The sequence below is a fragment of the Primulina tabacum genome, chromosome 9 (genome assembly GCF_025594145.1).
Source record: "Primulina tabacum isolate GXHZ01 chromosome 9, ASM2559414v2, whole genome shotgun sequence".
NCBI lineage: Eukaryota > Viridiplantae > Streptophyta > Magnoliopsida > Lamiales > Gesneriaceae > Primulina > Primulina tabacum.
Genome location: NC_134558.1, coordinates 7,141,001 through 7,213,089, shown reverse-complemented (window position 1 = coordinate 7,213,089; position 72,089 = coordinate 7,141,001). Strand labels below are relative to the sequence as shown.

Sequence of the window (72,089 nt, the reverse complement as noted above, 5' to 3'; positions counted from 1 at the left end):
TGAGGGAATATTGGAATGAAGGAATATGATTTAGATTCTGGAAAAGCTAAACTGTTGAAAAAAAAGATTTTCAGCACTGAGGAATTCTACCATCCCCATGTAACAGTCCATGGAATTTAAAGCAACACTATCAGGGAAGTGTTCTCTTGCTATTCTGCACCCAACTTTTATATTCTTTTTGAATGGCATGACACTGAGGGCAGTGTAAATCTAAAGTGTGGGGCGGAGATTTGATTTGTGTTTGTTTCACGTCACCACACTTAGCATGTGCTTCAATGTTTAATCCTCGAGCATGAAAATTTTTTTTGGTTATTCTTTGAGAAACTGCACTTGTGATTACATGACACACTAATTGACTTTCTAGATTTTTGAACACTCAAGAAATTACATCACACCTAGAATTGATTGAGATGAGCTGTAGTTGTAGCCGAAGGATTTGAGCACAAACTAGTTTTGTATCATATTTTGAGACATAATCTATGCACTTTAGGTCATACTTATATGAATTAATCGTGAATTAGTAAAAGGTGAGCTCATAAAAAAATTGAAAAAAAAGAGAGAAAAATAAGAAATAATCTAGAACTTGTCTGATTATCTTTCGAGGCGAAAATACGGAGGAGAATGACTTAGGGATGATTTAGGCGATCTTTGGACCGTTTGAGCCTTTCGAGCCTACCAAATGCATCATTTATATCCCTAGTATCCTCTTTTGAGCCTATAAAAAATCGAATGGAGTGTGTCAAAGACATACAATTAGCCTCCATTCGTATTCTTTCAAAATCCCATATCAACTACCCAATTTTAGCTCATACACTATTCCTCTACCTTAATTTTGAGAGAAATAAACTTTTTAGCACTTTAAAATTTTCAATAACTCTTGTCTGCTGATTGATAAGAAAAATTGGAGGAGTTTGAAAAAAAAAATCATGAAGAATGAGAAAGGAGTTGATGAAAAGATATATATAATTATAAAAGAAAAGGAGGAGGAATGAATGTTGTATGATGTGGTTATGAAAAAAAAAACTAAAAGGGAATTTTGTTGAAGATGAAAAAGTTAGCTGGAGGAATGATGAAATTCAATGAGGAGGAAGATAAGAGAGGAAGGAATGCGTTGAAGGAATAATTGTTTATTTTCTCTCATTTTGAATATCCCTACCTTTATTGTTAGCCGTGAGCCGTGGCCTTACATTATAAGCTTAAAAGACCTATTGACCGGGTCATATTCCTCCAACATTTAGTGGAGAAAGATATGAAAGATAAGCTTATGGAGAGTTTCTTTATTTAAAAAAAAATCCAGAAAATATGAGCAATCCTTGAACTAAAACACCTTTGAGGAATATGAGTTTTGACTTCCACACTACACACGTCTCATTATCTTGATTTTTTCTAGTGAATGCTTGAGTTTTAAAGTTGCAACGAAAGTGAATTTTACGATTTTCGAAGTGTGATCTTTTGATTGAGTTTGACGGAATTTGGTAGGTTGAAAAGTGTTGATTGTGTCATTTGTTGTGGTGAATCATTGAATATTCCTCGGTTATATTTTTATTCTCTGATTTGCTCGAGGACGAACAAAGGCTTAAGTGTGGGGGGATTGATAAGGCCAAATCTTACAAAGATTTTAGGGATTTGATTTGATAATATTTGTGCTTATCTAGACTTTTTATCTCTAATTATGTGCTTAATTGAATCAATTATTGTAGATTTAAATAAAAGATGAAAAATGATTAAATTTGGAAATAAAATAAATTTACAAGACTTCAAAAGAAAAAATATTAAAAGAAAGGAAATAAAATATTTTTATTTTATTATCTTGATATTATTGAAGTTATTGATAAAGATGGAGTCTAATATTTGAAAGTAAAATATACAATTTTATTATCTACAAGGTTTAATTGGAGATGGGCTTAAAAAGAATACAGAGAGAAGGCCCATTAAAAAGAATAAAAGGGGGCAGAAGCATTACAGAAAAAAAGTGTCAAAACAGTGCCATAACAGAAGCACAGAAGGAGACGAAATAGCATAACAGCGCGGAAGAAAGAAAAGAAGGGAGGAAGAAGGAAGGCAAACCCAGCGAGGAATTCCTCACACACGCTACAAATCACATAGAATCTCTTTCCATTCCTTCTTAATCATGTTTTCTCCATTGACTTTAAACAGAGACTTACACTTTTATTTTAAGTTTATGGAGTAGATTTTTATAGACTAAGGCCATGATAGGGCCGAGACATATTATTTTTGATGTTTTGAGTTTAATTCAATTAGATTATTTATTTTATTCATTGATTGATGTCGTTTATCACATGTTCTTTTAATCTGGCCAATTAAATAGAATATTTGTTGGTTAATCTAAAACCGGAAGGCGATAGATTAATATTTGCTTCACACATCAATCAACACATGGTTAAATTGACTACAAATAGTATTTGATTTCAGTGTGCGACTTTAGGTTGAAAAACTGAAATTTCACAGCGATCTAATGCGGTTAAATCTAATTAAATTCAGTTAGGAATAATTGGACTGTTAGATTTAATTAAGTTTATTAATTCGAGGAATCGTTTAATAAATAATTTTAGGAATTCCGTCGTGAATTAAATAATTAATTTATTGAATATGAATTTGACACGTAGATTATAAATTGTCTCGGTACCGTTGTGCGCCTTAGTCTTTTTTAAATAATTTGAATTTTTCGTCTAAATTAATAGTTTGGATTATTTTTGCTTTAGTTAATTTATCTAAATCGTGTTATTTAGTTTTAATTAATTTATCTCCCATCATTTGAATTTTATTAGCCTGAATTAGGAAAAATAATTCATATTCTAGTAATTAAACATCGATCTCTGTGGGTACGATACCTGGACTCATCTTCAAATACTATTACTTGACCTAGTCCGCTTGCTAGATTTATTCCCAACCGAAATCGTCGGTCAATTACTTTAGAACATTTTTGTTCCTAATTCTCATCGTAAAAATTTATTTTTCAGAACCCAAATCCTGTCATTGCAAACTCTTAAGATAATTTTTTTTTCAACTTGTAAAATTCAAGTAGACTAACTCCAACAATCAACATGTCATCAACATAGAGTATTAAAATGATATAAGAGTGTAAGGATCGGTTAAAGGTGGATAAACTGATAAGTCAGTTTAGTGATAAACTGATACTCGAGAATCTTGTAAGACAATATCAATCAGTTAACAAATAAGTGCGGAAACAAACTGACTGATAGATAGAATATAAATAGAAATACGAAGACATAAGATTTTATGGATGTTCAGAGATTTAAATAATCCTATGTCACCTCTTCTATCTCAAGGATAGGATATACATTAAAAGACTTTGATCAATACAATCAGTTGTACAGATCCACTTAAGTTTTGGACTTAACAATGCCAAACTGAAACTCTTAGTAACAAACTTGCTTACAGTACACAAAAGAACTGAAATAATCTAAGACAACTTATCTCTTCAAGATCGAGTAATACAACTTGTGTTTGAAAGCTCTAGGTATAGCCTGAAAGCTATGAATGTATGCAGTAAGCGTGAGCTTTGGTGTCTGTAAGGATTTTAGCAGAGTAACTGACTTGTAAATGGATAGTTGTTCAAGGATTCAAAAGTTCAAGAGTTTCAAGTGCTTCTTTAGTTGTTCTTCTCTGCTATTTATAGGCTTCCATCCAACGGTAATACTAAATACAATTTGAACATTTCTATCAGTTGCTTGCCACGTCAACATTCTTCTGATAGTCATACATTGTAGCTTTTCTGAGATTCTGCGATCCCACTAGCTGTTGCAGTCAGTTTTTGTCGGTTGAATGTCTTAACTGATGACGTGTACAGGTGAGGGATCAGCTGATTGATTGTAGACAATAAACTCACAACTATTTGTAGTACCTGATCAGTCAATTTCTTGCGTAGTTTAGTTCAGTTGCTGGTTCAGTTGCCTTCCAATAGTTGTACATATAAGATTAGTTTCTATCATTCTTTTCAAATAAGTTATATGCTCAGTTTGTAAAACATCCAAAATTCAGTTTCCAACAATTTCCTCCTTTTAGGTGTTTGACAAAACTTAGAGAGTAAGAACTGAAACTGATCAACTGAACTTATTGTAGATAAAATAACTCTTTCAATGTACATATTCGTACAAATAATAAAAGAATAAAGAATCTTCTAAAATAATCTTCAACAAAATCTGCCAAAAAATAGTCTTCTATTTCTTTTTGATCAACTTTGAAGATTTCTCTGGCTGATCTTTTCTTTCTTCTTGTTCTTCCCCCTTTTTGTCAAACTCATCAACCTTTTTGGATAACATCCGCACATCTGAGGAGATGTTAGAAACTGCATTCATCAGGATATCTTGCAGTAAATCCATTCTCTTCAAGACAGTACTTTCCAGAAAATCAAGACGTCTTGTAACCAAGGCTTGACTTTGGAAATGAGCTTCAGCTGACATTCTGTCTTTTCGAAGTTCTTCCATTTGGAAAAATAATGAAGTTACGTCCTTTTGGATTTACTACAGTCTTCCCATGGTATTTTCCTTTATAGAATCGAACCTCATAGTGTGCGAAAATTGAGTTGACTTGATATCAGAAATGGAAGTCATTACTCGGACGAGGTTGGTATTGTTAGAGTAGATGTCCTGCAAGCCAACGGTTGGCTAGGGAATTTATTGACTCAAGTGTAATAAAAAATCTTTATTTTAATATAATTTAACTTTTCATGGTCTTGTTTTACTTTATCTGTATACCCATGCAATCAGCATAGATAAAGTCCTTGATTATACTTTAATACAAATGAATCGTAATTCGATGTTGAAACTCATTTGTAAACACTTTATGATCTAAATTCGTTTCTAGTCGATTCAACCGCCTAAAACATGGATAAAGGTCGCTTGAGCTCGAGACTAACATATGTGATGTTGTGTACTGCGTTTCTTGGTAAGGGCATAGAGATGTCCAAACATGCAGATGGGTAGTCATATGATGATTATACCAAACAACCCTCCCTCGGACTTTCCAAGTGATTATCATTCATCGAGAGAATAAGTCTGTGGTTATGATTGTACACCATTAGTCCTTACGACCCGGGATAACACTGAGGCTCTATATTCTAGGGCTGTTTTTTAACTCGTTTACCGGCTCCAGGAGAGTCATCAGGTGGCGAGGTTGGGTACAGTTGCGACACATATAGGAGCCAGTGCATTGTAGTCGGGGATTCACCGCTCACCTACGGGTGTGGATATCCTATGTGATATGATGAAATAATAGTGCGTGGAATATCTGGCCAGAGTATGAGAAGTACATTGGAGAAGGAGTTCTCCAATAATAAATGCGATGCCACTATTTACATGTATCACATAGTTATCGAATTATTATGCAACCCTCGATGAGCCAATGGTTGCAAATTCGATCGTGATATATGAGATGAGGGATCGTACTGTACGTTAATCATAATCGACAGGTTCTTGCAGGCACTATCAGTGATACCTAGGGGATCATGGGACGATGCTACTAGACACTCTTACCATGATCCGATGGGCGCAATCAGAAATGAGTTCTGACATTCTTGATCAAGGTGTTGATGAAAAGAATGGGGCTAACTAGGGTAAGCCCGAATAAGAATAAATGTTATTCTGAATCACAAAGAGTTGTGAACCCACTACTAGCTGTATCCCTAAACCATTGAGGGTCACACAAGCAATGGATCGTTTGTTCCCGTTGAGAGAATAAATTCAAGAAGTTGAATTTATATTTATGATATAGTAAATTCAAGGAGTTGAATTTATGATAATTAAGTCTTGAGAGAAATAAATTCAAGGAGTTGAATTTATGAGATAGTAAATTCAAGAACATGAATTTATGAATTTATAAAATTTGAAGATAATAAATTCAAGGAGTTGAATTTATAAAATCTGAGAATTTAATTTATTAAACTCAAAAGTTGAGTTTATTAAATATTAAATATTGGAGGTGATAAATTCAAGGAGTTGAATTCATAATTAAAATATTAAATTCAAATGTTGAATTTATAATTGTTTTAATTACTCAAAAGTTGAGTTTATTAAATATTGAATTAAATATAGTGGGAAGTGTATTTAATGGGCTTGTAGGAGTACAAGTCCAACATACTAAATAATTAAAGTTCTTAATGGACTTTGATTAATTAATTAAACTAGTTGGACTAGCCCAATTAATTAATCAAGCCCATTAATGTGAATTATGTTAACTAGGTCATGGCTAATTATAAAAGAGAGTTTAGAGGCCAAAACCCCAGCCACCACCTTCACAAATTTCGAAAAAAACCACTCTCCCGAAGCTTGAAAATTCGGCCACTTCTTTTTGAAGGATTAGTTTGAGCCGTCTCTCGTTTTCAATCTCCAACGTAAAAACTTCTTCCAAATTTTCTAGTGCAATTTGGAAGAGGAACAAATCATCTGGTCGTGGACCTGATTAGAAGAATACATAAAAGAGATCTGAAGAAAGTTCGTAGTGAATTCATCAAGAGCTATCTCCGCTAACCCCGGAATAATTGGAGCCTAGTGATCTATTCACCAAAGGAATAATGATTTACTTCCTATAAATGTTTAATTATAAAACCATATGAGTGTCCAAAAGGATCTTGAAAGTCAAGATCTAAAAATTTTTAAAACTTTCGCTGCGTTTGGGCACATAAAAAACCGAGATCCAACAGTGGTATCAGAGTCAGGCTTTCTAAATTGTATGGTTTTAAATCATATTGATAATTAATTTCTAACCACACAAGAAAATTTTTCAGAAAATTGATGCACCTTTAAAAAGTTTACTTTTACAGAAAAAAATATATGGGGCTGTTCCGGGCAGTGCACAGTGTGCGCATGTGCGCACATTGCCGCGCGCATAGCGGGGGAGCGTGCCGAGTGCCTGTGCGCGCCCTGCACGCACAGGGCCCTTGCGGTTGCCCAAAATGTTTGGGCAGCAGGCGGACATCACTGACGGCTGCCCGAGAGTGTATCGGGAACCGTGTTGGATGATGGGCTTGAATTGTTTGGGCCTAGAGTGCAATTTTCTGATATTTTAAATTTTTGTGTAAAATTGATATTTTTCCAAAATTGGTTCAATTTTTATTTTGGAAATTATTTTTTGAAAAATTAAAAATTTTCTTGTAAAATAAATAATTAGAATATGATTTTAGTTATTTATAGTAAAAATGAGTTTTACAAGAAATAAATTATTATTGATTTAATTGGAAATTAAATAAAGGTGTTTATTTAATTTATTAAATTCTTTAATAATTGTGGTGGTTAGCAATAAAATTATTAGATATTTGATTTATCAGTTAATTAAATTTGTTTAATTAATTGATGTTAATATTTAATATTAAATTCATGAAGGATGATCGAGAGCCTTTACCAATGTGTTAGGTGTATGTTAGGATATTTTATTGTTTTATTCATTTTGTTAATATTTGATATTATTAAAGTGGGCCTGGTTTATGGTCCGTTCCCACCCCCATGAGATGTATCCTTTATGTGTCATGGCTATTTAAATGTAATCATTAGAAATAGTGGGATATCAAGACTGGAAGATAGTGGGCCCGATGAACGAGATGAAAACATGTAAAATATTGGAAGCTTTTGTAATAGTTGCATTTGCATTCCTGCATTCACCTAGGTTTTGGACCTGGATCCATGTATGGCTCATATGGATCTAATAGTGTTGGCGATCGATCATCCTTATTTATTGTTGAATGTCATATTATGATATATGCGATATATAGTAGTATGTATGTATGTATATTATTAAATAATATAGTTGCATGAATCCGGCAAACATACAAACATGGCACGCGATTTTAAATTAAAATGATGAGACAATTTTAAAATTAAAATCCCTCATTTTGAATATGATTCAAAATTTATATCAAACCGAAAAAGTAAAAATTAAAAGAGTTTAATTTTTCCTTGCCTTCCATCAACTGTGGTTGCATGTTGATCTCTACTCGCGGACAGTGTCTGGCTCATATTATTGGAGAGGCCTGGACGCCGGAAAGCTGTGACTTCCACCGGACATATGATGTGAATTGAGTGGAACTCCCATGACTTCGGCTCATATTATTGGGGGAACTCATGGCGATCGTCTACTACAATTCAATATTGATGGTTCGGTTTGACACGCAAAAATAAATGGCGTCCTATTATTGGGTCCTTATTAAACGTGTGGAAAAACACGCGGAGATTGCATAGGGATGCGATTGGATTCTACCTTTTAGAAATTATAATTGGCTGATATTATTCGGGATTATAATTTACTAATTGAACTCTACGTGCCCACTAAGGAAATACAATTTCCCTTTTTCATCAGAGGGTGGTGGAAACGTCAAAATAGTGGGAGGGAAATTTATAAAATAAAAATCTATATTTTATATCTTAAATTATTTTAAAATAATCAGCAACCATTATTCTGTTTCCGTATCAATATATTTTCGATTTCGTCACGTAATCCATTTTTGTTATTAACAATCTAACCGAATCTAATTTTCAAGACTGGTTGGGAAAATTTTTTTGAATTCGGAGAAAGTGGCATACATACTAATGTCAGTCCTGCTGAACTGACAAAGCATGCAAGATGGTAGGACCATAGTATGCAAGCTAAAGTGTAACATGCTCGCTTCTATGTCAAATGAACAGTAGGGACAGTTTGAGGGAATGTTCAATGCTGCTGACATTCGAATGCACGTGAAAGAGTTGCATGGTGCATGAAGCTCATAAAATGATGCACACCATTTTTAAGGAGCTCATGACTACACGCATGCAAGATGGGGTTTTTGGACCATGACGTGGTGTACATATGACTGGGCTTATTAAGAATGTGGTGGGCCTGGAATATGTGATTCCTAACAAGTTACTAGATAATATCAATTTGTTGTTTTTATCTTTCTCATTTGAGGAGATTATGGTGAACTTCAATTTTAATATGATATATGATAGCCTTGAAAAGCTAGTCAATACGTTTATGACTTATGAGGTCACCATAAAAGAGAAAAATGTTGTTTTTCTAATGGACCTCTCGTCAGAGGAAAAATGGCCCACATAGTAAGGGAAAGAAATATTCTGCCCCTCACAAGAAAAACTAACCCAATAAGAGGCAAACTTCTGAAGGACACTTAAAAGGCCTACAAAGCCCAATAAGTCTGAACATATTTATTTTACTGCAAGAAGTTCGGACATAAGAAATTATATGCGCCAGAAATGTTCTGGAAATGATAAGTGAATGTCCAAGTTAACATGATTTCAACAACAAACAAAAGAAATTTAGATGATCCAAATCTCACACAAATATGGCACGCTAGACTATGTCACATTTCCCAAAGAAGGATGCACAAACTAGTGGGAGAAGGCATGTTTGACTTGTCAGACGTAAATTCTCTACCTGCTAGTAAATCCTGTCTAAAAGAAAAAATTACAAAGACTCCATTCAATGGAAACGTGGAACGTACGCATGGTTTACTGGATATGATCCACACAGACGTTTGTGACCCGCTAAGTGTTAGCACAAAATATGGGCAATCCTACTTCAGTACCTTTACTGATGACCATTCGAGGTATGGGTATGTTTACTTGATAAAACACAAATCTGAAGCATTTGACTAAAAGAGAAAAATCAACTAGAAAGAAGTATTGAGGCACTTCGATATGATCGATGTGGAGAATACTTGAGTGCTGAATTTTTGGGTTATCTAAAAGAGAATGAGATTCTCTCACAATGGACTCCACCAGCAACACCACAATTGAATGGTGTTTCTGAACATCGTAATCGAACCTTGATGGACATGGTTCGATCTATGATGGGATCCACTGAATTGCCTACAAAGTTTTGGGGCTTTGCGCTTGAAACTGCGGTAATATTGTTAAATAATGTCCATACTAAAGTAATGGATAAAACACCATATGAGATATGTATGGGAAAAACTCCTAAATATTCTTACATGAGAATATGGGGATGTCCTGCTTATGTGAAGTAGACAGTGGGAGACAAATTTAATAGTAGATCCACTTTGTGCTACTTTGTAGGATATCCAAAGAATTCTTTTGGATATTATTTCTATCATCCCAATGAAGTAAAAGTGTTTGTTTCAAGAAATGCCACCTTTTTGGAAAAGGAATTTATATTAGATAGAAAAGGCAAGATGATAGAACTTGAAGAAATTCAAAATAATCTGTGAGGCCCGGGACCGAAGAGGGCGGGGGGTGATCGCCGGTGCCATGAGGTGGCACGGACAATGAGCGGCTCCTGGCAGGCTTCTAGGTGGAGGGAGCATGAATGAACCGATCCCACACCGGAATGAGAGGGATTCCGAGACTGTTCAATGTAATGGACTGTACAGTTGAAGAGGGCTTAAAAGATTAGATTGGTACTACTCATATCACGAAAGTGCATCTTCTTTTCGGTAGCTCATCACATAAGAACTCCAAAGTTAAGCGTGCTTGACTTGGAGAAAGTTTGGGATGGGTGACCTCCTGGGAAGTTTCCTAGGGTGCGTGTGAGTGAGGACATAAGCACACTGGAAAGACTCGTCTTGATACAGTGAGAGCAGTCGTCGAATCTGGGGCGTTACAGTTGGCATCAGAGCCGACCTCTCTTAGTACAGTGTGGTTCGGGGACAAACCAAGCGGAAGCTGGTGGGCATGTGAGGCCCGGGGCCGAAGAGGGCAGGGGGGTGATCGCCGGTGCCATGAGGTGGCACGGACAATGAGCGGCTCCTGACAGGCTTCTAGGTGGAGGGAACATGAATGAACCGATCCCACACCGAAATGAGAGGGATTCCGAGACTGTTCAATTGTAATGGACTGTACAACTGAAGATGGCTTAAAAGATTAGATTGGTACTACTCATATCACGAAGGTGCATCTTCTTTTCGGTAGCTCATCACATAAGAACTCCAAAGTTAAGCGTGCTTGACTTGGGGAAATTTTGGGATGGGTGACCTACCTCCTGGGAAGTTTCTCAGGATGCGTGTGAGTGAGGACATAAGCACGCTGGAAAGACTCGTCTTGATACAGTGAGGACAGTCATCGAATCTGGGGCGTTACATAATCCCTCAACTACAGTAGTTGAACCTAATCCCCAACAACCAGTAGTTGAAGTACAAGGTCCTAGGAGGTTTGATAGGGTTATTAGACCGCATGCTAGGTATACGCTTCTTCGTGAACAATACCATGATGAGTCTTGTGTTGGATGTGATCCAATGAACTTTAAGGAAGCAATATCTGATACTGATTCAACCAAATGGCTTGAAGTCATGCCGTCAAAGATGGACTCTATGTATTCAAATCAAGTCTGGACATTAGTAGATCCACCTGAGGCAATCGTTCCTATAGAGTGAAAATGGATCTAAAAAGAAAGCTTGGGGCGAATGAGAAGGTAGTGACCTTCAAAGCAAGGCTGGTTGCAAAAGGTTATACTCAAAGGCAAGGAGTTGACTATGAGGAAAATTTTTCATCAGTTGCTATGTTTAAGTCCATTAGAATACTATTAGCCATAGCAGCATTGTATGACTATGGGATATGGCAAATGGATGTAAACACTGCATTCCTCAATGGAGACATCAAAGAAGGTCTTGGGTTCTAATCCTGAGAAGGTAAAAGCTCTAGTGCCTGGGCTGGAGAAGTCCTATGAGTAATGATCGCGGGTGAGTGGTGTCGGGTCGTTACAATTAAAGGCGCCTTTTATTGTAATGACCCGACACCACTCACCCGCGATCATTACTCATAGGACTTCTCCAGCCCAGGCACTTGAGCTTTTACCTTCCCAGGATTAGAACCCAAGACCACCTGGACATATAGGTCTTGGCAGCAATCCTGGTACCAGATGAGCTAGTATTTATATGTCTCAACCTGAGGGATACACATCAGTGGGAAGTGAGCATAAGGTATGCAAACTTCAGAGATCAATATATGGTCTCAAGCAGACGTCAAGGAGTTGGAATCTAATATTTGATAGCAATATCAAAGAGTTTGGTTTTGCTAAGAATCCTGAGGAACCATGTGTGTACAAGAAAGTTAGTGGGAGTACAGTGACATTCCTTATACTTTATGTTGATGACATCCTACTCATTGGGAATGATGTAGGATTACTGCAATCGACTAAAGTATGGTTAGCAAGTAAATTCTCAATGAAAGACATGGGTGAAGCATCCTATATATTGGGAATACAAATCTATAGAGATAGATCAAAAGGATGATAGGACTCACCCAAGCCACTTATATCGATACCATTCTGAAGCGATTCTCTATGGAAGAGTCCAAGAGAGGATACTTACCAATGTGTCATGGTATTACTCAATCTAAAGCTATGTGTCCCAAAATTGATGAAGAGATAGAGATGATGACACGTATTCCATATACGTCAGCCATTGATAGTATCATGTATGGTATGATATAGAAAACGTCCTGATGTTGCTTACGCTCTGAATGTTACAAGCAGATATCGAACGAACCCTGGTCCAATGGATTGGAAGGCCGTGAAAGATATTCTTTTGTACTTGAGAAGGACTAAAACTTGTTAATGGTCTATGGGGGTGGAGAATTGAAATTGGAATGCTACACTGATTCTAGCTTCCAATGTGACGTAGATGATTTGAAATCGACCTCTGGATTTGTATTCATGCTTAATGGTGCGGCTGTCTCTTGGAAAAGTTCCAAGCAAGACACCGTTTCCACCACTGAAGTTGAATACATTGTTGCATCTGCTGCAGCAAAAGAGGTAGTTTGGATGAGGAATTTTGTCCAAGAGTTGGGCGTTATTCCTAATGGAGTTGATCCAGTCCCGTTGTACTGGGACAACACTGGTGCTATTGCACAAGCAAAGGAACCAAGGTGTTATCAGCGATCCAAACATGTACTGAGGAAGTTCCACATCATACGGGAGATTGTGGGAAGATGAGACATATCAGTCGAAAGAATCCCCTCTCCAGATAATGTTGCTGATCCACTTACAAAGCCCTTGCCAGGACCATTGTTTGAGAAGCATCGCGAAGCAATGGGATTAAAGTTATAGGTAGTTGGCTCTAGGGCAAGTGGGAGATTCTTAGAGTAGATGCCCTGCAAGCCAACGGTTGGATAGGAAATTTATTGACTCAAGTGTAATAAACAATCTTTATTTTAATATAATTTAACTTTTCATGGCCTTGTTTTACTTTATCTGTATACCCATGCAATCAGCAAAGATAAAGTCCTTGATTATACTTTAATACAAATGAATCGTAATTCGATGTTGAAACTCATTTGTAAACACTTTATGATCTAAATTCGTTCCTAGTCGATTCAGCCGCCTAAAACATGGATAAAGGTCGCTTGAGCTCGAGATTAACATATGTGATGTTGTGTACTGAATTTCTTGGTAAGGGCATAGAGATGTCCAAACATGCAGATGGGTAGTCATATGATGATTATACCAAACAACCCTCCCTCGGACTTTCCAAGTGATTATCATTCATCGAGAGAATAAGTCTGTGGTTATGATTGTACACCATTAGTCCTTACGACCCGGGATAACAGTGAGGCTCTATATGCTAGGGCTGTTTTTTAACTCGTTTACCGGCTCCAGGAGAGTCATCAGGTGGCGAGGTTGGGTACAGTTGCGACACATATAGGAGCCAGTGCATTGTAGTCGGGGATTCACCGCTCACCTACGGGTGTGGATATCCTATGTGATATGATGAAATAATAGTGCGTGGAATATCTGGCCAGAGTATGAGAAGTACATTGGAGAAGGAGTTCTCCAATGATAAATGCGATGCCATTATTTACATGTATCACATAGTTATCGAATTATTATGCAACCCTCGATGAACCAATGGTTGAAAATTCGATCGTGATATATGAGATGAAGAGATCGATATGTACGTTAATCATAATCGACAGGTTCTTGCAGGCACTATCAGTGATATCTAGGGGATCATGGGACGATGCTACTAAACACTCTTACCATGATCCGATGGGTGCAATCAGAAATGAGTTCTGACATTCTTGGTCAAGGTGTTGATGAAAAGAATGGGGCTAACTAGGGTAAGCCCGAATATGAATAAATGTTATTCTGAATCACAAAGAGTTGTGAACTCATGGCTAGCTGTATCCCTAAACCATTGAGGGTCACACAAGCACTGGATCGTTTGTTCCCGTTGAGAGAATAAATTCAAGAAGTTGAATTTATATTTATGATATAGTAAATTCAAGGAGTTAATTTATGATAATTAAATTTTGAGAAAAATAAATTCAAGGAGTTGAATTTATGAGATAGTAAATTCAAGAAGTTGAATTTATGAATTTATAAAATTTGGAGAGAATAAATTCAAGGAGTTGAATTTATAAAATCTGAGAATTTAATTTATTAAACTCAAAAGTTGAGTTTATTAAATATTAAATATTGGAGGTGATAAATTCAATGAGTTGAATTCATAATTAAAATATTAAATTCAAATATTGAATTAAATATAGTGGAAAGTTTGTTTAATGGGCTTGTAGGAGTACAAGTCCAACATACTAAATAATTAAAGTTCTAAATGGACGTTGATTAATTAATTAAACTAGTTGGAGTAGCCCAATTAATTAATCAAGCCCATTAATGTGAATTATGTTAACTAGGTCATGGCTAATTATAAATGAGAGTTTAGAGGCCAAAACCCTAGCCACCACCTTCACAAATTTCGAAAAAAACCTCTATCCCGAAGCTTGAAAATTCGGCCACTTCTTTTTGAAGGATTAGTTTGAGCCGTCTCTCGTTTTCAATCTCCAACGTAAAAACTTCTTCCAAATTTTCTAGTGCAATTTGGAAGAGGAACAAATCATCTGGTCGTGGACCTGATTAGAAGAATACATAAAAGAGATCTGAAGAAAGTTCGTGGGGAATTCATCAAGAGCTATCTCCCCTAACCCCGGAATAGTTGGAGCCTAGTGATCTATTCACCAAAGGTATAATGATTTACTTCCTATGAATGTTTAATTGTAAAACCATATGAGTGTCCAAAAGGATCTTGAAAGTCAAGATCTAAAAAGTTTTAAAACTTCCGTTGTGTTTGGGCACATAGAAAACCGAGATCCAACAGGTCTGAATAGCCTAAATTTCTTCAAACAAAGTTTCAGTTTCTATTGAGATGCCAGGAGACATGGCTCCAGAAGTTTCTGGTTCCTGCTCCCTGTTTTCTTGATTGAAGATCACCAGGGCCCCGTCAGTTGTTTCAGTTATAGGATTGACCATTTCTGAGTTATCCTCTGGTGTAGCTTCTTGTTGAGGCTGTGGAGAAGAATTCGGAATAGCAGTAGAGTCTGAAGGTTCTTCAGGTGGTTGATCAAGTGAAATAATAGCTATTTCTTGAGCTGGTTGCTCAGTTGTTTGAACAACTGAAATTAAAGTAGGCTGTTCATCTGGCACCTCTTCAGATAATGTTTGTTCAGTCAAGGCGGATGACTAAATTGCTTCTTCAGTTCTTGTAAAAACTGTCTGTTCAGTTGTGGCAGTCAACTGAACTGGCTCTTCAGTTGTTTGAAAATCAGCTTGTGAAGCTGGCTCTTCAGTTGCGAAAAATTCTTCAACTGCTTCTGTAGTAGCCTGTTGAATATCAGAGGCTACTAATTTAATGACTTCATCAATGTTTGCCAATGACAATTCAGCATCAGTGTAGAGTTCAGATCCTGCAGTTGAGGAATGAGGAGCAACAGTTGACGGTTGCGCATCCTGTGAAGAAGGAGCAGTTACTTGCTCAGCAGATTCAGCAACTGGTTCCTGATATGGCTTTTCTGGTTGAACTGATTGTTCAGCTTGCTCATCTGATGACAGACCTTGGGAATCTTCTGGAATGATTAGTTCTTGATCTAGTTCCCAATTCTTAACCGACATTTGCAGAGATAAAATATCCATGTCCAGCTGGTCATGAACTGCTTTGTCATTAAAGGCAGTTGGGCTGGTTGGGTCATAGTTTTGGCGCAACTGAACAACCATCTGTTTTAGCCTCTTCGTTCGTACTTGATCGAAGAACTATTTCTTCCTCTGCAACGCCTGAGCCACTAAAGCTGCTTTGACCAATCTTAGAACAATGGTTTCCAAGGCAATAAACTTTTTCAAAACTGATTTCTTTTGCAGTTTCCTGGCAAACACGACAGTTCTAAACTTTACCCATTCATCAAAAGTTTCTAGCTTAGCCTCAGAAAATTCATTGACCTCTTTCCAGATGAGGTCAATATGGGTTTGAATGGTGTTTGTTGGTCTGGGCTCTTCTATCATCTTTTCTTTGCCCTTTGAGTCAGTTAGGACATTAAGAATGCTCAGTCCTGACCTATTTGCATCAACTTGTTCTCTGATCACTATCCCTTTAAGTCTTGCAGATTGCAAAGAAATTGGGCCAGAGATAGTGATGAGTGGAGCTTTAACTCCAACAGATTTCTTCTTGTCACCAGATTCGGTGATAGGCTTTTTGAGCAGAGCAGCAGAAAGAGGTAACTGATCATCAGTTGAAGATCCAACTGGTATTGCTCTCAGTGGAGTAACCTTGATCGGCTGTTCAGCTCCATATTGTATTAACCTCTCAGTCATGATGGTGCTCACAGTTACCGCTGGTTTTGTCTTCTGAGTTCTGGGCTTCTTAGAGATCTTGGGAGACAGGGTCCTTTCAGAGTCAGTTTCACTGACAATAAGTTTACGATTGATTGTCTTTTTATGAATTTCCATTTTGGCTTTCTTAACTGATTTAGGAGCCCATTGTATCTCAATCTCCTTTTTCACTTTGACAAATTTATCAGGAGAGATGTCCAGCTTGATCTTCGGCAGCTGAACACTCTTGACAGTTGAAGATCTTGAATTCGGATGATCTCTCAGATGAGTCACCCACTAAGCCCTTGCTTTTCAGCAGATAGGTGAGCTGCGCCGCAAATCCCTTTGACTGTTTTGAAGACTGAAACATATTCTTCAGGAGGTTGAATATGATCCCTTTCCAGTTCAGTTTTTTGCCAGTCATGATAGCAGTCATGACTTGAAACTTTTCCAACGTAAGAGCAGAAAAAGATCCGGCTTTGGCTAGAAGCCCTTCGGCCACAATATCAGCCAGCAGTTGGATTTTCGGCTTCAGTTCATTCTTTGGATCGAAAACTTTGATTTTCCGACCATCAGCAGACAGGAGAGTTTGCATCTCCTCAACGTCAGAAGATTTGACATCGGAGATATTTTCTAGCCCATCAGTTGGCAGCTGAAAGAGGTTGCTGAAATAGTCTTCATCGATCATTAGCAACTGGTTGTTGACGGTGGAAGTGATATTGCCGTCAGCAGAGATAAAACCGTTAGCGTAGAGATCTTGAATCTCTTCAGGATAGATTTTTGGGAATAAAGTCACAGAAATGTCTTCAATCCAGCAGCTTCTATTTTGATAAACACATTCTTAATAGCTTTGTCCTGAACAGTCAGGATTGAATCAAAATTAATAGCCATAGCGTTCAAAAAGTGTGCTGGAACTTGGTTTGCCATTTCTGAAAGATTGATTATCTGCGATAGAGAAAGCTCAGTGTTTGATTTTCTCTGTAGATTGAAATTTGCGTAAAGGAAGAAAAACTAAAATGAGGTGGGGATAAGTACATTTGTATGTGACTGTTCAAATCTTTGGACACGTGTCAGTCCAAGATAAATTGAATAAAATCGTGTGTTCGTGTGATAAAAGCGTGTGTAGAATTTAAATGGACTACGTGAGGCCACGTTTTAAAACACTATTCATTGAAAGACGTGCATTAAATGCTAATTATCAGTCACATCACTTATTATGGAATATTTATCGATTTATCAGTTAAATTATTGGAAAAGATCAGTTAGGTCGGCAACTGAGTGATCAGTTATAAGCTGAATCATTTTAGTTAAAGACCAACTGACTATAGTCTTCTCAATTAACTGTTTATCTTCGATATTCCCCCTCAATAAATGCATATAAATAAAATAGAGAGTAGAGAAAGCTTAGTCTGGATCAGTTAAGTCCATTCTGGTAACTGATGTCTCTTCGTCTTCTTCTGTTTCTTTAAGAATTATCTATAAATAAGACCACTGTCATTTAATAATAACAATTATGCATTGATGGATAGTTCAAGTAGTTCCAACATCCCTCATCCTACATTGACACCTCGCCGTTTGGATAAACTAAAGAAAGCTCTTGAAAAATTCGTCTTTTCTAAGGTGCTGTCCACTTTGACCAAGGTACACGAGCTCCAAACGATTCAACGTGATGGATTAATTGCTACTGGCAAGCAGAGAGCAACTGCAAGAAAGTATAATAGGCATGCTGAAGTCAACCATACTTCAGAGCTTGTCACTGATGATGTTCGTATTCATCTTATGCTTATGAAGGAGTGGAATGTGTTGGAGAGTATTTCTTCTTCAGAAGGCTTTAGGAGAATTAACAGTCATGATTTGACTAATTGGTTGTCCCTTTGGCAAGATGCCACTGAACATGAGATGAATCGTGTAACCTGGTTTAGATTTTATCAATAAACTTATTGTTTTGAGTCAATGTTCTTTCTTTATCTTCAGATGAACTGATATCAGTTGACAAATAATTAACTAACTGATACTGACTAACTGAACAGTTATTAACTTATATTTGACTAACTGAATAAGAATAACAACCATCATATCATTATCAAAAATTAAGATAAATCAATTTTGACTTAACTGAACAAGAATTAATAACAGTTGACAATCATCATATAAATAAGTCAGATCAATTAAACTAAGAATATTGAGAAATGAGAAAACTTAGTCTCTGGTAATGGTTGGGTGAACATGTCAGCCTGCTTGTTGTTCCGTTGATATATATTCCAGCCTTATTGCTTTCTTCATAGCATGATCTCTGATGAAGTGATGTCTGACATCAATATGCTTGGTCCTAGAGTGAAGAACTGGGTTGTATGTGATTGCAATCGTGCTTGTATTATAACAAATATTGGTGATTCTTGTGCAAATGATTCCATAGTCCTTCAGTTGTTGCTGAATCCAGATCAGTTGTGCACATCCAGCTTCCAGCAGCAAGATATTCTGCTTCAGTTGTGGAAGTTGCTATGGATGTTTGCTTCTTGCTGAACCATGAGATCAGCCTGTCTTCTAGAATCTGACATGATCCACTGGTGCTTTTTCGATCTAGCTTACATCCTGCATAATCTGCATCAGAATATCCAACTAAATTGAAATAAGAATCCTTAGCATACCATAAGCCCATATTTTGTGTGCTTTTAAGATATTTTAAAATACGTTTGGCAGCAGAAAAGTTCGATTGCTTAAGATCTGCCTGAAATCTAGCGCACATGCAAACAGCAAATACAATATCAGGACGAATAGTTAGGTCTAATAATAAACCTATTAAACCTCTCTAAAATGTCGTCTCAACTGATACTCCCCTTTGATCATTGTCTAGTTTGATTGATGAGCTCATGGGAGTACTTGCAGCTGAGCATGTCTCCATGCCAGATTTTTAAGAAATTCCTTTGTATATTTGGTATGCCTGATAAAAATACCAGTATCCAGTTGCTTCACTTGCAGACCGAGGAAAAATGTTAGTTCACCCATCATTCTCATCTCGAATTTTTCCTGCATTAGCTTGGCAAATTTCTCACATAATTTGGGGTTAGTTGACCCAAAAATAATATCATCAACATATATTTGCACAAGTGAAATATGACCATTCTTCGAGAATTTGAATAGAGTCTTATCAACTGATCCAACAGTAAAATCATGATCAGTTAGAAATTTTGAAAGAGTTTCATACCAAGCTCTTGGAGCTTGTTTCAGACCATATAAGGCTTTGTTCAAATGATAGACATGATCAGGAGGAGAGTTATTGACAAAACCAGGTGGTTGTTCAACATATACTTCTTCCTGCAACTGACCATTCAGAAATGTACTCTTCACGTCCATCTGGTAGACATTAAAGTTTTTGAAAGATGCATAGGCAAGAAACATTCCCATTGCTTCCAGTCTTGCAACTGGTGCATAAGTTTCATCGTAATCTATTCCTTCTTCTTGCATATATCCTTGTGCGATAAGTCTCGCTTTTTTGCGCACAATTGAACCATCTTCGTTCAGTTTGTTTCTGTATACCCACTTTGTAACTATAATAGTTTTAGAAACTGGTCTTGGAATTAAGTTCCAGACATTTTTATGGGTAAACTGATTTAGCTCTTCTTGCATTGCATTTATCAAGTTAGGAACATCAAGAGCTTCATCAGTTTTCTTATGTTCCAATTGGGAAACAAAAGCAGAATGGACAAATAAATTAAACATTTGATTCCGAGTTCTTACTGGATCAGATTGATTAACTATCACCAATTCTGGTGAATGTGATTTCTTCCATCTGTATTCAGTATTTGTCGCATCCAGCTCAGCAACTGCTTCAATTGGCAACTGAATATTTTCTTCAGTTTCAGTTGCTGATGTATCAGTTGGTAACTGATTGTTATCATTTTGCTCCACCAACTGATTATCAGTAACAATTTCTTGTTCAACTGATTGATCCAGCACTTCTGGTTCTGGTGTTTGAAAGATATTTCGATTAATATGATTCTATTTCTAATCATCATCCTTCAAACTGATATCTATAAAGCGATCAACTAGCTCAACCAGATCAGTTGGCTTATTAGCACATATTCATAAAAAACAATATGAATAGATTCTTCTATATTCAAAGTGTTTTTGTTAAGAACTCTGTAAGATATTTCGATTAATATGATTCTATTTCTAATCATCATCCTTCAAACTGATATCTGTAAAGCGATCAACTAGCTCAACCGGATCAGTTGGCTTATTAGCACATATTCATAAAAAACAATATGAATAGATTCTTCTATATTCAAGGTGTTTATGTTAAGAACTCTGTAAGCTTTACTAACTGAAGAATATCCCAGAAATATTCCCTCGGTAGATTTAGCATCGAAAACTTTTAAGTGATTTTTCTCATTATCAAAACTAAAACATCTGCAGCCGAATATTTTGAAATAAGAAACCACACTTTTGCATCCATTCCAAATCTCATATGGTGTTTTCACATGATTCTTGTTAATCACTGATATGTTTTGAGTGTAACATGCAGTGTTTACTGCTTCTGCCCAAAACCTTTGAGAAATAGCGGAATCAGCAAGCATTGTTCTAGCAGCTTCTTTAAGGGTTCGATTTCTTCTCTCAGCTACACCATTTTGCTGAGGAGTTATTGCTGCTGAGAGCTCATGCTTGATTCCAGTATTTTCTAAAAATAGTGAAAGATTTTGATTGATGAATTCAGTCCCTCAATCAGACCTTATTCGATCAATCCCAACTGATTTTTCATTTAATAGTCTTTTGAAAAGCTTAATCAGTTGTGTAGCAGTTTGATCTTTGGATTTGAGAAAAATAACTCAAGTAAATCTTGAAAATCATCCACGACTACTAGAGTGTATTTCATTCCCCCTAAGCTCATGACTGTTATAGGACCAAAAAGATCCATATGTAGTAATTCTAAGCATCGGGAAGATGATTTACAACTCTTGTTTTTAAATGAAGATCTTACTTGCTTACCAAACTGACATGCTGGACAAATTTTATCTTTTGAAAAATCTATTTTGGGCAAACCAGTTACAAGATCATGGTTACTCAGATAGGCAATATATTTGAATTTTAGATGGTTCATCTCTTATGCCACAACCAATTTTTAGAAGATTTGGAAGCTTTAAGACAAACTGGTATATGAGATTGTTCAATCCAACTGACTTTATAGGTATTCCCACGACGATTTCCAGTTAGGATGACCTCATCAATTGAGTCTCTAACTGAACAAGTGTGTCTATCAAACTGAACTGAGAATTTATTTTCGCATAACTAACTGATGCTAATCAAGTTATACTTCAAATTTTCAACTAGTAAAACATCTTTAATAGTAAAGTTACTATGGATACCCTTACCCACAGTTTTACCTTTGAAGTTGTCTCCAAAACTGATGTTTGGACCAATGTATTTGATCAGTTGGGATAGCAAACTTGCATCCCTTGTCATATGACGCGAGCATCCACTGTCCAGATGCCAGGTTGATTCTTTGTTTGCACATGTCACCTGCAATCACACACAATATATAATCTTGGTACCCACAATTATTTGGGTCCTAAACTTATTAGTCCTTTAGGAACCCAGACTTGGATTATTCTAACTGACTTTCCAATTGTTGTGTTCCAGATAGTTTTTCTCGGCTTGTGTGTGCTTGATGTGTAGTGTGATGATGAAGCAATATGATTTTTAGCCTTCTTCAACTGGTTATTCAGCCGATATATTTTCTGAACTGGCTTGTTGTTATAGTAATTAGAGTACCCATTTGAATAGTTCAAGTATTTATTACTGAACCTTTTTGATGACTGACTTTGTGGGTCAGTTGAAATTTTTGGACTATAACCAATACCATATCTTCTAGCCTTGTCCTTATTTTCAATAGGCTGTATAAATGGTTTACTTGGCTCTGGTTGTTCTTGTACCATAACTGATTTTACAAAGTGAATGTATTTCTCTTTGTTCATGTTCAGTTTTGGCTGAATGTCACTGGTGGAAGTTTCATCTTGGTTGCTGAACTTGTAACGTACCGTACTTTTAAACTATTTTAAAATTTGCAAAAAAATAAAAATTTTCATAAACAAGTAGTAATCATTCAAATTGCAATAAAAATCATCTCTTCGTCTAAAATATTTTCAATAAATCAACCACAACCAAAGTTTGCAAAAAGCACTTGTTTAAACATCGTAAATAATATCATGAAATCTGAGTATTTGAAACAAGCATCAAGTTCTTAAAAACATAGTCGGTCCTCGGGTTTAGCCTCATGCGCAGATCGAGCCAGCTCATTGGTCCCCACCCCTCGTCTCTTCATACTCGTCCTCACCTGCACCGATCAAATCTAGTGAGTCTAAAGACTCAACATGAATAAACTGAAGATAACAAGTAATACGTAATAAAACCACATGCAACTTAAAAGACGAACTTACATACATAAACTTGAACGTAATAACATAAACATAGACGTGCCATCATCATAAAACTTTTCATAAACATATTTGCATCATGCATTCTTGAACATGCATAACTTCATCATTTTGTGTAGAGATGTGTTTCAAAGCAAGTGACCGATACATAAATGCGCCTGATCAGACTAAACCACAGTACTGGGCTGGCAGGAAAAATCCACTACCACATACATGAGATCCCCGGTCATGCTTTACCGGGTGGATTGGTCTCTGGTCATGCTTTACCGCTTTCCAATCCTGATCTAAACCCGGTCATGCATTACCGAGGTGGAGAGGTCCTCGGCCACGTTCACCGACTTCCCAAACCATTCATAATTGGTCACAAGACATTTAGCATACCTCAAAAATAAAATATTTTCTCATTTTGCACGTCGAACATACTTACATGGCGTTGAGGGACTCATTGGATCTCGCTTGAGGCCACAACTACACATACTAATATGAGTTCAAGCACTTATCTTTCATAACTTAGACGTATTAATCATGCTCACACCCAAGAATGACACTTTCTTATGACGTTCTAAATCTCTCGGGACTGGATCTCGTTTAATCATCTTACTAAACCATGACATCGAACCCCAAAACAATCCCTATATTTTCCCAAACATGGAAGACTCGGACCCCGTGTACACATCCGGGTCTGGGTCCGTGTAGCCTCGGCAAACTTAATCTACGGAATTAACAAAGGCACGGACCCCGTGTCAGGTCCGGCTCCGGGTCTATGTAGACACAAGGAATTTCACACTCCGGAAGAAACAAGGGAACGGACCCCGTGTCAGGGTCCGGCTCCGGGTCCGTGTAGACTCTGAAAATGGTAACCAACAAAAATCACTACACTTGTGGCTTAGTCCTCCTAACTCGATCGTGCGGACCGTGAACCAACACCTCGAGACCCATCCTAGTATGCTATGACAATGATTCAAACTCCTAGGACGCCTCAAACAACGATACAAATCATACAACGCAACTCAAACCGTGAACACGCTATTTTGACACCAAAATGCTTCCTACGACTTCTAGTGCAACCAAGTGCCTATCGACACGAAACAAAGTACCAAAAATCATCCCAACATCATACTCACAATACTTAAACTCAGCAGCGATCATCCAACAGTTTCCAATGAAGCTTGCAACAAATAAGTTTCAAGAACACGTCAAAAACACATTTTCAGAAAATTACAGTTTCAGCAGTCCCACAAAAACGATCATAACTCACTCGTTTCTTGTTCAAAAATTACGAATTTACTGTCAAATCAAAGATATCAAAAAGTACTACGATTTATATGTTGAAAGTATTTCCAAAAAATTGAACCGAATTTACACAGGAATCAAAATGAGAGCAAACACGTTTTTAGATCTAAAATTTTCGATCCAAAATTTAACCCAAATGTTTTTGCTCAAACTTTTCACAACATACATGAATTTTTACACATAATAAACATAAGAACATGTAATATAACGAGATCGATGCATAAACGAAAGAATATACATGCCTTTGATATTTAAAGTTACCGAAACAACGACATCGAAGCGGGAAGGATGCGAGGGTTGATCTGGGACGAACATGGCACGATTTTCTTGAAGAAAAGTGACGAAAACTTGCTGGAAAATTACAGAGAATGGGGGTGGATGCTCTTGGTTCTGAGAACTCTAAGTTTTTCTTAATAAAAATGGAATGAAATGTGTATGTGTGTGTTGTGTGTGATGGACGTGTGTGTGTGTGTATTAGATAGTGGGGAGGGGGGATTAGGGAGTTTAATTAGGGAAAATAAATTGCTTAATTAATAATTAACATGCTAATAAAATATAATTCCCACACTAATTTTACAAAAACTCCCCTAATTAAAATAAATGCACAAGTGACAAATCTTTAAAAGTTTAAAGTCATAAAATCATCAAATAATTAAATTAGGCTTTTGAAATACTAAAAACTTAATAAATCATTTAAAATGCCCAAATCCTAACTTAAAACAAAATACCACATTTAAAATCGCCAAAAAATCGTCGTCGGTCTCTTTTCCTCGATCCCGCATCGAATAATCGCCTGAAACATGAAACTCAAGAAAACACTTTAACGTGCATCACATAAACATAAATAATTTAAAATAATGCAAACAAACAAATCATGCATCGCTAAAAATCGTTTCAAAATTAATTAAATAATTTAACAAATAAATAGATGCATGTATTTTACATGTACTAATTTTTGGGCTCTACAATTCCTCCCCAATTTAAATAAATTTCGTCCTCGAAATTAAGTCTTACCAAACAACTCCGGGTAGCGATTCCTCATATCTATCTCGGTCTCCCAAGTGGCCTCCTCCACTGATTGATTTAGCCACCGGACTTTGACCAGCTTGGTTACTTTATTCCATAGTCTTCGTTCCTGTCTATCTAGGATTTGGACAGGTCTTTCCTCATACGACAGATCTGGAGCAAGCTGTAATGTCTCATAGCTCAAAACATGCGAAGGATTGGCTAGGTACTTCCTCAGCATTGAAACGTGGAACACATTGTGTACACCAGCTAGATTCGACGGTAAAGCTACAAGATATGCGAGTGTCCCAACTCTGTCAAGAATTTCGAACGGCCCAATAAATCTCGGACTGAGCTTGCGCCTCTTACCAAATCTCACAACACCCTTCATGGGTGCTATCTTCACGAAAACGTGATCACCTACGGCAAACTCAAGATCTCTCCTTCTCTTGTCAGCATAGCTCTTCTAGCGACTCTGGACGGTCTTCATCCTGCCTCGGATCTTGACCACCACATCTGCAGTCTGCTGAACAATCTCTATACCAAGTTCTGATCTCTCACCGACTCCCTCCCAATGAATCGGCGATCTGCACTTCCTACCATACAGTGCCTCGTAGGGAGCCGTACCTATAGACGATTGGAAGCTGCTGTTGTAGGTAAATTCCACTAGAGGTAACTTTGATTTCCAATTCCCATGGAAATCGATCACGCAAGCTCTCAACAAATCCTCCAAAATCTAAATCACTCGCTCAGACTGACCATCTGTCTGAGGGTGAAATGTTGTACTGAATAGCAAGTTCGTCCCCATGGCTGCATTTACGCTCTTCCAGAAGGACGATGTGAATCTCAGGGTCCCTGTCGGACACAATGGAAATCGGAATCCCGTGCAACCGAACTATCTCCCTGATATAGAGCTCTGCATACTGAGTCATGGAGAAAGTCGTCTTCACTGGCAAGAAGTGTGCTGACTTAGTAAGTCGATCCACTATGACCCAAATGGCATTGGATCCCCTGAGTGACCTCGGCAACCCAACAACGAAGTCCATGGTGATATTCTCCCATCTCCACTCGGAAATAGGGAGCTGCTTAAGCATTCTTGCTGGCCTCTTATGCTCTGTTATCACTTGCTGACAAGTGAGGCATTTAGACACAAATCGGCGGATGTCCCGCTTCATACCTAGCCACCAATACAAAATCTGTAAATCCTTGTACAGCTTAGTACCTCCTGGATGGATAGAGTACGGATATGTATGTGCCTATGAAAAAATATCCTCTCTGATCGAAATCAACACTAGGCATCCCACATTCTTCCTCTGTATCTCACAATACCATCAGACACGGTGTATAGTACACTTCCCTTGGCTTCATCCTTCAGTCTCCACTTCTGTAACTGCTCATCTGAAGGCTGACCTCTGCGGATTCGGTCAACCAAAGAAGACTGGACTGTCAGATTAGATAGCTTAGGAGCCCTGCCCTTGGGATAAACCTCTAAACCAAAAGCTCTGAATCTCTGACTGAAGAGATTTCTGCACTGACAGTTGTGCTACGACTGCTACTTTCCTGCTCAAGGAATCTGCCATCAAATTAGCTTTCCTCGGATGGTAGCTAATTTCGCAATCGTAGTCTTTCACTAATTCCAACCATCGTCTTTGTCTCATATTTAACTCTTTCTCCGTGAAGAAATACTTGAAACTCTTGTGATCAGTAAATATCTGGCATTTCTCACCGTACAAATAATGTCTCCATATCTTCAACGCAAAGACAACGGTAGCTAACTCAAGATCATGAGTTGGGTAGTTCTTCTCATGCACCTTCAACTGTCTGGATGCATAAGCTATAACCCGACCATGCTCCATCAGAACTACGTCCAAACCGAGCTTAGAAGCATCGGTGTATAGCACAAAATTGCCTTGCCCTGCTGGCATGGCTAACACTGGCGATGTGATAAGAGCTAGTTTCAAAGTATCAAAGCTCTTCTGACATTCATCACTCCATACAAATTTAGCATTTTTTTCGTCTATGAGGTGAGTTACACTGCTATCGAAGAAAATCCCTAAATGAATTTCCTGTAGTAGCCTGCGAAGCCTAGAAAACTGCGGATCTCTGACGCATTCTTCGGCTCAACCCATTCCTTAACTGCTGCCACCTTAGCTGGATCCAGCTCGACACCACTGCTAGATATTATATGACCCAAAAATGCTACCTTTTCCAACCAGAATTCACACTTACTGAATTTTGCAAACAACTTGCGACTCTGCAAGTCCTGCAAAACTGTACCCAAGTGTTTATTGTGCTCCTCATGGCTCTTCGAGTAGATGAGAATGTCGTCAATGAACACTATGACAAACTGATCTAGGTAGGGACTCAAATACTCGATTCATGAGGTCCAAAAATCTCTCTGGAGCATTTGTTAGTCCAAACGGCATTACTAAGAACTCGTAGTGCCCTTACCTGGTTCTGAAGGATGTCTTATAAACATCTGCATCCTTTACCTTCAGCTGATGATACCCTGCTCGTAGATCTATCTTTGAGAACACTGTAGCTCCCTGCAACTGATCGAACAAGTCCTCGATCCTTGGAAGTGGGTATTTATTCTTGATCATTACCTTGTTTAGTTCTCGGTAATCGATACACAACCTCATGCTCCCATCCTTCTACTTTACGAAGAGTACTGGTGTACCCCATGGTGAAAAACTAGGGCGGATGAATTCTTTATCTAGAAGCTCCTGAATCTGCTGTTTGAGTTCTAACATCTCAGATGGAGCTAACGGGTACAGTGCCTGGCATTAGATCAATAGCAAACTCCACCTCTCTCTCTGGTTGAAGGCCTGTGACGTCATTCTGAAAAACATCAAGAAAAATCTCTTACCATTGGTACATCCGCTATAGATGGAGTGGGCACCTCAGGTGCGGAAATAATGCTAGCCAAGAAAGCCTGACATCCCTTATGAATAAGTCTTCGTGCCAGCATACAAGAGATCAGGCGAGGGAAACTTCTCCATCTATCTGACTCGAAGAGAAACTGCTTGATGCCCAAAGGTCTTACCAACACTGACCTTTTTCTGAAAATCAATAAGAACTCTGTTCTTCGTCAACCAGTCCATTCCCAAGATGATATCAAATTCTGGCATCGACAACACGATCAGATCTGCATACACTAAGTGGCCTTGCAGTTCGAGATCGATGTCTCAGACCATGGTAGTAGCTGATAACTCTTCCCCTGATGGGACTAACACTGAATAGTTAATGTTGAGTCCAATAGACTTGACGTCTAAATGATTAGCGAACGTCTCCGAAATGAAAGAGTGAGTGGCCCCTGAATCTATCAAGGCCTTCGTGGCTACTCTCTTTATTAAAATATTTCCAGTCAACAGGGTCGTGTCTGGGTTTGCCTCCAATGCCTGCATGGCGAACACTCTACCCTGGGTCGACTGCCTCCACTGTGGGCACTCTCTCAGCATATGATCACTGGCTCCTCATTTGAAGCACTTGCCCAATCCCCATAAACATTGTCCCGGATGTTGGGGGTTGCACTTCGGGCACACCGGGTGCTCTCCCGGCCACTGAGAAACCTTCTGCTGAGGAATAGGATCCTTGCCTTTCGGCGATCCCTGGAACGGCCTCTTCCCTTGCTGTCCTTGGAAAATCCTCTTAAACTGAGGTCGATGCTGATGCTGCTGCTGGGGTGCCTGATAGTGCCTCTTGCTCTGCCTATCACTCTTGATGTCCCTTTGGTCCTGTTTTGCCACCAAAGCTCTAGATACAGCAACAAAATAGGTAGTAGGACCAGCAACCCTGACATCACGGCGCAATATCGACCGTAACTCATCCATAAAATGCCTCAGCTTCTCCCGGGCATCATTTGCAATTAGGGGCACAAAGTAACACCCCCTCTCGAACTTCCTGACAAACTCTGCCACTCTGCTGTCTCCCTGCCGCAGCATCATGAACTCCTTGGTCAGGCAGGAGCGTACATACTCAGTGAAGTACTTGGAGTAGAAGACCTCCTTAAAACCATCCCATGACAGAGTCTCCAGATTCACAGACACATACGCGCTCTCCCACCACAGCCTGGCATCCCCTGTCAGAATGAATGCGGCACACCTGACCCTGTCTGCATCCTGCAGCTCCATAAAAGCAAAGATTACCTCGATGGACTTAATCCATTCTTCTGCTATCATTGGGTCAGTAGTCCCCGAGAACTCCTTCGGATCCATCCTTCTAAACCTCTTGTAAACTGCCTCCGGTCTGGGCCTCACCCATGTATCCACAGTAGCTTGGTTCCCCGCAAACTGTGAGAAGAACTGAGTCAACTCTGCAAGCGTCTGAGCCTGCATATCTGGGGGTGGACGAGGAGAAGTGACCCTCTCCCCATCCTGAGCTTCTCTGTCCTCCTCCCTTGCTCCACAGGCAACCATACGTCTAGGAGGCATACTGTTCCGACAATTACCCAACACGTAAACTTAATATCATCACAACTAATAAAGAAACTTTTAGTAGAGTTTACATCGAGCTTAATTCTAGTAGGAATATCAACACGAACATAAGAGAGACAACTAAAACTTACTGATTTTTTTTACCTATTTGTCGCTCCAAACCTCTTTTGGTATGTTGTAATTTAAAGACACTGATGGACCCCAATTAATCAAACAAGTTTTTGTGTTAATTGCATTAGCCCAAAATGTCTTAGGCAATCCTGCATGAGCATGCTCATTCACGGTCAAATTCATCCTTTCAGTCACATAGTTTTGTTGAGAATTTACATGAACAATTTTCATCATCTCGATCCATTCTAAGCACAATACTATTTGAATTCATATTCTATGTATTTACCTACATATCAGATTTCAAACATCTCATTTTTAAATTCGTCTCATTTTCTACCATGACTTTTCATTTTTTAAAAGTATCACACATCAGATTTATATTCAAAAAATAAATCAATACGTTTCTAGTATAATTATCAATGAATGTCACATATAAGTTAGAACCTCCAAGAGAACTCACAGATGAAAGTCTCCAAACATTAGTATGCATCAACTTCAATTTTTTTGATTTAGAAAAACTGACTTTATCTGCTTTCCAATTACACAACTTTCACATAAATGAAGATAAACAGATTTCAGTTCTGGTATTTTCTCATTCAACACAAGAATCGTCATTCCCTTTTCCTCCGTATGGCCTACAATGCCACAAATCTGAATTGGCTCAACTCTCAGCAACAACAATCATATCTCTGTAATTGGATGTCATATAAAAATTTCCAGTTTTATTTTCACGTGCAAAAACCATAGAACATTTTTTAAGCTTCTAAGCACCACCACAAAAAGTGTTATTATGCCCTTCATCATCAATTTGTCCCACCAAAATTAAATTTCGCATCATCATCAGTACATGTCTCACTTTTGGTGTTTTTTCACACAACCTTTTTTAAATCTTCCAACAAATATTTTCGAAACCCACAATCTCCAAAGGATCTCCATCATCCAGGTATACTCTCACATTTTTTCAGAAATATAATTTTCCATGATTTCATGATGAGGAATAGTGTGAAAAGAGGCACATGAATATGAAATCCATGAATCAACAGGAATGTCAAAAGACAAAAGTAGTGCATCTTGAAGCTCACCAATTGCCACATTTATAGTGTCGCCCTTACCTTTGTCCTTATTCGGTGCCGTACAATTATTTTTCATATGGCCTTGTCCTCCACAGTTCCAACACTCCAGATTTCTGTTTGGAATTACTTCTACCATCTCTTGATTGTGATTTGTCTTTGTTTCTATTAGAATTTCTATTATTCCATATGCCTTCAGTAGTTAAGGTAGCACTTGATATCTCAGTTTCACCTGAATCAATCATGCAAACCTCTTCTACAAGAGTTCTATCTCTGACATCATTAAATTTTAGTCTTTCACTTCCAAAAAAATTACTAAATGCAGACAGGGTTTGTTCCCAACTGTTTGGTAGAGACACCAAAATTATTAAGGCACGTGCCTCATCATTAAAATTAATTTGAATGGAAGATAGTTGATTGACAATCGTTTTGAACTAGTTCATATGTGCTATCGTAGAAGCCCCTTCAGTCATCTTCAAATTCAAAATATTTTTCATGAGAAATATCTTATTATTAGCAGAAGGATTCTCGTACATATCTGATAGAACCTTCATCAGACCCGAAGTAGATTTATCCTTTGCAACCTTATGAGTCATGTTCTTCGACAACATAAATCGAATAAAACCCAAAACCTACCTATCGTGGATATTTCATTTCTCATCTGACAACTTTTCTGGTTTTTTCTCTGCAAGCAGTTGATGCAGTTTTTTACCATATATATAGTACTTCGTTTTCATATTCCAAAAGGCAAAATCATTTCAATCAAATTTTCCAATCTCATATATCAAACTTTCTTTGCGAGTCTCTTTCAAATTCAACCTTATGCGCTCAAATACGAGTTGTTAGGATTTATGGTTCCAGTGTTGATTACCAAAAGCAATAAAAGATTACAAAATATATACACAATAACACACAAGATTTATAGTGATTCACTCTCGATGTGAGAGCTACATCCAATTGTCGCTGCTGAAAATTTCAACTACAATGAAACCAAAAAAACAAATAGAATTGTTTTACAAAAACATATCCCCTCTCAGAACTATTTTCTTGTCACTCTATGTGTAACGTACCGTACTTTTAATCTACTTAAAATTTGCGAAAAAATAAAATTTTCTTAAATAAATAATAGTCCTTCAAATTGCGATAAAGATAAACTGATCGTCCAAAATATTTACAATAAGAAAAATTACAAATATAGTTTGCAAAATAACTAGTTTAAACAACGTAAAGCAATCTCGTGAAAATCAGAGTATTTGAATCATCATGAATAAATTTCTCAAAAACATAGGCGGTCCTCGTGTTTAGCCTCCACGCAGTCCAAGCCGGCTCATTAGTCCTCACCCCTCGTCTCCTCATACTCATCCTCACCTGCATCGATAAAGTCTAGTGAGTCTATAGACTCAACAGGTATAAACTGCAAATAACTAGTAATACATAATAAAACCACATGCATTTTAAAGTAGAGCGTACATACTTAAACTTAAACGTACTTACATAAACATAGACGTGACATCATATCGTAAAACTTTTCATCAACATAATTGCATCATACATACAATCTCTAAAGGATCTCCATCAGCCAGGTATACTCTCACATTTTTTTCCGCAATATAATTTTCCATGATTTTATGATGAGGAATAGTGTGAAAAGAGGCACATGAATATGAAATCCATGAATCAACAGGAATGTCAAAAGACAAAAGTAGTGCATCTTGAAGCTCACCAATTGCCACATTTATAGTGTCGCCCTTACCTTTGTCCAGAAAGGGGATCGATTAAGGTGCATGCTTGCGCAACGGAAGTTTCAAAATTATTTTTTAGAAAGAAAATCGAGCATCCTAAACTATAGTGTGTAGCAAATACAATAAAAAACAAAATGACATTCATAGAGTGTTTTAGAAATTACCTATCAATCTCAAAGATTGATTATTGGCTCCAACCAAGTTGTAAACAACTTGGCTCTTAAATGGTTGACCCTCTACAAGCTTTACTTGCTCTTGGACTCCTTCCTTCAAATTAGGTCCACCACCAACAAGCTAAATCCACCTTAGACTTGCACTAGAAAATGTAAGGCATTTTTTTTGAAAAAAGAATGTTTTTCTTCAACAATTGAAGAACAAAATTAAGGAGAATTTTTGGGAGAATATTTCGGCCCTTAGGTGGTGTTGGAGAGAAGGTTGAGTTGTCTTGATTGTGGAAAATGTTGAAGCAAAAAGTTGCATGTGCATGTCATGCCATTAACTCAAAAGTTGTCTTCAACCCTTCACCTTTCAAGCATGCAATTTATTTGGGCTTGTAACAATTACAAGGCCCGTGGACTTTAATTTAAATATCTCAAACATATTTGAGACCATTTAAACCTTACTTGATTTTACTCAAGCCCACTAGTTTAATAATTATTTTTAATTGGGTTCTATGATAAAGATAAAAAATTGTATATTAATTAAATGTTTTATAATATAAATTTATAGTTTTTGTTTTATTAAATGTTTAAATATTATATGTTTTATAATAAATTGTATAAAATATAAGTTGTTACGAAATTATAAGTTTTTATTATTTTTACAGGTTCGATAAAACAAGAATAACATTGACGTTGCAAATGAAATTAAGATGATTCTTGGACCTGTAGAAAGTTGATGTTAATATCTACAATATTGGTGGCAAGCATGAGATAAAAATCTTCTCACAAGTGGGATCAAATTAAGCAACAAATAAAGTTACCAAAAAAATGGCAGTTTTACCATGCTCTAGCATTTTGACCATATCTCTCAAATTACTTGGTCAAATGGTTAAAAAAAAAAATACCACAATTCAAACAACTCAATTATCTACATGTTTTGTTTTATGTGGAGAAGAAAATTCGGATGAGAAGATTTTCAAAAGTGATGTGTATTAAAATATAATTTCTTGGAACACCAATGAAGACTTATATTTAAAAAAATAATATTTTATTTGTGGTTGTCTCCCCAAATTTGGCTATAAATAGGGGTGAATTGTAATGAATTGAGATATCCCTCATTTTATTAACAAACTTTTGAATTCATAATATTTCTCTCTTTGTTTTTCTTTTATTTCTTCATTTAAATATAATTAGCATGTTAATTTCATATTCAAAGTTTTACACTTTGAATAATGAGTAGCTAAATTCCCAAAATTGAGATGAAAAGGTGAAACTCTTGGCATGATAATAAGGTTATTAAAAGGTAAGAATCTATATTTTATATTATTTAATCATTATTTATTATTTATGTTATATTTATTTCTTTAAGCATTATTATACCCTACTTATAAGAGGGAGTTCTGATTTATTGTTGCTATATGTTACACCAAATTCTTGGAACCATTTAAATGTTAGTTTGGTATTATCAACCATTTAAAGTGGACTTGATTTATTATATATGAATATATCATAATATTAATTTCTTGGTACCATTTAAATGTTTGTTTGATTTTACAAACCATTTAAAGTGGATGCCTTGATTTATTATATATGAATATATCATAAAATTAATTCTTTGGTACCATTTAAATGTTAGTTTGGTTTTACCAACCATTTAAAATGGGAACCTTGATTTAGTGTTTACATATATGTATATACATATATATATATATTTATAGCACAATAAATACTTGACAACATTTATAAGTTTTGGTATATATACTTATAAGAATATAATATATAACATAATATAAATATGATTATTTAATATATATTGGAACCATTTTATTAAGTGGATTTTCAATAATGTTCATTAATGTTAACTTTATTAAATTACCAAGAGTGGATCCTTTAATCTCAACTACTTAAATTAAAATTTGAACAATTAAAAATTATCAATTAAAAATTCAAACAATTAAAAGGGAAAAAAAAACAAAAACAAAAACAAAAACAAAAAAAACATTGTAGTGGACTTGTAATTACCTTAGCTTCCCTGTGGATACGATATCGGACTCACCGAATTATATTACTTGTGTACAACCTGCTCTTGAGAGTGCAACAATCAAAGTCGCATCAATTTTTGGAGCCAGTTGTCAAGGAAGTATAATTTAATTTCAAGTCTATTTTATTTTGTTTATAGTTTGTTTTTCTTTCTTTAAATTTTTATTGCTTTTGTGTGTTTTTCTTTTGGATTTGCATGAGCATTTGGTCACGTACACTTAGTGGTCGACTCATTCGAAATAACCCTTTATTTTTACAAAACATGGCGGAAGAACCCATCCAAGAAAATGAAGATGAAATTTAATCTCAACATAATCATGATAGACGAAGAACACTTAGAGATCACATGAATCTACACGTGCGAGTGCACCTTCATGTCTAGTAATCCATACATGCATATACGAGAGTTTGAAGAAGTGTGCAACACATATAATGATCTAAATTGTAGCATGAACACCATTCGACTTAAGCTTTTTCCTTTTTCTTTAAAAGATAAAGCTAAAACTTGGCTACAAAATCTTAGATCGGGATCCATTCGAACTTGGGATGAATTGCAACAACAATTTTTGAAAAAGTTTTTTCCATCTCAGAGAAAAAATTCTTTCAAAAGGCAAATCATCACTTTCACTCAAAAACAAGGAGAAACTTTTTATCAGTGTTGGGATAGATACAAAGAATTATTTAATCTTTGTCCACATCACGGTTTTCAAATTTGGAGAGTTGTTTCTCAATTTTATGAAGGCTTAACATCTAAAGATAGGCAAATTGTTGAATTTATGTGTAATGGAACATTTGAAGATAAAGATCCAAACGAGGCAATTGAGTATCTCGATTTATTAGCTGAAAATGCTCAAAATTGGGACACTATAGGTACAATCGAACCATCAAACAAGATTCAATCTCCCACATCTGGTGGAGGTATAGTACACCCTCAAAGATGAACATGATCTCCAAGCTAGATTTACATCTTTGGCAAGAAAAGTTGAGGCACTTGAATTGAAAAAGAATGGTCAATTAAAATCTGTTCAAGAAATTGCGTATCACATCTGTGATACCAGTGATCATTCAACAAAAGATTGTCCCACTTTTCCCTCTTTTAAAGAATGTCTCCATGAACAAGTCAATGTTTTGAACAATTTCAAAAGGCCAAATTTTGAACCATTTTCTCAAAATTACAATCCAGGTTGGCGAAATCATTCAAATTTTAGTTGGAGGAATGATAATGCTGAACAATTTTCCAAAATCAACAAAATTTTCAAAATTATGCACATTATGTTCCTCCACTTAAAAGGAACTTGGAAGATATATTGAATTCTTTCATTCCAAACCAAGAGTCTATCAATACTCAAACTGCTCAAATCATGACAGATTTGAAAGATACTCTTGCTAAATTTGCATCTGCACTTAATGTTCATGAAAAAGGTAAATTTTCTTCACAACCACAGCCTAATCCCAAGGATCATCATTGACAAACTGGAACTCAACCGATGGATCAGGTAAAATCTGTTATTACCCTTCGAAGTGGTAAGGTCGTGGAAAAATCCATTCTTGAACCTTGTGAAGATGATGATAAATCAACTCCCAAGGGTAAGGAAGTGGAACCCATAACTTGCGAAGAGGAGGATCAACAGACAGTGTCACCACCATTTTCTCATGCATTGAAAAATACAAAAAAATCAAATTTGAATTCTGATATATATGATATTTTTAAACAAGTAAAAGTTAATATTCCTTTATTAGATGCAATAAAACAGGTACCATCATATGCCAAATTTTTGAAAGAGTTGTGCACTGTGAAAATAAAATTGAATGTGAAGAAGAAAGCATTTTTAGCCGAACAATTAAGTACAATCATTCAAAATAAGTAGCCACCGAGGCACACGCGTTGTGTGTGTCATGAATATATGAGCTTAATATATTAAACATTTATGATATTATAAGACCATGACACTGAATTTTTTTGTATCATGAATATATTCATGAAAGAGAATGAATTCCAAAACTTAAATAAATCTGTCGACCTCAATTTTTTATCTTATATGATAAAGTTTTTCATCATTGAAAATAATATCGTTTTGAAACCGTATTATCATCTCCTGTGAGATAATGTTAAACTTCAATGTAAAAAAAAATAAATAAATAGTCAAAAGATTGTCCAAAAAATATCAAAATATCAACAAAAGTTTGGATTTTGTTATCGGAACCTTGCTAGATCTCGAAACATCTGAGTTTAAAATCTATCAACCAAAATTTAAATTTGATTATAAACTTTATAATAAAAAAATGTATAAGAAATCGTAAGATAATAATTTAGTGACTCTGTTGATTAGTAGATTACCTTGATGATTTAAATCAGTTAGACCTTGACATGTGCTAGTACTCCCTTACTCAAAATTTGATGTCATTGTTTGATAAGATAATGTCTGTGTATGACACATTTGTCCAACCGTAGTTGCAGTGATACCTGTCATTAAAAGTGAATGTCAAATATTTAATTATTACATGTGGATGTAGTCTCAAATATTGGCTTGCATATCATATAAAAGAAATGTTTAAAATCGTTCAACTTAAAACAATGCAAATGAAATCTACCACCTTCATTGGAAGAAGTTTCCATTATTGCATGTGTTGTGGTAGCCATAGCCAAATTGTTGTTGGTGGGAACTGAAAATATATAAGAGCATTATATACATGTAGTAGAATAAATAAATAAAATTCAGAAATGATAATATAAATGTACAAAAAAGGAAAATTATGACCGATAAAAAGGAAGTAATACATATTTTATATGACATACCATTCAAACGTGTAGTAGCATTTTACATTTCAAAGTTGGATTCATCATAATATGTTGCATGTGCATTTCTATTTATACGTATTTGATAGTTTGATCGACGTTGGGCTAGATTTGCTTGTCGTTGATCTTGTGTCATTGATTGTCTTTGTTATTATCGTCGCGCTGTATTTAATTGTCGCCTTTCATTGTCATTGCGATTGATATAAATAGTAACCCATGTAGGAGGAGAAGACATTGAAGCTAAATAGTATTTAAATATGTTACAATATTTAGAAGAAAACTATTAAATATTGGTTTCGACATGTTTAAGTTTCAATAATTCAAGAAATAAAATAACATATTCAACAAAAACATGTATAGACCCAAAATTAACTCATTGTATAAACATATTCCAAAATCTAAGTTAGAATTACATATAAACACTAACCAGTATGATCAATACATTTCAAACTTCAAACTTGAACTTCTTTCAAAACTCCTCGATTAACTCTCTGTTCAGAAACCTATTATATGCCCCATGTCAACAACCACAATTGAATAAGTGCAAAGCAATAGTATAAAACACATAACTATATTTGATTGCTAAAGGTTCGTAAGAATTTTCGCAGTAATAAATTAGCAAACCATAGTAATAATCCATACATCGTATATCGAAAATTTAAAACATACGAAAATATTAAAAACATAATCAATTTCTAAACATGAAAACGAAATTTGAAAAAAGAATTGAATAAATACAACATACAAAAAAATGAAATCATATTTTTTTCATTAAAAATATATCTTTTGTGATTTTACAATTAAAAATACAATAAGTCTCAAATATTATATGATCATAATAATGTACATTATTTTGTTGAACATAATATTATACATTTACGTCATATACATTTTAAAATTTGTGCAAGTTTAGTCTAAATAAAAAATTGTACATTTTAAATATGTATTAGCAAATCAATGTCATCAAACTTACCAAAAACATGTCAGATACAAAGCCTTCAAGCCATAAAAAACCCATAAAATAAAAATAAAAACACAAAAAATTAAATGAATTATACGCTAAACTCATGAAACTAAGTTTAGTCTAAAGTAAAAATTGTATGTTTAAAACATACATTAGCAAATCAATGTCATCAAAATTACTAAAAACATGTCACATCCAAAGCCTTCAAGCCATAAAAAACCCCCCCAAAATAAAAATAAAAAGACAGAAAATTACACTAATTATACTTTAAACTCATGAAACCAGTGTTTAGTCTAAAGAAAAAATTGTAAATTTAAAATATGCATTAGCAAATCAATGTCATCAAAATTACCAAAATACATGTCACGTCCAAAGCCTTCAAGCCATTAAAAAAATATAAAATAAAAATAAAAAACAGAAAATTATACAAATTATACGCTAAACTCATGAAACCATGCTAAAATCATACTAATAATTTTATGAAATTTATTCGCAAAACCACCCCGAATCACATCCAAAGACTTGAAGCCAATAAAAAACTGAAAAAATAAAAATAAAAGGATAGAAAACCATCTGTGACGCATAAAACTAATGCCCATGTAGTTTACATCTAAAAATTTAGGTGCCAAAGAACTATAACATGTAACTTTTTATTTTTTTATATATTATTACGACGACCACCTCTAAGTGCACACATCAGAGAAATAGAAAAGTAGTTGAATATGATACCAATTTAATCACTTCACGAAAATTTCAAACCAGTCCTTAACCAAATCACTTAGATATACACCAGGATACTATCACTCTTCCTGAGATGGACATGATGAAGATTCATAATTGTGGCATTCAAGTTGAACATTGCAGCATCAATGCAAGCTCTCACTCTCACGCATGCGCCACGGAAATGAAATAAGCATCGATACACAAACCAAAAAATACAAAAAACTTATGAATTAATAAACTGAAAAGGGAAACCAAAGTTGAGTCTCCGTTACTAAAATTTAAAGGAGAAATTTTTTATCAATACTTGCCAAAAAAAATGCTCATTGACATAATAAACAGAAACAGAATACACCAAAGAGAACAACAAAGATCTAAACATTTCATCATCAAAAGAGTAAAAGTCTCATTAACAAATGAAGGTCAAACACAACCATAGCATGAAACATCAAGATTCAATCTTTAATAAAGGAATATAAAAAATATGGCAACCCTGTACGTAAACACAAAAATATCTGCTGGGCCAGCCAAAAAATTGAAGTAAAAGTAGAAATTTACCAGTACAAAATCATTCGCGCATCCGAGCTTTTTGGGAGCCAGATCGTCATCATGGACGATGTCACCGGATGTCACACCGTGTGGGATGCAAAATAGCATCAGTAAAACAACACATAAAATCTCTGAAATTACATGGTGAAGCTTCAGATTTTTAAGAGCAATTTCCTCTTTATGTCTTGATTTCACTGCATCACCAACTGTAGCCGATTTATAGAGAGCTTTTTGCGAGGCAAACCAACCAACAGCAAATCAAAAATAAATGAAGGGAGTGCCTTCTCATTTTTATCTAAGATACTACACTCAACTGCGTGACCGGAAAATGAGAAAAAGGTGTGCGGGGTATTTACTACATTTGGACTCCGCGGGAGTTATAAGTATAACCTTCACATTTATATTTATTTTAGCTATACAAACCAAAGATTTTTTCGACCTATACATTGTTTAGAACGTAACACCAAAGATTTTTTCACCAACATAAAAATACAGACTATAATGATACAAACCATTATGCATTATCATTTCATGGACAAAATTGCAAAAAGAAGGAAACGAACATGTCACAGGACCTTCCCCAAAAGAAACCTCCTGGCAGAGAGAGATTTCTTATCCTCTTGAAACCACCCAACAGACTTTTGAGCTTCTTGCACAATTTGTGAAATCCCTGCATATAATAAAATGTGAAGAAGATGAAAAGAATAAAAAAAAACAAAGAATGGTAAAAATAACACAGAGACCCGACTGAAATAAATCTCTTTTTCAGCGTTCCAATTTCTAAACATGAAAACGAAATTTAAAAAATAATTGAATAAATACAACATACAAAAAAAATGAAAACATATTTTTAGATTTTTTTTATATTTTTAGAAATGAAACATTAATTGAGAGTATCCTCTTTTGTTTTTGAAACATGTATAACTGATTGCGCCTTATGTTCTCTCGATAAAAGAGTTAGAATAGATATAATATATTCCATATGGCCTTCAGATGATCTATGCACTTTCTGTCGTTTCCTTCATATTTTTTTTAAGATATTCTACTTTTTAATTTTCATTTACTCAAATTAATGTGAATATTTTAAATTATTCATTCTCCTAAAAGGTTTATGATTGGCATTTCATTCATAGGTATATGAAGGGGCTTTGGATCCCTGGATGTCCTCCTTGTGAAATATATTATATCAAATGAGAAAATCCACCTTCCTCAGTAAACAAAATGAATAGCCTCAAGCTTTAATGTTGCCTTTACATTTTCTAGCGAAGCTGATGTAATCACAACACCCAGGGAAATAAAACGCTTTCCTATTAAAAAAACATGGATACCTAGACCCAAAATAAGGACGAAACCCATAAAGAAGTTGAAACGCCACAATCAACAAAAATTTCAATTACAATGTCGTGCAGATACAATTAATCATAATTTTTGAAATCTGAAAACAAATCGATATCAATTAATGGAAAAAAAATGTGATAGAATCTGACACAACAGTAAAATATCAACATGAGAACCAACCGATTTTGCGAACTCAATTTTCAACGGATTCTCATGAAGAATGTAATCCTGAAGGCCGAGTTTGGCGGATACAGCACTATCGATCTCTCGGGAATACACCGACGCATAGTTCCGAGATGGTTATTGCGTGAAGCTGTAGATTTCTAGTTACTGGTAGAAGAAACAAACCAAAAGTCGGGCACTCGTAAAATAAATAAAAGATCTGCAACAAATATCTATTAAAAAACACAGGAAAGAACAAAATAATCAACTCACCAGAGCCATGGATTAAACTGGATCAAATCGTCACTATTTAATTCAGTAAAAATTGAAAACACGGCAATTACAAATCTTTTCAATGATCAGAAAATTTCCCAGATGGTAGAGATGGGATAACAATGAAGATCGAGAGAGAAGATCGAGATCGGTAACTCTGTATTTTTTAGGTATATTCGAGAGAGAAGATTTGAAAGAGGGAAGGTAAAGCAATAATATGAGATGTGGAGCGATTTTGAGAGAGAAAAATATTATTGAAGTAAAGTAAACGGGCAAAAGTGTCAAAAAAAAGTTGGTGTCCGCAGAGCAGTTATTATACCATCTAAGCTTTAATAAAATAGTAGAGATAATACTTTGAAATGCAAAGACCCCGGTTGTCCTACTATTTCATGTATTATTGGAGAACGAAAGATTAAAAAAGCTTTACTTGATCTTGGAGCTAGTGTGAATTTACTTCCATATTTAGTTTATCAAGAGCTCAATCTAGGCGAGTTAAAACCTACTTCGGTAACATTTTTACTTGCCGATAGATCTGTTAAAGTGCCAAGAGGTATGGTAGAAGACGTGTTGGTCCAAGTTGATAACTTTGTATATCCTGTCGATTTCATTGTTTTAGATACACAACCTATCAAAGCTTGTAATGCAATTCCTGTAATTTTGGGTCATCTATTTTTAGCAACTTCTAATGCTCTTATAAATTGCAGGAATTGAATAATGAAGTTGTCATTTGGCAACATGACCTTGGAGCTTAATGTTTTTAATCATTGTAAGCAACCACATGACAAAGTAGATGAAAGTGAAGATGAAAATCTTATTGAAACTCTTATGGAAGAAAACATTCAAAAAGGGAGTACTCGCGACCAATTAGATATTTTTTCAATTGAAACTGTTAAATAAAATATTGAAATTGATCTTGATGATTTTATCAGATATCAATCGTTACAGGATTAGAGAAAGAATTTAAGGCAAAATATGATAACAAAGACAAATCACCCATATTGGAGTTAAAACCCTTGCCAGAAGAATTGAAGTATGTATTTCTTGGAGAAGATGAAACATATCCGGTAGTAATTTCTTCCAAACTAGCAAGTGATCAAGAAGGTAAATTAGTTGATATGCTTAAAAGACATAAAAATGCAATTGGTTGGACACTAAAAGATCTCAAGGGTATTAATCCACTAATTTGCACTCACAAAATTCATTTAGAAGAAAATGTTAAAACATCTCAACAACCACAAAGAAGATTAAATCCACACATGAAAGATGTTGTGAAAACTGAAGTTCTCAAACTACTTGATGTTGGGATTATCTACCCTATTTCTAATAGTAAGTGGGTAAGCCCAACACAAGTAGTTCCAAAAAAATCTGGCATCACAATGATGAAAAATGAAAAAGGTGAATTGTTAACAAGTCGAGTCCCATCTAGTTGGCGGATGTGTATTGATTATAGAAAATTAAATGACGTCACTAGAAAAGATCATTTTTCATTACCATTTTTGGATCAAATTTTAGAAAGAATAGCAGGTCATCCCTACAACTATTTTCTTGATGGATATTCAGGCTATTATCAAATTCCCATTGCACTCGAAGATCAAGATAAAACTACATTCACATGTCCTTTTGGAACATTTGCATTTAGAAGGATGCCATTTGGATTATGCAATGCCCCAGCAACATTTCAAAGATGCATGCTAAGCATTTTTAGCGACATGGTTGAAAATTGTTTGGAGATTTTCATGAATGATTTAACTGTTTTTGGGAATACATTTGATAAATGTTATGAAAATTTGGAAAAATTTTTAAAAAGATGCGAGAAAAATGTCTTATTTTAAATTGGGAAAAATGTCATTACATGATTACTTCTGGGATTGTTTTGGGACATGTCGAGTCATCTCATGAAATTGAAGTTGATAAAGCCAAAGTTGATGTCATTGCCAATTTACCCCCTCCAAAAACCATTAAAGAAATTCGCTCATTTTTGGGATATGCTGGATTTTATAGGAGGTTTATAAAGAACTTTATTTCAATCTCTAAACTCATTTGTAACCTCTTAACAAAAGACACTGCATTTGAGTGGACTCAAGAATGTCAAAATGCTTTTGATAAAATTGTTCGACATTTAACATCAGCTCCTATCATGCAACCCCCTGATTGGTCTTTACCATTTGAAATCATGTGCGACGCGAGTGATTATGCAGTCGGTGCAGTATTGGGTCAAAGAAGAAACGGTAAGCCTTATGTGATATTTTATGCAAGTAAAACTTTAAACAATGCTCAAATGAATTACTCCACAACTAAAAAAGAACTACTTGCTGTAATATTTGCGTTAGATAAATTTTGTTCTTATTTGATTGGATCAACAACTATTGTGTTTACTCATCATTCTGCTATTAGATATTTGTTGACCAAACAGGATGCAAAGCCACGACTGATACGATGGATTTTGTTGCTCCAAGAATTTGACATTGTGATCAAAGATAAAAAAAAAAAGGAACCAAGAATGTCGTAGCCGATCATTTATCGAGACTAGTAACAGGATCATCTTGTGAAATGACGCCAATTAACGATAATTTTCCTGATGAACATCTATTTTCAGTTACTACTACACCTTGATTTACTAACATAGTAAATTTTCTTGTGACAGGAAAAATGCCACCGCAATGGAGTTCCCAAGATAAAAAAAAATTTTGAATAAGGTAAAAAACTTTTATTGGGATGATCCGTATCTGTTCAAGTATTGTCCAGATCAAATTTTTCGACGTTGCATGCCCGACAATGAGGTAAGTAGTGTCATTAAATTTTGTCATTCAGAAGCATGCAGAGGACATTTTTCTTCAAAGAAACGGCTGCAAAAATCTTGCAATGTGGATTTTATGGCCCACTTTGTTTAAAAACACCCACGAAATCTGCAAGATCTGTGAAAATTGTCAAAAATTGGGTGCGATTTCAAAAAGAAACATGATGCCTTTGAATCCTATCATTGAAATTGGAATCTTTGACTGTTGGGGAATTGATTTTAAGGGACCTTTTCCACCGTCGTTTGGATACTTGTATATTTTAGTTGCAGTTGATTATGTTTCCAAATGGATAGAGGCAATTCCATGTCGAACAAACGATCATAAAATCGTCATCAAATTTTTGAAAGAAAATATTTTTAGTAGATTTGGAATTCCTCGAGCCATGATAAGTGATTGGGAAACTCACTTTGTTAATAAACAATTTGCTACATCAATGAAAAAATATTGTATTACTCACAAAGTAACTACTCCTTATCATCCTCAAACAAATGGACAAGTTGAATTGGCTAATAAGGAGATAAAGCAAATATTGGAAAAAACTGTTAACCCAAATAGAAAATATTGGTTTTTGCGACTTAATGATGCACCTTGGGCATATCGAACAACTTTTAAAACATCATTGAATAGGTCTCCTATAGGTTGGTTTACGGAAAACATTGCCATTTGCCCGTGGAATTGGAACATAAAGCTTATTGGACGATCAAAACTTTTAATTCAAGCATGAATGATTGCAACAAATTGCGCAAATTGCAACTTAATGAACTTGACGAACTCAGAAATGATGCGTATGAGAATTCAAGGATTTATAAAAAAAAAAATCAAATCATTTCATGATAAAACAATTCTTAGAAAATCTTTTGAGATTGGTAAAAAAGTTTTGCTTTATAATTCTAGACTTCACATATTCCCAGGAAAATACGATCATGATGGACAGGCCCATATGTTGTAAAGCATGTGTATCCTTATGGATCTGTGGATATTGAAAATCCTAAAAAATATGATGTTTTTAAAGTAAATGGACAAAGACTTAAACCATTTTTAGAAAATGAAATCTTTCAAGAAGAGTTTATTTCCCTTTCCGATCCTTAAATTTTTATGCTTCATTTAATTTTGTTTGCTTTTATTTCAGGTTTCCTTAATCTTTTATTTTTCCGGTTAAATGACGGATAACGGTACTCCGTGACTCTCATTGTCGATTAAATCAGTTTTCTACAATTGCTGATACAAAAATAAAAAAAATCATTTCTTTTCTTTTCAAATTGGATGAAATTCTCTCAAAAATTTGTAAATATTTTCCCTCTGTTTCTGAAAATGTTCTAAGAAAAATTTATGCAGGTAGGTGTGAAAGATTGAGATTGCTAATGCAAAAGGGAATTCCAGAAGATATTCGTCTTATAATAGAAGCTAAATTCCGATTAGGAGGAGAAGTTCCACAATCATTGCTCATTCGGTATTTGCCTGGATTAGGAAAAAGAACTTATGCGAAAAAACAAATGGCCAAAAGATTAGGGGTTTGTCATAAGTGTGCAAGATGGTCTTGTGACAAACGATGCAGATCTTTGGGATGTGTTTCCAATAACAGAGAAGATAAAATTGGTTTCATTAAGAATGGGCTGAGTAAGGAGTCTTTAGGTAACATCTTATTGACTCTTGAGACGCATTTTAGTGGACATGTGCATATTGAACTTCTCCGTTTATGGAAATAATTCAAAGATGAGTGTCATAGTCTTGGGAATCCAACTAAAAAAGACCATGTTTGCCAATTTATAAGAAAATTGGATGGGAAGCATATCCTCGACTAATAGGAGGCGTTGAAGCCGTTTCTGGACGTAAAACCAGATGAAATTGTGAGCCACAATCACACTACTGTTTATATGCATGTGTGTCATTATTGTTTTTACTGTTTATTCTGCTTACAGCTGTGACCCATAGTTTTGTCATGATAACATATTACTCTTATAAAATCTCTCATTTTTCTCTCTATTTTCACAGACCAAAAAGAAAGTAAAAACATGGCTGGATCCTCTGCACAAACATTGAAAAATATTTGTGTATTTTGTGGGTCGAGTCCTGGAAAAAATGAAGTGTTTGTAGAAGCAGCGAATAATCTTGGAAAGATATTGGCTGAGAGAAAAATTCACTTGGTATATGGGGGAGATAATATTGGGTTAATGGGATCTGTTTCAACATCTGCTCATCTTGGAAGTAGTCGGGTTTTGGGTATTATTCCTACAGCTTTAGCTGAAGGAAATATTACAGGTGTTACGATTGGGGAGGAATTAAAAGTTTCTTCTATGTATGAAAGAATCACCAAAATGATTGAAAATTCTGATGCTTTTATCGCTCTACCAGGTGGTTTTGGTACATCAGAAGAAATTTTCACACTATTTCTTGGGCACAACTTAATATCCATAATAAACCTGTGGGCTTTTTGAATATCAATAATTATTATAACAGTTTATTGACATTTCTTGATAAAGCTGTGGAACAGAATTTCAATTCAGAAAATTCACGACGGATGCTCATCTGTGCTTCGACTGCCGACCAATTAATTGTTGATTTGGAAGCTTTTGTTCATAAACCTGATCCGATGATAACAAAGATCAATTGGTCGCAATCAAGCAGTAAGAAAAGAAAGTTGGATCATTTATTCAAAAGTCGTGGATTGGTTTGCTTTTGTTTCAGTTTGTTATCTTCAATAAAATTTCAGGTGATATCTCTTTCATTATGTACTCTTTATTAATATTATTTTGACATTAGGGACAATGTCATATTCTGATTGAGGGGGAGAAAAAACTTATAAAAAAATAAAAAAAATTTAAAAAAATAATTTTAAAATAAACCATGTTTATTGTTTGTATCTTAGTAATTTTTTCAAAAATATCATTACATTACATGTTTGAAATGTTTAAATTAGAAAATGTATTAATCTATCTAAGGATGTTTAAATTTTTATTTGAAAAAAAGTCAATTTTAATATTCTGATCACTATAAAAATATGATTTATGAAATCTTTTTGAGTGATTAACCATTGTGATAAGATCAGGTGTTAAAGTATATGGCCCAAGATATACCTGATAAGAGTGCCTAAAATTTTTAAACTCACACATATTTTGTGAGTGAGTGGAGAGGATTGAGAAAACAGCTTGCGAGCCTTTATTGATCATCGGAGAGGCTATCAATTGTTTAGATCTTGAGTTCTTATTTTGAAAAAAAAAAATTATTTCCTGAAAAAAAGAGAGAAAAAAAAAGATGTTGAAGATCTATGTAATTTTTAAGTTATATGCTACGATCCATTTATCTCTCATAAAAATAAAAAAATAAAAAAAAGAAAGAAAAAAAAGAGAGAAATATATTGCACAAATTAAATAAATATGTGGTCAAGAAGCATAAACGTAGTCTGATTCCATGATGTTAAATGAAAAAAAAAAAGATCAGGAAAAAATATATAATAAGAACAACTAGATTTTGAATCAATGGATTTCCTATCTTTTGATTAGTTTGGCTCGTTTGTCTGAATCCATTCTGTAAACCATTTTCCTGAGCATTTATCTGTATTCCAACTCCATGAGAGAAATCGTTCCCATAAATTGAAACATTTATTAACCTATGAGGATATGGAGTTGAGACTCTTACTAGGAATTTCTGAAGGCCATGTACATTTAACTACCTGAAATAAGCTTTGAATTGATCAGTTCATATTATTTCATAAATTATAATTATAATGATCTTGATGTAACTTTGACAGTTTTCAAATTTAATTTAAACACTTGGATAGTTCTGATTACATTTCTATTTAATTTAATCAATATGTTTTGTGTTGCTATTAACGCTTAAATTGCTAGGGACTAGCAATAAGCTGGTTGGTGAATGTGATACAGATAAAAAATTGTATATTAATTAAATGTTTTATAATATAAATTTATAGTTTTTGTTTTATTAAATGTTTAAATATTATATGTTTTATAATAAATTGTATAAAATATAAGTTATTGTGTAATTATAAATTTTTACTATTTTTACAGGTTCGATAAAACAAGAATAACATTGGCGTTACAAATGGGATTAAAATGATTCTTGAACTTGTAGAAAGTTGATGTTGATATCTACAATATTGGTGGCAAGCGTGAGATAAAAATCTTCTCACAAGTGGGATCAAATTAATCAAAAATAAAGTTATCAAAAAAGTGGCAGTTTTACCATGCTCTAGCATTTTGACCATATCTCTCAAATTACTTGGTCAAATGGTTAAAAAAAATATCACAATTCAAACAACTCAATTATCTACATGTTTTGTTTTATGTGGAGAAGAAAATTCGGATGGGAAGATTTTCAAAAGCGATGTGTATTAAAATATAATTTCTTGGAACACCAATGAAGAGTTATGTGTAAAAAAAATAATATTTTATTTGTGGTTGTCTCCCCAAATTTGGCTATAAATATGGGTGAATTGTAATGAATTGAGATATCAATCATTTTATGAACAAACCTTTGAGTTCATAATATTTCTCTCTTTGTTTTTCTTTTATTTCTTCATTTAAATATAATTAGCATGTTAATTTCATATTCAAAGTTTTACACTTTGAATAATGAGTAGCTAAATTCCCAAAGTTGAGATGAAAAGGTGAAACTCTTGGCATGATAATAAGGTTATTAAAAGGTAAGAATCTATATTTTATATTATTTAATCATTATTTATTGTTTATGTTATATTTATTTCTTTAAGCATTATTATACCTTACTTATAAGTAGGAGTTTTGATTTATTGTTGCTATATGTTACACTAAATTCTTGGAACCATTTAAATGTTAGTTTGGTATTACCAACCATTTAAAGTGGATGCCTTGATTTATTATATATGAATATATCATAATATTAATTTCTTGGTACCATTTAAATGTTTGTTTGGTTTTACCAACCATTTAAAGTAGATGTCTTGATTTATTATATATGAATATATCATAATATTAATTTTTTGGTACCATTTAAATGTTAGTTTGGTTTTACCAACCATTTAAAGTGGGAACTTTGATTTAGTGTTTACATATATATATATAGCACAATAAATACTTGACAACATTTATAAGTTTTGGTATATATACTTATAAGAATATAATATATAACATATTATAAATATGATTATTTAATATATATTGAAACCATTTTATTAAGTGGATTTCAATAATGTTCATTAATGTTAACTTTATTAAATTATCAAGAGTAGATCCTTTAATCTCAACTACTTAAATTAAAATTTGAACAATTGAAAATTATTAATTAAAGATTCAAACAATTAAAAGGGTAAAAAACAAAAACAAAAACAAAAAGACATTGTAGTGGACTTGTAATTACATTAGCTTCCATGTGGATACGATATCGGACTCACCGAATTATACTACTTGTGTACTACTTGCTCTTGAGAATGCAACAATCAAAGTCGCATCAAGTCTGATAGTACCCAACCAATCATATTAAACGCCTAGCAGCATCGCTTACATGATTTCCTAGGTATCAAATGATAGTGCCTGCAAGTACCATTCTATTATGGTTAGCATACAGTATGGTCCCTTCAACTCATATATCCCGATCGATTCGACAACTATTGGTATATCGAGAGCTGTCAAAGAATCGATATTATGTGTCATGTCGTAGTTGCATCGATGGTGTAATCTAAGAAACCTCTTTCTTAATTACCACCATATTCTGATCAGAGATTTCAAACTACATACACATTGGATATCCATACCCGAAGGTAAGCGGTGAATCCCCGACTACAAAGCATCGACTCCTATATGTTTCGACAAAACACCCAACCTTGCCACTTGACGACCCAATGAGAGTCGGTAAACAAGTCAAAGTGCAATGCTAGCATATAGAGTCTCAATGTTGTCCCGGGTCATAAGGACTAATGGTGTACAACCATAAACTAGAACGTTTTCACTCGATAAGTGAGAACCACTTGGAAAGTCCTTTATGGAGGGTTGTTCAGTGCACTCTACAAGGAGCACCTATCTGCATGTTCGGACATCACAATGTCCACTACCAATGAAACATGGTACTCACATCGCAGATTCTAGTCTCGAAATCGAGCGGTTTATATCCTTCTAAGCGGCGGCTGAATCGACTAGGAACTGTTTAGAATATACAGTATTGCAAATATGAGTTTCATGATACTCATCATATGAGCATCTCATATTCTTTCTACTATTTGTATATTCAAGGACATTATCTATGCAACTAGCATTAGGTATACAGATAAAGATGTGCCAAAACAATAATTTCAAATATTATTAAAATAAAGATTGTTTACACATAGAGTTTCAACATGAACCCTCGCCAACACTTGGCTCGACGAGCACCTACTCTAACAATCTCTCACTTGCACTAGAGCCAACTACCCATATGATTCAAATCCATCGATTCGCGATGTTTCTCGAATAATGGTCCAGGTAAAGGCTTAGTTAGCGGATCAGTAACATTATTTGCGGAGCCGATTTTGTCAATCGACACTTCTCCTCTTTCCACAATCTCTCGGAGGATGTGGTACTTTCTCAATACGTTTTTGGATTTCTGATGAGACCTTGGCTCCTTTGCTTGAGCTATAGCTCCCGTGTTGTCACAAAACACCGGGACAGGAGCAACTCCATTAGGAATGACGCCCAACTCTTGTACGAAATTCCTTATCCAAACAGCATCCTTTGCTGCAGCTGATGCAGCAATGTATTCTGCCTCAGTGGAGGAGTCCGCAGTACTATCTTGCTTGGAACTTTTTCAAGAGACACCAGCACCATTGAGCATGAATACAAACCCAGAGGTTGACTTCAATTCATCGATATAGTTTTGGAAGCTAGAGTCGGTATAGCTTTCCAATTTCAGTTCTCCATCCCCATAGACCAAGAACAACCTTCTCAAATACATGAGGATGTCTTTCACAGCTTTTCAGTGTGGAAGACTAGGGTTCGATTGTTATCTACTCACTACACTTAGTGCAAAAGCCACGTCAGGACGTGTAGATATCATCTCATACATGATGCTACCAATCGCGGATGCATAAGGAATGCTTGTCATCGCCGCTATCTCTGCATCAGTCTTGAGAGACATAGACTTGGATAGGGACACGCCATGACACATTGGTAGATGTCCTCTCTTGGACTCTTCCATCGAGAATCGCTTAACAATGGTATCAATGTATGTGGACTGGGTGAGACCAAGCAATCTTCTTGATCTATCTCTATAGATTTGTATTCCCAATACAAAAGATGCATCACCCAAGTCCTGCATCGAGAACTTACTCGCTAACCATATTTTAGTTGATTGGAACATCCCTACATCATTCCTAATGAGTATAATGTCATCAACATAAAGCACCAAGAATGTCACAGCACTCCCACTGACCTTCTTATACACACAGGGTTCCTCATGATTCTTAGTAAAACCAAACTCTTTGATTGTACTATCGAATCTGAGGTTCCAACTCCTAGATGCCTCCTTTAGACCATCAATAGATCTCTGAAGTTTGCATACCATATGCTCACTTCCTGCAGAGGCCCTAGAACTTCTTGCTTGAAAATTTGCGGAAAAATTAAAAATTTTCTTTTTAAAAGAACTTAAATGGCCTCATTCATAAAATCACTGGTGAATCAAGTTCAATATTTCAAAATATTGCAGCGGAAGAAAATAAAGTTTGCCAAAAATCACAATTTAAAAATATCCAACGACTGATAAAATGTTTGCGGAATAAAATAACAACTGCTGCTCTGAGGTCCTCGGGTGCCACTACTTCCGACCCAAGCTGGCTCACTGGTCCCCGCCCTCGGCCCTGGCCTCATCAGTACCTACAACAATCAAGTCTAGTGAGCCTAAAGACTCAGCATGCATATATCGCAGGTAACGAGTAAAAATCTGAATTAAAATATGCATGAGTTAACATATCCTTTCCTGAGGCATACTGAAAATAATCTGTACTGAGCAATTATAATACGTGCATAACTGAACTGATAATCACAGTAAAAATGTTTGCTCTTTGGAGCCTGTACTGAAATAACTGATAAAATTTTCTGTTGAGATTATGTTTTACGCCTGTGGCCCCTGCACTAAGCTGAACTGATCGGTAACTGGCTACCGGGGAGGCTGAAACTGAACTGAGCTGGCCGGTCACTGGCGACCGGGTGGTACCATACTGAACTGATCGGTCACTGGCGACCGTATAAAATAACACTCCCACATAGTGAATGAACCACAAGCCATATCGCATAAATCTCAAAAATAATCATTTTCTGTTTTCATGCACGTAATATAATTAACTGACGTAATGAAAAATCCTGTAATTTTACCAACTAGATTGGATTGGATCATCCCCAGGCTCGCTGCAACCTAACTGTGCCATGAAAAATATGCAATAGCTTAAACTTGACCAACTATGCAATTTAGTTCAAAAGATGCGACTATGACGCCTAATGACTTCGCATTTAATCATGACTCCGAGCCAACCTGAACCGACACCGAACCGACGTATAGTCATGATTAAAATACGCTGAAAAATCATAAAATAATGCTCCTAAAATGATAGGGTCGAAATCTAGGTGGAATGGAGGCCAAAACACGAAACGCTCTTTCGAGAGTCAATTTGGCACATCGCACCGTAAATTCTCGTACGACCTCAAAAATGATCCAAATGACGAACGGTCAAAAACATGACCTTTCTAACTCAATGAGGCACTGTCCAGTCCAAGGCCATGGGCTAAAATCCAACCAAGAACTCGAACGAGCCACCGAACCGACACAGCAACTTGCTGTAATTTTCCAGCAACTGTACAATCGTGTAACTTGTGTTGTTTTCGAGACTACCGGCCATTGGGGCGTGAACCACCTACCAGAGACTCTTACCAACATCCCAAGGAGTGATTTGAACCATAGCTAAGGGCCCTAGGCCAGCCACAATCCGCGTCACACCAAAACTCAACCGAAACTCCAACCGAGAACCAACGTGCATGCGTGTGTAGTGTTTTGCTTAGATCGATGTCTTGCGTCGTTCCAGTGGCCATTTGATTGACCATGGCACGATCTAGACATATAGGGACATGGTATGAACCGTGGCTAAGGGTCATAGGCCAACCAAGATCCATACCAAGCAACCAAAAACCGAAACCATATGCTGAACCAATGAAGAAGCCGAATGGGGAAAGGGGCTGTTCTTGTTGATTATTTAAAAACCGATGAGCCATGGACCAAGACACCAAAACGGGCGACTTAGTCACGTCTTAGACATGCTAGGGGAGTGATCTAATCATGGCTATAGGCCCCTAGGGCAGCCGAGATCAGATCCTTCCTCCCTGACATCCAAACTGAATTTTCGAACTCAAAAAGGGACACAAATGGTGTTGCTGTCATTTCTTGCTTTCCAGCGAGCATGGGCTGAAACCAATGGACAAATGTGGTCCTAATGCATCCTATTACATGTATATAAGTCTCCTTGGGAGCCTGGAGTCGAACCAATCACCTGAAACTCACAAACCAAGAAAAACGTGAAGCTTGCCAAGGAATATCAAAAATTCTGCATGTGTTGTTTCAAAATGTTTTGACATGTATCTCGGTTTTTGCTTGAATAAACATGATCATGTACTGAAAAATAAATTATAATATGACTTGATTGAGGTTTGAAAGAATCTAGACATGCCTTGTTATCGTTTGAAATAGAAACGAAAAGAAGAGACGAGACGGCGCGGAGGAGACGGAGCGCTTCCTTTTCTACCTTACCTTGCTCTCGATTTTTCTCTCTTCTTTTTGGCTATGTACCTCACGATTTTTTTCACACAAATGGGGCTCTGAATGGTGCTGAATTCGGTGGTGAGGGAGGGAGAAAATTTTTGGGGAGTGAGATAAGATGGGTGCAAAATATAAGGAAGAATCAAGACCAAGTCCACTCTCCTTTTGAAATTTGAATTATTGTTTGATATCAAATCTACTTGGGGATGAGGTGGCCGAATTTATGCATGGTAGTCTAGGTTAGAATGAGGTTAATTAATAGTTTAATGGTGCTCCCAAACAAAAAGAATTATCCTCCTAATTAAATACCAAGAAGGGGTCAAAGGTGATGAGTTGGCAAATGAATCTTCTAGCAACTAAGGGTGGCCGAAAATGCATAATAAAATAAAGGGTAAATGTTGTTTATTTACTAAATTAATAACTCTTAAAAGCCTCACTAATCCCTTAAATAATTTAGTGAATAAAACCATTAATTATGCAACTTAAATGAGCTTATTTCTTAATCACCTCAAGCAACTTAAATTAATTCCTCAAACCTCCCTTTCTAACTTAAATGAACTTACTTGCTAGCTAAATTAACTTCTGGAAATATTTTCTGGATCTTAAATTCTATCTCAAAACTCCAACTCCAGTCCGGCCTCACTGAAATAACTGAAATGCTAAAAAATCGAACTACTGAACTGAGATAATAAAATAATTAACTTCAAAGAAATGCATTTAAAATAATCATGCAATGAAGTCAATTAAATTTAAAAATCTAGAATTATGCATGGCTTATACGTAGACTGATTTACGGGTTCTACAATCCTTCCCCCCTTAAAAGAAATTTCGTCTTCGAAATTAGAACTCACCGAATAGCTCGGGGTAACGCTCTCTCATCTCCGGCTCAGACTCCCACGTAGCTTCCTCCCATGAATGGTTGAGCCATTTGACTTTGACTCGATTAACCAACTTGTTCCGAAGTTTCTTCTCATGTCTGTCTAGGATCTGCACGGGTCTCCCCTCATAAGATAAGTTCGGAGTAAGCTGCAACGGCTCAAAGTTCAGCACATGCGAAGGGTTCGCCATGTACTTTCTCAGCATGGAGACGTGAAAGACATTGTGTACTCCGGCCAGATTCGGCGGAAGAGCCACACGATAAGCTAGCGTCCCAACTATGTCGAGGATCTCAAACGGTCCAATGAATCTCGGACTGAGCTTCCCTTTCTTCCCAAATCTCATGACACCCTTCATAGGTGCCACTTTCACGAAGACATGATCGCCCACTGCAAACTCTAACTCTCTCCTTCGCTGATCGGCATAACTCTTCTGTCGGCTCTGAGCAGTCCTCATCCTATCACGGATCTTGACTACTACCTCTGCTGTCTGCTGGACAATCTCTGGACCCAACTCTGCTCTCTCTCCTACTTCATCCCAATGAACAGGAGATCTGCACTTGCGGCCATACAGTGCTTCATACGGAGCCATACCTATAGACGACTGGAAACTGTTGTTATAGGTGAACTCAACCAGTGGCAAGTTCGACTCCCAACTCCCTGAGAAATCGATGACGCAAGAGCGAAGAAGATCCTCCAAAATCTGAATAACTCGCTCCGACTGCCCATCTGTCTGCGGATGGAAAGCTGTGCTAAACAGCATATTCGTACCCAAAGTCGAATGCAAACTCTTCCAAAATGAGGAAGTGAATCTGGGATCTCTGTCGGATACGATAGAAACTGGAATACCATGGATTCGGACTATCTCTCGGATATACAGCTCTGCATACTAAATCATGGTGAAAGTCGTCTTAATAGGCAAGAAGTGCGCTGATTTGGTAAGACGATCTACAATCACCCAGATGGCATTCGATCCTCTGGCTGACTTCGGCAAACCGGTCACAAAATCCATGGTAATGTTCTCCCACTTCCACTCGGGAATAGGAAGAGGCTTGAGCAAACCTGCTGGTCTCTGATGCTCGGCCTTCACTAACTGACAGGTCAGACACTCGGACACAAACCGTCTGATTTCCTTCTTCATACCGGGCCACCAATACAATAGTTGCAGATCTTTGTACATCTTCGTACTCCCAGGGTGAATGGAGTACTGGGACGTATGGGCCTCTGATAAGATGTCTGCTCGGATAGAATCACTGCTAGGAACCCATATCCTATCTCGGTATCTCACAATACCGTCGCTGACTGAATACAAAACACTGCCCTTGGCTTCATCTCTCTTCTTCCACTGTGCCAACTGCTCATCTGCGGCCTGACCACTGCGAATACGGTCCAAAAGGGAAGACTGAATGGTCAAGGTAGATAGACGAGGATCTCTACCTCGAGGATAAGTCTCAAGATCAAACCTCTGCATCTCGATCTGAAGAGGTTTCTGCATCATCAAATGAGCCATCACTGCGACTTTCCTGCTCAAAGCATCCGCAACTACATTAGCTTTACCCGGGTGGTAGCTAATGTCACAATCGTAGTCTTTCACAAGCTCCAACCAACGCCTCTGACGCATGTTCAGCTCCTTCTGCGTGAAGAAATACTTGAGGCTCTTGTGGTCGGTAAAGATCTGACACTTCTCTCCATACAGATAGTGCCTCCAAATCTTCAAAGAAAAAACTACGGCCGCTAACTCTAGATCATGGGTAGGGTAGTTCTTCTCATGGATTTTCAGCTGTCGAGAAGCATACGCTATCACTCTCCCATGCTGCATCAGAACTGCACCTAAACCAAGCTTCGAAGCATCGGTATACAGAACAAACTCACCAGATCCTGACGGTACAGCCAAAACGGGTGCTGAGATAAGAGCTTGCTTCAAAGTATCGAAGCTCTTCTAACACTCCTCGCTCCACACAAAATTCACATTTTTCTTGGTCAGTGCTGTGAGTGGAACGGCAATGGATGAGAATCCCTGAATGAACTTCCTGTAATATCCTGCCAACCCAAGAAAACCGTGGATCTCGGATGCATTCTGAGGCACAACCCAATCTCTGACTGCTGCAACTTTTGCGGGGTCTACCTCAATACCACTGCTGGAGACAATATGGCCCAAGAACGCCACCTTCTCTAACCAGAATTCGCATTTACTGAACTTTGCGAATAATTTGTGCTTCTGCAATGTCTGCAACACTGTGGTCAGATGCCTGCTATGCTCCTCCCGACTTTTGGAGTAGACGAGAATGTCATCTATGAACACTATCACAAACTGGTCGAGGTACGACTGAAATACGCGATTCATGAGATCCATGAAGATCGTTGGCACATTCAGTCAGACCGAACGGCATCACAAGGAACTCGTAGTGACCATAACGAGTCCTGAAAGCTGTCTTTGAAGCATCAGCATCTCTCACCCTCAACTGGTGATAACCGGAACGCAGATCTATCTTGGAGAAAATCGAAGCTCCCTGCAACTGGTCAAACAGATCCTCAATCCTCGGAAGTGGGTATTTATTCTTCACTGTAACCCTGTTCAACTCCCGGTAGTCAATGCAAAGCCTCATCGAGCCATCCTTCTTCTTCACAAATAAGACCGGCGCGCCCCATGGAGAAAAGCTCTGGCGAATGAACTCCTTGTCGAGAAGTTCCTGAATCTGCTTCTTAAGCTCTGCCATCTCTGTCGGTGCTAGTCGGTACGGCGCTTTGGATATCGGAGCCGTACCTGGCATAAGCTCAATGGAAAACTCCACCTCTCTCTCGGGTGGCATACCAGAGACGTCTTCGGAAAAAACGTCTAAGAAATCTCTGACAATCGGAACATCTGAGGCTGACTAGCTGGGTTCCTCGGGGACAGATAAAAAGGTCGCTAGAAATGCCCGACACCCTCTATGCATGAGTTTCCTAGCCTGAACATACGGAATAATGCGCGGTAAAGGAAAGTACCTATCCGGCTCAAATAAGAACTGCTCCATTCCAGGCGGTCGGACAAGAACGGATCTCCGCTGGAAGTCTATCAACACTCTGTTCCTCAATAGCCAGTCCATCCCTAGGATGATGTCAAATTCCGGCATCGGTAGCACAATCAGATCCGCATAAACAAGATTACCGTGCAGCTCAAGGTCTATATCTCGGATAACATTGGTGGCTGCCATCTCCTCGCCTGACGGCAACACTACTGAAAAGGCTGTATCTAGCCCAATGGTCTGGATCTTGAGAAAGTTTGCAAAGACCTCCGAAATAAACGAGTGAGTGGCCCCTGAATCTATCAAGGCCTTGGTAGCGGAACAAGATATAAAAATTCTCCCTGAAAGAGCGGAGCTCTAAGTTGAATCCAGTAGTTACAAGAACTAAACTTATAGACATGCAAAGGTCAAGGTTCTTCTAGCTTAATTTCCCCCAAAATAAATCTGAGTAGAGCATGCAATCCTATAACAGTTCTAAGTTCACATCTAAATCCCGATTCCCAAAACACGGAAATTCAAATAATAACTTAAAGTTTAAAGGTACATGTCAACAACATAGTCTCCGGGTTGGTTTCCGCGGCATGGAGAGCAAAAACTCTGCCTTGGGTAGGCAGATTCCTCTGAGGACATTGCAGCAACATGTGGTCTGGACTGCCACACTTAAAACACTTTCCTGAGCTAGCCATGCATGCTCCAGGATGGCGACGTGAGCACCTGGGACAGACGGGGTGCTCCTGAGTCCTCGGGGCTGGGCGTCCCCGCTGCTGCTGCTGCTGCTGCTGGCCTCGGTTCCTGGACGGTCCATGAAAAGGCCTCTTATTCTGCTGCTGATGCTGCTGAGGAGGAGGGCGGTGTGGTGCCTGGACTGGGCGCTTGCCCTGGCGATCCCTCTCGATATCCCGCATATCCTGCTCTGCGGCTAAGGCCTTGGAGACGGCAATCTCATAAGTAGCAGGGTCAGATACCCTAACATCCCGGCGCAAGATCGGCCGTAAACCCACCAGGAAGTGCATCAGCTTGGCTCTGGCATCATTCGCGATCAGGGGCACAAAGTGACAGCCTCTCTCGAACTTACGGATAAACTCCGTAACCGTCATATCCCCCTGTCTCAGACTCATGAACTCGGTGGTCAGCCTGGTGCGAACCTCCTCAGAAAAATACTTGAGTAGAAAACTTCCGTAAAGCGGGTCCATGAAAGTGTAGCCAAAGTCAAGGCTACCGAAGCTCCTTCCCACCATAAGCGGGCGTCTCAGTGAACAGGTAGGTGGCACATCGGACTCGGTCTGCGTCCCCCAGCTCCATAAACTCAAAGATGACCTCGAGGGATTTGATCCACCCCTCGGCAACCATGGGGTCAGATATCCCAGAGAATTCCTTCGGGCGCATCTTCATGAATCGCTCATAAACAGCCTCGGGCCCTGTCGGCCTTGGCTGCGGCTGCGGCTACGGCTGCGGCATTGTTCCCCGCAAACTGTGCGAAGAACTGTGCCATCCCAGCTAACATATGGGCACTCATGTCCGGTGGGGGTGGTGGAGGAGGTGGTAGGTCTCCCTCCGGTCTACGTTCCTCCCTGTCCTCTCGGCGAGGCTCCTCCTCTCTGTTGCGCACTAAAATGCGTCTAGGGGGCATACTGTTCCAACATAACCCATACGTAACTAACATGCATAATTACATAGTTTATTTTAAATGAACACTGAAGTACTGAAAATCGGGAAGCATGCTGACAAAATAATTCATGCTTTAACTGAAATGCTGAACAAAATGCTGAACTGAAAAACTTACAGACCGAAGACGTGGCTTCGTGAGCTTCTCGCGGTCAGTAGTAGTGAAACCCTATACAAAACCACCGCTCTGATACCAATTGCAGAGTGTCCCTGGAACTTCTTGCTTGAAAATTTGCGGAAAAATTAAAAATTTTCTTTTTAAAAGAACTTAAATGGCCCCATTGATAAAATTACTGGTGAATCAAGTTCAATATTTCAAAATATTGCAGCGGAAGAAAATAAAGTTTGCCAAAAATCACAATTTAAAAATATCCAACGACTGATAAAATGTTTGCGGAATAAAATAACAACTGCTGCTCTGAGGTCCTCGGGCGCCACTACTGCCGACCCAAGCTGGCTCACTGGTCCCCGCCCTCGGCCCTGGCCTCATCAGTACCTACAACAATCAAGTCTAGTGAGCCTAAAGACTCAGCATGCATATATCGCAGGTAACGAGTAAAAATCTGAATTAAAATATGCATGAGTTAACATATCCTGTCCTGAGGCATACTGAAAATAATATGTACTGAGCAATTATAATACGTGCATAACTGAACTGATAATCACAGTAAAAATGTTTGCTCCTTGGAGCCTGTACTGAAATAACTGATAAAATTTTCTGTTGAGATTATGTTTTACGCCTGTGGCCCCTGCACTAAGCTGAACTGATCGGTAACTGGCTACCGGGGAGGCTGAAACTGAACTGAGCTGGCCGGTCACTGGCGACCGGGTGGTACCATACTGAACTGATCGGTCACTGGCGACCGTATAAAATAACACTCCCACATAGTGAATGAACCACAAGCCATATCGCATAAATCTCAAAAATAATCATTTTCTGTTTTCATGCACGTAATATAATTAACTGACGTAATGAAAAATCCTGTAATTTTACCAACTGGATTGGATTGGATCGTCTCCAGGCTCCCTGCAACCTAACTGTGCCATGAAAAATATGCAATAGCTTAAACTTGACCAACTATGCAATTTAGTTCAAAAGATGCGACTATGACGCCTAATGACTTCGCATTTAATCATGACTCCGAGCCAACCTGAACCGACACAGAACCGACGTATAGTCATGATTAAAATACGCTGAAAAATCATAAAATAATGCTCCTAAAATGATAGGGTCGAAATCTAGGTGGAATGGAGGCCAAAACACGAAACGCTCTTTCGAGAGTCAATTTGGCACATCGCACCGTAAATTCTCGTACGACCTCAAAAATGATCCAAATGACAAACGGTCAAAAACATGACCTTCCTAACTCAATGAGGCACTGTCCAGTCCAAGGCCATGGGCTAAAAGCCAACCAAGAACTCGAACGAGCCACCGAACCAACACAGCAACTTGCTGTAATTTTCCAGCAACTGTACAATCATGTAACTTGTGTTGTTTTCGAGACTACCGGCCATTGGGGCGTGAACCACCAACCAGAGACTCTTACCAACATCCCAAGGAGTGATTTGAACCATAGCTAAGGGCCCTAGGCCAGCCACAATCCGCGTCACACCAAAACTCAACCGAAAACTCCAACCGAGAACCAACGTGCATGCGTGTGTAGTGTTTTGCTTAGATCGATGTCTTGCGTCGTTCCAGTGGCCATTTGATTGACCATGGCACGATCTAGACATATAGGGGCATGGTATGAACTGTGGCTAAGGGTCATAGGCCAACCAAGATCCATACCAAGCAACCAAAAACCGAAACCATATGCTGAACCAATGAAGAAGCAGAATGGGGAAAGGGGTTGTTCTTGTTGATTATTTAAAAACCGATGAGCCATGGACCAAGCCACCAAAAGGGCGACTTAGTTACGTCTTAGACATGCTAGGGGAGTGATCTAACCATGGCTATAGGCCCCTAGGGAAGCCAAGATCAGATCCTTCCTCCCTGACAACCAAACTGAATTTTCGAACTCAAAAAGGGACACAAATGGTGTTGCTGTCATTTCTTGCTTTCCAGCAAGCATGGGCTGAAACAGATGGACAAATGTGGTCCTAATGCATCCTATTACATGTATATAAGTCGCCTTGGGAGCCTGGAGTCGAACCAATCACCTGAAACTCACAAACCAAGAAAAACGTGAAGCTTGCCAAGGAATATCAAAAATTCTGCATGTGTTGTTTCAAAATGTTTTGACATGTATCTCGGTTTTTGCTTGAATAAACATGATCATGTACTGAAAAATAAATGATAATATGACTTGATTGAGGTTTGAAAGAATCTAGACATGCCTTGTTATCGTTTGAAATAGAAACGAAAAGAAGAGACGAGACGGCGCGGAGGAGACGGAGCGCTTCCTTTTCTACCTTACCTTGCTCTCGATTTTTCTCTCTTCTTTTTGGCTATGTACCTCACGATTTTTTTCACACAAATGGGGCTCTGAATGGTGCTGAATTCGGTGGTGATGGAGGGAGAAAATGGTTGGGGAGTGAGATAAGATGGGTGCAAAATATAAGGAAGAATCAAGACCAAGTCCACTCTCCTTTTGAAATTTGAATTATTGTTTGATATCAAGTCTACTTGGGGATGAGGTGGCCGAATTTATGCATGGTAGTCTAGGTTAGAATGAGGTTGATTAATAATTTAATGGTGCTCCCAAACAAAAAGAATTATCCTCCTAATAATACCAAGAAGGGGTCAAAGGTGATGAGTTGGCAAATGAATCTTCTAGCAACTAAGGGTGGCCGAAAATGCATAATAAAATAAAGGGGAAATGTTGTTTATTTACTAAATTAATAACTCTTAAAAGCCTCACTAATCCCTTAAATAATTTAGTGAATAAAACCATTAATTATGCAACTTAAATGAGCTTATTTCTTAATCACCTCAAGCAACTTAAATTAATTCCTCAAACCTCCCTTTCTAACTTAAATGAACTTACTTGCTAGCTAAATTAACTTCTGGAAATATTTTCTGGATCTTAAATTCTATCTCAAAACTCCAACTCCAGTCCGGCCTCACTGAAATAACTGAAATGCTAAAAAATTAAACTACTGAACTGAGATAATAAAATAATTAACTTCAAAGAAATGCATTTAAAATAATCATGCAATGAAGTTAATTAAATTTAAAAATCTAGAATTATGCATGGCTTATACGTAGACTGATTTACGGGTTCTACACTTCCGATGGATGTAAACCCTTCAGGTTGAGACATGTAAATCTCTTCCTTAATATCCCATTAAGAAAGGCTGTCTTGACATCCATTTGTCATATCTCATAGTCATACTATGCAGCTATGGCTAGCAATATCCTTATAGACTTGAACATTACAACTGGAGAAAAGGTTTCCTCAAAGTCAACTCCTTGTCTTTGAGTATATCATTTTGCTACCAATCGCACCTTGAAGGTCAATATTTTCCCTAGCCGCCCAAAGTTTCCTCTTGTAAATCCATTTACACCCTATGAGAAGAGTTCCCTCAGGTGGATCCACAAGATTCCACACTTGGTTCGAATGCATGAAATTCATCTCAGATTCCATTGCTTCCAGCCACTTGGATGAATCAACATCAGATAACGCTTCTTTGAAGGTCCTTGGATCACATCCATGGTTAGGCTCATCATGGCCCTCTTCAAGAAGTAGACCATATCTCATAGGTGGTCTCGAGACTCTCTCGGATCTTCTAGGAGCTTGTATCTCCTCTCTTGGCTCTTCGGGTATGGGTTCTTCAATTGTGGGTGTCTCTCGAATCTCTTCGAGTTCTATCATCTCCCCTTTTCTATCCAATAGAAATTTCTTTTCCAAAAAGGTTGCATTCCTAGAAATATACACCTTTGTTTCTTGAGGATGATAGAAATGATATCCAACTGAATTCCTTGGATATCCCACAAAGTAACATAAAATGAATCGACTATCCAATTTATCTCCCACTACCTGCTTCACATAAGCAGGGCATCACCATATTCTAAGATAAGAATATTTGGGAGGCTTACCCATCCATATCTCATATGGTGTCTTATCAACTGCCTTTGAATGGACATTGTTCAACAACAGTGTCGCTGTCTCAAGCGCATATCCCCAAAAAAAGATGGCAGGAAACTCCTTGAACCCCATCATAGATCGAACCATGTCCATCAAAGTCCAGTGCTCCAAAACACCATTCAAATGTGGTGTAGCAGGCGGAGTCCACTGAGAGAGAATCTCATTCTCCCTAAGATACTTTTGGAACTCGGCACTCAAGTACTCACCACCTCGATCCGATTGAAGTGACTTGATGTTTCGTCCCAACTGTTTCTCTACTTCACTTGTGAATTCTTTGAACATTTCAAAGGCTTCAGACTTGTATTTCATCAAATACACATACACATACCTTGAAAAGTCATCGGTAAAGGTGACGAAGTAGGCATGTCCATGCTTAGTGGTGATGCTAAGCAGACTGCACACATCGGTAAGGATCAAATCCAATAACCCTTTGGCTCGCTCCACATGGCACTTAAAGGGAATTTTGGTCATCTTTCCTTTCAGACAGGATTCACAAGTTGGGAGATAATTAATATCAGACATATCAAACATGCCAACTCCCACTAGCTTGTTCATTCTTCTTAGAGAAATATGTCCTAATCGAGCATGCCATAATTGTGCCGAATTTAGAGTATCTTGTTTTTGTTTATTTGTTTTTTGTTAGTTATTGCTTGGACATTGTTTAGTGGAATATCTTTCAATTATAAGTTGTAGAGATCGTTTTCAAGTTCACACGTACCTATTAAACATTCATTCTTGTAAATGTTGCAATCACCTTTGCTAAATAAACAAAAATATCCATCTTTATCAAGCATAGAAATGTAAACAATGTTTTTCACCAAATCAGGTACAACAAAACTTCTCTTAAAATTAACTTAAAATCATTGTTCAAAAGCAAGTAAACATCTCCTACGGCCTTGGCAGCAACTCTTGCTCCATTGCCCATCCTCAAGAAGGTCTCACCTTCCCTAAGTCTCTACTTTTTTCCATCATCTGCAAATCATTACAGAGATGTGAGCCACAGACGGTATCCAATACCCAAGAAGTAGAGTTTATTGAAATGTTTACTTCAATATAGAACATACCTTCCAGAACCTTTCTGGGCAAGATATTCTCTGTAGTTACGCCTCCAATGTCTAGGCTTCTTGCAGTTATGACATATGTCAACAGTCTTGTCAGCTTTAACTGGTGTAGCTGCCACAGCGGGACTCGGAGCTTGCCTCTTCAAGGGCACGTTCTTCTTGGGACGTTGGAAAGAACGCTTCTTTCCCTTCACAGGTGAACCAGTCTTCGTACCAGATGAAGAGCCCACATAAAGAACCGACTTCTCTTTCTTGATGGTGGCTTCAAACGTAACAAGCATATTCACCAACTCCTCAAGGGTAGGCACTAGGCTTGTTCATGTTGAAATTCACCACAAAAGGATCAAATGAGCTAGGTAGCGACAAGAGCAACACATCAGTGGTCAACTCCGAAGGCAATGTAAGATTCATGCCAACGAGCTTGTCCACAAACCCAATCAACTTTAGGCCATGCTCATGGACCGAGGCCCCATCTCGCATGCGTAAAGTGATCAGCTCCTTGATGGTAGCATGCCTAAGAGGCTTTGTTTGCTCACCAAAGAGCTCCTTGAGATGCAAATGAATGTCAGCAGCACTCTGTGCATCCTCAAAACGCCTCTGCAGCTCATCATTCATAGAAGCCTTCATATAACACTTAGCTCGCAAGTCATGGTCACACCAATCCTTGTAAGTCTGCAATTCCTCAAGAGTGCAACTAGTCGGAGCCTCAACAGGGGGCTGACTCAGTAAGTGTATACGCTATCCTTTCCGAATTCAAGACGATTTTCAGAATTCTTAGCCAATTGAGGTAATTAGGTCCGGTTAATACGTGTTTGTTGAGTATTACAGATAACGGATTGTGAATCGAAGACATTGACAAAAAGTACTAGTAAAGTAAAACAGATAAATGTTAATGACTTTTAAAATATTTAGTAAGATATAAAGTATGGAATTTTACTTCATAAATTTCCGCTCCCACTGTTTTGACATTTTCACTACCCTCTAGTGAAAACGGGAAACTCCTTTCCTAAGTAGGTACGTAAGGTCCAATTAGCAAATTATGATCCCAAATAATATCATCCAATCATAATTCCTGAAAGGTAGTTTCCAATTGCATCTCCATGCAACCCTTTACGTAAACTTTTGTCTCACGTTTGATTATGACCCAATAATATGACGTCGTTCATCTTTACGTGTCAAGCCTTACCCATCGATGTTAAACCTTAATGGACGGTCGCCATGAGTTCCCTCAATAATATGAGCCGAAATCATGGGAGTTCCACGTAGTTCACATCACCATGTCAATGGATGTCACAGCTTTCCGGTGTCCAGGGCCCCCCAATAATATGAGCCGAGCCCCGAACATGGGTAGCGTTCATCATGCACCCATTGTCGATGGAAAACATGGAAATTATAAACACCTTTATAATTCTCCTTTTTGAGCTTGATATTAATTTTGAATCTAATTCAAAATGAGGGTTTTTAATTTTGAAAGGTCTCATCATTAATTTTTTTTAAAAGCTCGCCATGTTTGATCGTATGTTCGCCGGATTCATGCAACTTTGTTATTATCATAATAATAACGCACATACTCATTATTTATAACATATCATGCATATATTATAAACAGTAAACTAAACAAGGATGATCAATCGCCCCAAAACTAATGGCCTGTGTGAGCTAAGCACGGGCCTAGGTCCAATCCTAGGGAAATGCATGGGATGCAAATGCAACTTTTACATAAGCCTCCAATATTTACATGTCTTCGATCTCATAATCATCAAGGCTACCATCTTCCAATCTTGATCTTCCACTATACTAATATTTACAAATAAATATCCATGGCAAATAGAGATACATCTCATGTGGTGTGAACGGGCCATAAACCAAGCCCACTTTATAAATTGATAATTATTACTATCATTCAACACAAAATATTCTAATATACACCTAGCAAATTGGGCTTAGGCTTTAGATCATCCTTCATGCATAAGATCACATATCATACACCATCAATTAATTATCACAATAATCAATTGATCCAATATTATATATCTTGATCCAATCACTAATAGCCACGATTATAAACCAAATAACAAAGTATACAAACTTCTTTGTCTACTTTCTAATTAATTTATTTATAACCGAATTTCTTGTAAATCACCATTTACTGTAAATAATGAAAATCCAACTTCAATTATTTATTTAATGAGAAAGTATGTACAACTTTTGTAAATTTAAAATTAAGGGCCCAAAAAATCATTTTTCACTAAAAACATTTTGGTCCATTTAAATTCACAAATTGTATTAGCTATCTAATGGCCCAACAACTTCAAGGCCCATGACACTTTGATATTCAAAATATTTTTTGAAAACCTTAGTCCTCATCGCCATCGTCGGAGCAACGTCGCCGGATTCCGGCCAACATGCACACCAAAATTTAATTGTTTTTATGAAATTGAAGGGGAGCTGCCCCAGCTGCCCGTACAAAACCGCCCCAAAAACCGGCCTTCGATTTGTCTTTTTGATTGTCTCATGCGGTTAGAAATTGACCTCAATATAATATCATGTATATGCTACAAAAAATAGTAACCATAGCTCTTGATACCACTTGAAAGGGGATCGATTAAGGTGCTTACTTGCGCAACGGAAGCTTCAAAATTATATTTCTAGCAAGAAAATCGAGCACCCTAAACTATAGTGTGTAGCAAATACAATAAAACACAAAATGACATTCATAGAGTGTTTTAGAAATTACCTATCAATCTCAAAGATTGATTATTGGCTCCAACCAAGTTGTAAACAACTTGGCTCTTGAATGGTTGACCCTCTACAAGCTTTCCTTGCTCTTGGACTCCTTCCTTCAAATTAGGTCCATCACCAACAAGCTAAATCCACCTTACACTTGCACTAGAAAATGTAATGCATTTTTCTTTGAGAAGGGAATGTTTTTCTTCAACAATTGAAGAACAAAATTAAGGAGAATTTTTGGGAGAATATTTCGGCCCTTAGGTGGTGTTGGAGAGAAGGTTGAGTTGTCTTGGTTGTGGAAAAATTTGAAGCAAAAAATTGCATGTGCATGCCATGCCATTAACTCAAAATATGCCTCCAACCCTTCACCTTCCAAGCATGCAATTTGTTTGGGCTTGTAACAATTACAAGGCCCATGGACTTTAATTAAATATCTCAAACATATTTGAAACCATTTAAACCTTACTTGATTTTACTCAAGCCCACTAGTTTAATAATTATTTATAATTAGGCTCTACAGAGGCCCAATGTTGTTTAATTAATTCAACACTTGAATTATTTTGACTATTTGGACTCTACTAGGTCCACTAGTGTTTAATTAGTTCAACACTTGAATTATTTTAATTTAGTCCATAATAATGTTTATGAAAATCACAATTTTCAAATACATTATTTGTTTGATCAACTTTTTAATTTAGGACCACTTCCTCAAATTAAAAGTCACATTCCCCTTATAGAATTCATACTTCTAATTTTCCTTGCACTTATAAACTCATGTATAAGCCGTTCAACACATTGAACTATTTTTACTTCTCAACGGGATCTAGAAAGTTAGCACTTGTGTGACCCTCAATGATTCATTGATACAACTAGCCGTGGGTTCACATCTTAATGTGATTTGGGACTAAACATATCCTTATATAAGCATACCCCAATTGCTCCATTCTTAATTATCAACTCCTTGATAATAAGAACGTCAGAACTCAAATCTGATATTACCCAACCAATCAAGTTAAAAGCAGTAATCGCTTACATGATTTCTAGGTATCAAATGATAGTGCCTGCAAGAATCATTCTATTATGGTAAGCGTACAGTACGGTCCCTTCAACTCATATATCCCGACCGATTCGACAACTATTGGTATATCGAGAGCTGTCAAAGAATCAATACTATGTGTCATGTCATAGTTGCATCGATGGTGTAATCTAAGAAATCCCCTTTCTTAGATACCACCATAATCTGATCAGAGATTTCAAACTACATACACATAGGATATCTATACCCAAAGGTAAGCGGTGAATCCCCGACTACAATGCATCAACTCCTATATGTTTCGACAAAACACCCAACCTTGCCACCTGACGACCCAATGAGAATCGGTAAACAAGTCAAAATGCAATGCTAGCATATAGAGTCTCAATGTTGTCCCGGGTCATAAGGACTAATGGTGTACAACCATAAACTAGAACGTTTCCACTCGATAATCGAGAACCACTTGGAAAGTCCTTTATGGAGGGTTGTTCAGTGCACTCTACAAGGAGCACCTATCTGCATGTTCGGACATCACAATGTCCACTACCAATGAAACATGGTACTCACATCGCAGATTCTACTCTCAAACTCGAGCGGCCTATATCCTTCTTAGCGGCGGCTGAATCGACTAGGAACTGTTTAGAATATACAGTATTGCAAATATGAGTTTCGTGATACTCATCATATGAGCATCTCATATTCTTTCTACTATTTGTATATTCAAGGACTTTATCTATGCAACTAGTATGGGTATACAGATAAAGATGTGCCAAAACAATAATTTCAAATATTATTAAAATAAATATTAGTTTATACATAGAGTTTCAACATGAACCCTCAGCCAACACTTGGCACGAACGAGCACCTACTCTAACATGTCCTTCTTCGGTGCCGTACAATTATTTTTCATATGGCCTTGTCCTCCACAGTTCCAACACTCCAAATTTTTGTTTGGAATTACTTCTACCATCTCTTGATTGTGATTTGTCTTTGTTTCTATTAGAATTTATGTTATTCCATATGCCTTCAGTATTTAAGGCAGAACTTTATATCTCAGTTTCACCTGAATCAATCATGCAAACCTCTTCTACAAGAGTTCTATCTCTGACATCATTAAATTTTAGTCTTTCACTTCCAAAAAAATTACTAAATGCAGACAGGATTGGTTCCCAACTGTTTGGTAGAGACACCAAAATTATTAAGGCACGTGCCTCATCATTAAAATTAATTTGAATGGAAGATAATTGATTGACGATCATTTTGAACTAGTTCATATGTGCTATCGTAGAAGCCCCTTCAGTCATCTTCAAATTCAAAATATTTTCATGAGAAATATCTTATTATTAGCAGAAAGATTCTCGTACATATCTGATAGAACCTTCATCAGACCCGAAGTAGATTTATCCTTTGCAACCTTATGAGTCATGTTCTTCGACAACATAAATCGAATCAAACCCAAAACCTACCTATAGTGGATATTTCATTTCTCATCCGACAACTTTTATGGTTTCTTCTCTGCAAGCAATTGATGCAGTTTTTTACCATATATATAGTACTTCGTTTTCATCTTCCAAAAAGCAAAATCATTTCAATCAAATTTTCCAATCTCATATATCAAACCTTCTTTGCGAGTCTCTTTCAAATTCAACCTTATGCGCTCAAATACGAGTTGTTAGGATTTATGGTTCCAGTGTTGATTGCCGAAAACAATAAAAGATTACAAAAGATATACACAATAACACACAAGATTTATAGTGATTCACTCTCGATGTGAGAGCTACATCCAATTGCCGCTGCTGAAAATTTCAACTACAATGAAACCAAAAAAACAAATAGAATTGTTTTACAAAAACATATCCCCTCTCAGGACTATTTTCTTGTCACTCTATGTGTAACGTACCGTACTTTTAATCTACTTAAAATTTGAGGAAAAATAAAATTTTCTTAAATAAATAGTAGTCCTTCAAATTGCGATAAAGATAAACTGATCGTCCAAAATATTTACAATAAAAAGAATTACAAATATAGTTTGCAAAATAACTGTTTTAAAAAACGTAAAGCTATCTCGTGAAAATCAGAGTATTTGAATCATCATGAATAAATTTCTTAAAAACGTAGGCGGTACTCGTGCTTAGCCTCCGCGCAGTCCAAGCCGGCTCATTGGTCCCCACCCCTCGTCTCCTCATACTCATCCTCACCTGCATCGATAAAGTCTAGTGAGTCTATAGACTCAACAGGTATAAACTGCAAATAACTAGTAATACATAATAAAACCATATGCATTTTAAAGTAGAGTGTACATACTTAAACTTGAACGTACTTACATAAACATAGACGTGCCATCATATTGTTAAATTTTTTATATACATACTTGGACATACATAACATCATCATTTTGCATAGATATATGTTTTAAAGCAAGCGACCCATACATAAATGTGCCTGATCAGAATAAACCACACTACTGTGCTGGCAGAGAAAATCCACTACCACATACATGAGATCCCCGGTCATTCTTTACCGGGTGGATTGGTCCTTTGTCATATTTTACAGCTTTCCAATCTGATCTAAATCCGTTCATGCTTTATCGGGGTGGAGAGGTCACCGGATTCCAAACCCGTTTATAATTGGTCACAAGAAATTTAGCATACCTCAAAAATAAAACATTTTCTTTTGCACGTCGAACATACTTACATGGCATTGAGGGATTCGTTGGGTCTCATTTGGGGGCCACTGCTGCACATACTAACACAATTTCATGCACTTTAGTTCCATAACTTAGACGTAATAGTCGTGCTCAGCACCAAAATGACAATTTACTTATGACGTTCTAAATCACTCGAGACTTGACCTCGTTTAATCATCGTACTAAACCATGACATCGAACCCTGAAACAATCTCTATATGAAGTGTGAACATTTCCCCGGACATGGAAGACGTGGGCCTAAAATAGTGGTTTAAAAGTCATGGACAAGCACCTAGGCACTGGACAATGCTGCGCTGCGACACTGCCTAGTGCCTAGGCTCTAGTCACTAACACCGCGGCGCTAGCAGAGCCGCAGGTCTAGCGCTGCGGCGCCACAAAGGCAGCGCCGCGGCGCTAGATTTGCGCAAAACGGGTGCTGCGGAGCTAACCAGGCGCACAATCAACATAATGAACACATTTGATGCAATTTCAAAGCCACGCTCAAACAATTCGAACTGATGCAATGAGATTCATCCTAGGACGTTATGGAAATGATTCAAACTCACACAAACGCCCCAAAAACAACGACGCACTACAAACAATGCAACAAAACCCATAAACCCGAACATTTGACGCCAAAACGCTTCCTACGACTTCTAATGCAACCAACTGCCTAACGGCATGAAACAAAGCACCAAAAATCGTCCGAACAACATACCTAATATACCTAAACGTAG

At 36.9% G+C, this 72,089-nt stretch overlaps 1 long non-coding RNA gene across 3 annotated transcripts; it reads right to left on the bottom strand.

The window, feature by feature from the left end:
- Positions 1-34,699: 34,699 nt before the first annotated feature.
- On the bottom strand, positions 34,700-41,864 carry LOC142504617 (uncharacterized). Of its 3 annotated transcripts, none has more exons than XR_012804256.1 (6): positions 41,647-41,864; positions 41,392-41,541; positions 39,883-40,543; positions 37,641-38,143; positions 37,439-37,507; positions 34,700-37,307 (listed from the first exon to the last, which is right to left on the bottom strand). It is a non-coding gene; the product is annotated as an uncharacterized LOC142504617 (long non-coding RNA). The 3 variants fall into 3 exon arrangements; XR_012804257.1 differs by having other exon boundaries at positions 38,068-38,143; XR_012804258.1 differs by lacking the exon at positions 37,641-38,143.
- Between the last annotated feature and the right edge of the window lie 30,225 nt (positions 41,865-72,089).